Below are 72,089 nucleotides of genomic sequence, written 5' to 3' on the forward strand. Positions count from 1 at the left end.
GTCTGCACTTAAAAAAATGTGCATCAATTCCTCGTCAGCCACAGTCTGTTGCTAAAAATCAAGCAGATAATACTTTTAACTCGCTGAATCTAGCTTTTTTGAAACTTGTTGGTAGGAAAAACATTTTTAATCATTGATTTTATTGTCAAGCACAATTTTGATTTTATGTTTTTAATTGAAACATTGCAGCTGTTCTGATTGTGTCAACCTCTCCCAGCTTCAGTTTTATGAGTGAACATTTCAAGGTTGTGGTGACTGATGTTGCCCTCTCTAATTCGTCTTGTGTCTATTACATGTTCAAACAAAACAGTATATCACTGAAATATCAGTGAAATATTTACTCAGTCTTTCTCTTCCACACCTGCCCTCTCTTTGGTCACAGTCAATACGCTTGTAGATCATTTCAGTTCTAAAATTACAGATGCTATTGACGCCATTGCACCACTAAGGTGAAGGTGGTTTCTGGCAAGGAAAGATCTCCACAGAGAAGTGCCACACTGATCAGATGAGAAAAAAGAAAGTGTGGAAAAGCTGGTGAAAAACAAACCTCCATGTTCATTATGGCATCTATAAATAGAGACTTATTTGGAACTGAGGACTGCAACGTGGTCTGTTTTCTCTGACATCATCATGCTTGTTTGCTACTGTTGACAGGCTAACAAACCCTGAACTTCTATCCATCAGGGCCTACAATGATTTTTTATCCTTCTTCATTGACAAAATTTAGAAAATTAGACAAGCGCCCACTTGCAATCAAATAGTATAACACATACACAACATCTGAAATCCACCTCCTGCTGTCTTGATGTTCTGCCAACAGGCTTTTTTGAAAGATGTTGTAAATTATTTATTAGGAATAACCATTTGAGATGAGAGAGAGGTACCATCTCTCCCAAGGTTGTCCTAAATAACACCAAGCACAATTAGAAAAACCATTTAACAGAAAGCTAAATAACTAAAAGATCAATAAATGATACCAAATATGACAGACAGAAAGACAGTACAAAGTATCAAATACGACATACAAAATCAGGTTGATTATTCCAATAAGATGGAGCTTTAAACATAACGGCTTTCTTAGCTATACACTTAAAGATCACAGGAACAGAAAAAAGAGCTGTATAGAGTTTCTCAATTGATAATTGGAGGTGAAAGGTACCATAATAGATAGTGAGTGTACTTGAAATGTACACATTTAAAAATGAACTGCAGGCAATGTTTTCCTATGATGGGAGCAGGCCCATTAAGAGTTTTATATATTGTACAATGATGAGTTATGAAAGGACAACCAAGAGCAAATCTGCATAGGCGATTATAAACTATTGAGAGGAAGAAGATTAGTTTTGGATGCAGCCTGATATACAACATTAGCATAATCCAATATTGGTAAAATGAGTTGTGAGGCAATCTTCTTTCTAACAGTAAAGGGAAAACAATTGGATCAGGATCAGTAAAGAACACCTACAGAAGTTTATTTTATTCACAATATGATTGATATGGCACTCAAATGAAAGTTCAGAGTCGAGCCATAGGCCCACGTACTTGATGTGTTTAACTCTTTGCAGCGGTGTACCATAAAGACAGGCAATGACACATGAATAAGCTTTAGGTTTTGATTTAATGCTTTGGCAAGTACAGAAAATTATAGTGTGAGATTTAGTTTTATTAATTAGTATGTTATTAGCTGTGAGCCAACATTGTATGATATTAAAGTCAGACTGCAAAGCTGATTCAATCTGAAATGAATGAGTTTTAGAAGTGTATATTACTGTGTCATCCGCGTAAAGTCGAACATAACATTCACAATAAATCCAAGAGATGTCATTAATAATAATGGAAAAGAGAAGTGGATCAAGAGTTGAGCCTTGAGGCACACCTCATTTTTGTATGACAACACATAATTTTCTGTTATGAAGATAGGAATTGAGTCAACGTAAAGCATTACATGATAGACTTATAGAGTTAAGTTTATCTAACACAAGTAGCGGTCAACCAGATCAAAAATCTTGGTCAAATCATTTAAAATTGTACCTGTTAAATTACTTTAATTAGATTCAGAGCAAATAAGCTGTGTTACATTTACTTCAGAAGTCGGAAGTCAGAGATGGGAGTGACATCACACCCAAGTTTGTGCCTTTCCAGTTTAGAAGTCAGAAAACCAGTTCTAGCCAGGTTAACCACTGACAGCAATACCAGTCAATGACAACGTATTTTGCTGTATTTAGTGCAGTGATATGTAAACTTTTCCACATGGCAGGTATTTTACAATTAGATAGACATAAAGATCACAAAGAGGCTGCATACAAATGTGGCACGATAATTTGAGAAATTTGGTGTCAGTGCCATCTAACCAGGACCACTACTCACTTTTAAATCCTTAATGGTAACCTGGACCTCGACAGCTGTGACGAGACAGTATATTGTTAAAATCACCACCAACAGAAGGATCAGGCATCATGGCAGAACAGACCGAAGAGTAATGCTGATTAGGGTTAGGGTTAGGGTTAGAGAAACTAAAAGTGGATCATGCAATATAACACTGTTAGGTCTTATCTGATGAGGTGACATTTCTGGTCATAGTTTTGCTTGTATTTCTCAACTGTCTGTAGTTTTCCATCAGCAGGACCATTGCACTTTCGAAATGTGGCCCATGAATTACCCCTCTGCCTGAAAATACTTTTAGGATCTGAAGTTAACCAGGGAAGATGCCTTACCTTCCCTTGACTTTTGTAGTTGTCATGAGAGCATGTAACATATAACTTCAGTGAATTCAGAATATAAAAAGTCCCAAGCATCATGAACATTTAGTATTAGTTGTCCTGATGAATAATTAATACTGCACACAGTTGCAGGATTGCTAAGGCAAAATCTATTTGGGTGTGAACCAATATCCAGTCAAGCAGCGAGAGCTCACTAATGCATTGTTGAGCATTGAGTTGGGTTCAAATTTTTCAGATGCAAAAAAATCAAGTGTCCAAACAAAATTAATTTCTTCTTCACTATGTAAATGAGGAGGCTGTCATTAAAAGTGACAGTGCAAACATATTCTTGATCTTTTATTTTAAGGTGGGGGCTTCATACCTTATTGTTGAAATGTGCCACACAAATAAGCTTGTCTTGTCTTGCCTTGCCTTCAGGCAGAAGGAACCTCACACAGGAGGTCTTGCCCCGCCCCACCTCTCTGAGCTTGGTGTTTTCCAGAGGGGTGTAAGATGCACCCACACAGGTTGGGACTCTTTATGTAAGGCTTTATGTGTAAGTAATGTATGCCATTGTTTTCTCCGCAGCGCTGGCATGATTGATCACGACGTAATCATCGGCATCAATGGACAGCCCATTCAGACCACGAAGGAAGTGAGCGAGGCCGTCCACACTGGCGCCGCATTCTCTGTGGTGGTGAGACGAAAGGATAGAGATGTTATGCTAACTATCATTCCTGAAGCAATGGACTAATACTACGGGTTGTAAATGTCAGCCATTAAAGGAAAAAAATGTGCTTTGATATATTGTACCACAGGTAAAAGCAGCTGTTGGTGATGTTTCCAGCATGACTCTGTCTATTTTTTGATGTTGTGTGGCGGCATTTTACCTTAGATCTGTGGAGACAACTGGCACCAGAAAACATTTCAGTGATCTAAAACGTCTAAAAAGTGAAAACGTCACTTCTTTTTTTTCAGTTCCTCTGCATGAAAGCACAAAGGCTTCTTTCTAGATTATGCAATTGTAACAACCATGGAGAAGGAAATCATCAAAGCTATGGATACTGTACACCTTTCTATGCCACATAGGAAATGAAGGAAACTCATCACTTAAGTAAAATTAGACTAAACAGAAGCTACACCAAAGAAATGAACTGCATCACTTAGAACCAATCAACTCCTAGAAAGCAGTGAACAAACTGGTGGGTTAATGGTGGGTTCAGCCCTGCAGTGGTCCAGGTTTGAGATATCACTTTGAGATTTGAGCTTCCACCCAAATACAACGGAGGTGAATGAAATTCCAGTTGAAAAATTACATCCCCTTGTATTTCCACAATCAATGCACTTACTGAAGAATTTAAAAAGAAATATTTTTCAAAACATTCCATGAAAAGACCCAAACCACAGTTACAGCCTGAAAACATGAAATATGATTAGTGGATTCATTGTGTGATATTTTATTTGTAATATTAACAAACAATTCTTCCTTTCTTTCTTCGCCCTGCCTTCCTTCCCTTTTCCTTCTTTCCCCCTTTTCTTTCTGTCTTTCTTTCTTTCTTTCTATCTTCCATCCTGCCTTTTTTATAAAGAAAAAAGAAAGAAGGAATGCAAGATGGAAGTACCGTCTTGCATTCCTTCTTTCTTGTTTCTTTTTCTTTCTTCCTTTCTTTCTTTCTTTCTTTCTTTCTGTCAGGACAAAACAAGCCATGTAAGGTTGCAGACATTGTATAGACCAAACAACTAATTAATTAATGAAGAAAATGATCCACTAATGAAATGAAAATGAACTTAGGTTGCAGCCTTAGAAATAATGAAAGGTGTAATGAGATGGTTTTACCTTCAGAGAGAGTGTTTACTCAAATACATTTAGCAAAAACACAAACAGCTTCTACAGAAATCCACAGGCGGCTGGGGATGATTTAGTTGGAGGCTGCAGTAAGTGAAGGTTTCTGTCTAGCTTACTGCGCCTTGACTCCAGTTATAGAACCCTGCTACATTTACTCTATTAAATCAGAAAAGCAAACACATCCAATAGCTCAGCTTAACTACTTACCTAATCTACTGCTTTTCTTTTCTTAATTTAAATATAACATTCATATTGAATTTACATTCATTTCCATTTCCCTTGGTTGTTATGTTCTCTGGTGGTTAATACTTTAAGGCTTACTGCTTTTGTGATAGTCACAGCAATAGAAATAGTCAATAGTGCACGCAAGTGGAGCAAGCATTGGCTGTGGGTTTGACCTACAAGGCTGCTATACTATGAAAAGAAAAACACAGAGATACGTTTACATTTACCAATAAATGATTAAACTGTCTCAGTCTGAATTAAGTTTTATAGCTTAATTATACCCCAGTTGCAATATATCCCTGAGTCATAGGACTACTTCTTATTTTCGAAACTGTTTCTGGCAAATAACATAATGATTCTTAGGAAACTCTCAGGAAACTTGTATTGTATATTGTGCGTAATATATTTACATATGACAACACAGGATGGCAAGAGGAGTTGCAATGTGACCCTAGTGTCATAGTTGGACATTAATGTTCAAATGAATGTGAACAAATAAACCTTATTTCGGTAGCTGACTAGCTTGAACATTAGTTTAGTGTCACAACGGAGAGAGGAGGAAAGACTGAAAGCAGGACTGACAAAAAATAAAAAAGTCTATATTCAGGATGTTCAGGCAAAAAATCAACAACAAATGAGTAGAAAGCCAGAACAGATTGAACTGAAAACTGGACTTAAATACATCAGGCAGTCAAGGTAACAAAACACAAGAAAACATTTCAAAATAAAACAGAAACTAAACTTAAGAACCCAACTCAAGTCAGACTACCATAGCAACCATAGGCAGTCTGGAACTACTTTCTTGTAACATAACTGTTATTTTCTAAAACTTTTTATTTCATTGTATTTATAACTCATATTGTAATTTAGTAACTGTTTTATAAGAGCAATATCTATCAGCTGTGATTATATCACAGTGAAGGGGGTCATCAGGCCTCCACTGTGCATCAGCTCAAACAACGCCCCATGTCTGTGATATAATACCAACATACCACAGTCAGACATGAGATATTGCCTTAGTTTCCTACATATGTGGGCAGAGACAGAAGCAATCAATCTCAGGCTAGCACAGTAGTAACAGATCACTGATAGTACTAGCATGGCTACACCAGATAATAAACAGTTAAATTAACAATTTTATTAACACAATTATGCTTTTAACAAACCTGCATGAATTGTTACTCATGCATGTATATGTAGAATTTAAACCTTATTACAGACCATTCATTATACAATATTTTTAAAACCTACAACAGACTATGAAATGAAATGAAATGAAAACACATCTGTGCCACCGTCTGTTCCTACTGAAGACATAAAAACAGGCAACAATTATATCGTTTTGTTTATAACAGGAAGGCTTCATAATGTCGTAACAGCTGGAAACATTACTGCAAAAAGACATGTGGGAGGAAAGTGTATTTGCTTTCTGAGGTAGATCTGATGCTATCAGGCTTTAGAAACACAGGCAGTACTTGGGGTCTTTTTTTAGGATTTTATGACAAAAACACAGAATATCAAGTATATTTTTCAATGTTTTAAGAAGTCAAAATGTAATTCCATTCACCTCCATTCAGAATATCCAACATATATTTCTCAAAACTTACATCTGCATGGATAAATAGCACACCATGTAAGTGAGATGATGATTTGTAATTTGCAGGGAACAATCGTTTAAGTTAACTGTGTGGTTAATTAAGTGCTGTGCAACTCCGATACGTTGAATTTAATGGGAAAAGCACCAGTTTGACAATTATGAAATCTGTTTTTTTTTAATGATCATTTGAAATGTTCACGGTGAGTTTAATATGCAGCTTGAGAGTCACTGCACATGAAATGCACTATGAAAAAAAGCTAACCTGAGCTCTGAGTCGCTATACTGTATGTAACTACGGGTTATGTGTTCATGCATATTCACTATTACACAAAATACTGAAAAGTACGCACATCCTGGGCAATAGAAAGATTTAAATAAGTTCAATCACAAACCATGAAAATATACAGAAATTGTCTTCAATATATGGCCAGTCAATATAGAATGTTTAACCAGCAGTATTGTAAGCTCTGAGGGGAAGTAACAGTAAACTTAGATTTTAAGAATGATGATGTATATAATATTTTTACTAAATAGTAGTGAATATGTGACTTTTTACTAGTTTAAACACAACAGTCTTCAGTGTATATGATGATATGCATGATGTGTTTTTTTCTACTGTATTTGATTCTACATGTACTTTGCTATTAGAGTATGACAACTGTTTATATATATGAATGTAATAACTTTGAGATAAAAACAGATGGGTTACACATTAAAGGATAAACCAACCCTGTTTCTCCTTCCTCAACTGTTTTCTTATTTGTATTATTCATATTCTTATTAATACTAATAATAATAAAAGCTAAATAAAGTGTTTTGGACAACATAAGAAGTCAGACCTTAAAGATTTTTCTCAGGAGGGTTTTTTCCTCATTTTTTAATATTTAACATGTTACTAAATACATATATTGCTGTTTTTAATTATTTAAAATTAATAGTTTTTTAAATATGTTATAAATAAATCATGACGTGGGCTTAGTTGGAACACACATGGGCTTAAATGTCACAGAACCAATTAAGCTCCATGCCAGACTTTTGACTTTTTTCATCAAATATCTTTATTTTTTATTCCAAAATCTACATGAACTAATAAATACATTTTACAATGAGAGATAAATGTTGCTTTATAAGAAATTATCTCCCTTATAAATCATGTCAGTATCCATGAAAAATAGCTAAACTTAGATTTTGGTGGTTACACTTACTAAAATAACTACTAATCTGTAACCTATTACGTTTCCATAGCAACCTTCCCAACCCTGGTTAAATGTGATATAGACTTTAAGGTAACTGACATTTCATCTGGTTTCCACTGTTGTACGTCTAAGTTGTTTGCTCTGTTGGAAACACATAAACCATCTGATTGTTTTCACATCGTGTCATTTTCAATTAGTCATGCCACAATGGATGATGGGATGTTAACAGAGCCCCCTTTTTCACAGTATAGACATCTTGACTGATCACAGCAGGAGAAGCACAGGTGTAACTAATAACAATAACGCCTCAGTTCCCTCAAATGTCCCGGATAAAACGTAGACTACGTGTGAGTATCAAAGCCCTGGAACTGCTTTTACCTTAATGAGAAGCGCTCGATATTAATGTCATTACCAACATCTGTGCTTCCCCTGTGACAAATAGTACATATGGATGCAGTGCGGAGGCTTCTGCATTAGTTGGAGTAGTTTCCAAACTTGATCAAATGGGTGAAACTGAAGCCGCTCGATAAATCCAATCTTGTAACTTGAGATCCTTAAAGTACCAAGAAGAGACCAGCTCTATCATTGACATTCTACTATGCAGAAATCTAATCAGAGAATTAACAGAACACACTGTTCCAGATACTTTTTATTGAGTCATGACTGTGAACAGTGATAAATACAACACCGAACACTTTGGATTGAGGAAATCGGGTATTCCAGGAGCACGTGCAGCTTTAATTAAAAAAAAAAAAAAAAAGAGCACAGAAAAGATTGATAGAACAATCTGGAATAAACATTTTAATACAGTTTTTTTAATGAACAGCATACACTAACAAATTGCAAAGTATTCCCCCTGAAATCCCCTGCAACAACACAAACAGATAAGAAATAAATAAATAGCACAGTGGATTCACTTTAAAGAATAAAAAAGCTTCTGTTGGGTGGATCAATATTATACACCCACAAAAGTGAGTGTGTTACAGTATGTCTTTCTACTAATTTGAGGCAATTCTCTACAACTGGATTCAGGATTTGAGTTTGAAACCTTCAGATTTAAGGAAATATCGGGGAAAAAAAACATTCTTTTACAGGTGTTTAAGACAAGCATATGAAGCGCCATATTGTGGATTAAGTGGAATATGTAAAGCAGTGTTTTAATGCTCACCTCTTAAAAAAGATGTTTAGCCAGCTGAAAATATATATCACCTGCTAGAAGCATATTGCTGCGATCGTGTCTTCTTCAACTTTTTATGAGACCTAAAAAAAAGGGGGTTTTATTGGATCCTTACGTAATGAAACCTGCTCTATCTACGGAAGGGTACATAAACCTTTGGTCGCAGATAAAGATGGGAAAATTTAACAAAAGCGGTAAGATGAGGATTTGAATATTTAATGCCAGACCTGAGCCGAGCAGGAAGAAAAAGTCAATGAAGATCAAGATTTTGTTTTAGTCGGAGACTTCGTAACGGGGGTCGGGAGGGGAGTTCTCCCCGTAGATCTCGAGGTAAAAAACGTTTACCATAACATTCCTCCTGCCAATACGGAAAAACACTCAATCATCACCTGTTTTATGTGATCACTATCTGTCTTCAGGTCTGTGTTTCTACTTGCTCGGGGCTGTAATATTCATCAGTCTAAGTACCCGCAGAGAAAATGCAGGATTCAGGTGGCATATAGTGGAAGAGGACAGCAAAAGGTCAAAGCTGGGCTATTTTACTAACTTGAAGAGGCTTGAAGCTCTGATAATAACTGTGCAGGGTGTTGCCTTCAGGACATAGCTGAAACGATCATAGCTGAGGATCATTGCTCAGTTTTCTACTGGAATGAAGGATTGCGGGTCTGTGTGCAGGATTTTGTACAGCAACACTGCTACAGCACGGAATGAGACACTCAAAGCACAAAAATCTAGTTTCTAATGTATTCCAAGTTCCCGCCAGATGTTCCTCAAATTCTCCAACGTGAAGACTTGGACTCTTTTTATCTAAAGAACATTTTGGAAGAACTGATCGTCTGTTGCCTTTCAGTTCAGGTTCGGTCTGTCTTCATGTTGACATCACATGAACTGAGAGACTGCTCATACTTTGGACAGTTTTGGGGGCATCTTCAGTGTTTCACAGACATTTCGGTGACCAACAGCAGGTCATGCAGCTCCTAACTGAACAATATGTGTGTCTTTATGTTACAGAAGTAGGTTCATTACTGCATATATGGGCCTCCAATGTGATAGACAGTAAAGAGTGTAGTGTAGTTATGAAGGGATGGTCACTATTCCACTCTCATTTGGCGAAACATAAGCTTAATACGCCTCCGTTTTAACTCCCATTCACTTTCTGATGCATCAGGAAAGCCCATTACTCTCATCATGGTTACTGAATGATCATCTGTGCACACAGAATGCTTTACAAATTGAGTCCTTGACAACTTTTGAATGTGTGCTAAATCATGTATCCACCATCTTTAAATGTTGTGGTTGGTCTGCGTTGCACATGTGCACCTTTAATTAAAAAGGGGCAGTCATGAATCGGGTGCTGCTCTTGAAAGCTGAAACTGAAAGCGAAACTATCATAGAGGCAATCTGTTTTAGAGATGTATACAGTACCTACAGTACACAAAACATTCAGTAACCATGGTAACACATGTGTGCATCACCATGTGAGTGTGAGCATTAGCCCCGATACATTAGAAAGAATGCATTCACCAGATTTTGACTTCCCAATGAGGAGGTTATTGATGCAAGTTTACATCACCAAAACTGTCCGATCGATATGTTTCTTGTCAGTTGGTATGACATCATGTTTACTCCTGTCTGTATGAATGTGACACACACCACAACTAAAAGGCAGCATGTCTAAGCACTTTAAACTGAACTACATGTGTGAAGTGACCTTCACTGACAATTTAACACTAAAAAAGCTCAATACTGTCTTCACTGTGGCTCTGGTGAATGCTCTGGGTACAATAGTCATTTTCATACATTCTCAGAGTGATATTCAAAGTCAATTAAATTAGAATGAAATCAAATTATTCCTCATTTTACTTTGGAGCCACTGGGAACCTTGTCGGAGCCCTGAGGAGCTCCCTGGATTCCACTTTGCATGACACTGCTGTAAATCCCCTCAGAACAAGCCAGCCCACAGACTCATTACCACGGTAGGCTGAGGCCAGATCCCCGGACTTCTCAATATGTAACTGATAATATTTGAGTTCACTGTCCTTTTGTCAGTAATAGGTGCACCAGTTGCTGTAATCGCTGGGCATCAGGCCACCGGTGATGAGCAGGATCAAGTCCACGAACCACCAGATTCCCAGGCCTCCAAGGGTGAGCAGCTTCCCCACAGCGGTGCCGGTGTGGCCCAGGCAGAACCGATCGACTCCGAAACAACCCAGGAAGAAAGAGTACAGCAGCGTGGTGATAAAATAGTGTCCTGTGTACCTGAGCAAGGGACAAGAGGACATTTATGGCATCTAAAATGAACTCAATTTTAATTTCAATACATTCCATCCACTTAATACGATGAAACAAACCACTAGCGTTTAGGAAGCTAGTGCAGACCACCTGCAGCTCTTATCTACAAGGAGTGGACACAATAAAAGAAACACCTGCTCCTTACAATATAATGGGTGGATAAACACAAAAGAAAAGAAAAAAAGAAGTGATTTGCAAAGGCACAATTTATCCCCAAGTGCTGGATTTCAGTGCTGTCTTTGTACAGGTGCTGCTTTGATTGTGTCCAACCTCTGCACGCCTCTGATCCTCATGCAGTTACTATAGAGATTAACCCCATGTGTGCTGATGAATGCAGAGCGATGCTGAGTGAACACGGTGTGCTGTGAAAACATGGCCCCCCACAAAATAAAAAAATGAAAATTTTAAAAGGACAGTTGCACACATTTGTAAACATTGCCATCTAGTGGCGCAATTGTGGTACTACAGTTTCATTTGAAGTAACCGGATCAGTTACTGTAACTGTATAGTGATTTGAATGAGATCAGTGGTGTATATTTGTGCAGAAAAAACAAGTTATTCAAATGATTTAAAAAAAACAGGAAGACACTTCAGAGTAGAAGCACTGCTGGGTTTTTGATCACATACAGCTGCTCTTTGGATACTTCAGGTACACTGTGTTTCTTCAATCTTGTGAAGGGCTCACTGCATGGGTAAAATGTAGTCACAATCAAAAATATAAAAGTATCTCTCTAAAAATGGCAATAGCACCAACTGAGTACATTTCTCTGTTATAATCTCAATAAATTATGAATGAGTAGATTCAGGTCAGGCCTTTGGACATTATCATCACCACAAAGATGCAGGGATTATGTAATTCCTTCTCAGTTGATCGTTGTTGGGTCTGTGACTAACAGAAAGACTGTCATGACACCAACACAAAGACAGTTTATTGATTTTATTGCCCTTACAATCTTTCCCTACAGCCAACAACAGTTTCAACTTTCCAGTTTCTAATGAGCAAACCTGCTGCTCTGTTTCTGCTGAAGCCCATTGATTTCAGTGAGCCCATGACCTTTCCTCCACCACCTCCACCTGGCCTAACTTTGGCTGCTTTTATATAACTTTTCTCTCATCCAGCCAGTACAATGTTGACTGTGAAGACAACAGTTAACTGGGGAGATTATTAGGCTCCAGCAGAGGTTTGCACTCGGTTGCACTCTGTGGACTCATTTCTTGTTATTGGTAGATGTCACACCATCCCAGACACATATACACCTACTCATCCACTCCCAACATAACTCATCTTACAGACTCACCCAATCAATTTTGTAATTTGTTTTGAGTACTTTTGTTTAATAAATTCATTTTTGTAATATGGAATACCCGTAGGACTTCACAGTTTGGAGCTGGGCTACAACAACTCTGTGAATAACTCGGTTGATGATTGATTAATGAATGGGTAAAATTAAAACAATTTTACACAATGACTCCAAATTGCTGCTTATGTCCAACCAAACTGTCTTAATTACAATATCAAAACTCAAAACAGTATAAAACCAGAGAAAGACTGTTAAAATTACCCTGAATAACATGAATTAACACATAATTTGAGCATATTTCTCTTTACAGTGAAGAACTGTCTCTTAAAGTGACTTTACCTGACGACAACCGCTAAACATTAAAAACTTAAAAATTCTGGATTTCAACTTTTATCCAGTTCTTTGTATTTCATTGTAATGAGCACTACCGCCTCACAAAGCCACTAGTGTACAGTACACTCTTAGTCAGGTGATGACTTGATGAAAGCTGTGTAAAACCTGATGAATACACTCTCCATAAATTAATCAACCTTTTAATAATAAACCATATAGGGATATTTGATTTAGAGACTAATCATGAAGGGAATCTGGGATCCTGTCAAAAATAACCCCATACTATAAAGTCACAGTTTATGACCTATGAACTGGATGAAATTGTTATTTATCAATTTATTTTGGACTATTCAAGGAAAAAACATCAATCTGCATTTCATTAATGCTTTTCCATATTTCATTTGTTATATTTTCCTCATTAATATTTTTGAAAACCAATAAGGCATATCAAATAGACAATTTATATTTATTTTCTGCTTCATGGACCAAGTATGGTGTCACTAATGTCATGTACTGGATAATCCCTTTGCCTCCCTGCCTGTCTGGGACAGTGATTGGCCTGAAGTCATATGACCATATATCCAACCAACCTTGGTGGATTACCCATTGGCTGATGCATATCTGGATGCACATTATTGGTTATTTATCTTTTTTTTTTTTTACTTTTTTTTATTCATTATGATTTTTAACTACCTTATTTAAATGCTGCTTGTAATGTGTTTTATGATGACCCTGATGAAGGAAACAAGGTGAAACGCATTTGACTGTTAATAAAGTTGCTCTATATTTTCAATGTTACTGGGACTTTAACTTTCTAATATTTTAGAAACTAAATTTCAGCAACCATTGGGAACATGGAAATCTGTAAATAATCTTCCAAACATTTTTTATTCTTGTTAATCAAGTACTGAAAATATGGAAATGGTTCCAAATATACCTGATGACACTGTTCATGTACCTCATACAAGATTAAATCTTTTTACAGTGCAGTAATCTATTTAAATACACAGAATAAGAAGAAAACACACAATTCTAATTAAGAAACATGAGTCGATTTAAGGATCATATGTGTGTTAACAATCTTATAATCAATCATTCCATTCATTGAGTGTAGTGTGACAGTGTCTCTTACTTGATGCAGGGTACCTTCCCTCTGAGGAATTCTCTGGGTCCGGCACATTCTATATCATCCAGTGCAGTGCAGATAACTGGTGTGTGGTTCACTTCTTTCTCAGTCTGGCCACCCCACTAAAGATAAGAACAATTCAATTAAAGTTCTGCATAATTAACAACATAATATCTGCTAAGAGAACAAACACTCACCCCAACACAACCGTGGCCCAACTCCTGATGGGCGCTCTGGTTGCCTGCATGATCTACAGGGTCTTGACAATAGATGAACTCCTCCGGTCTGCATCACATACAAAAGAGAGAGAGAGAGAGAGTGGATGAAAAAATTCTCAATTATTAGTACAAATCCAACCCTGAGAGAATGATGCTGAAGTTGGCTTCTGATTCACTACTGCTGATCCGTGGTAAAGGGAAAAGTGAAGGGAAACATCAATAATGATATTTAGTGGCAGATTTACCACTTAGACGACTGCTGTTTAAATCCACTTTCAGATTTGTGAAACCTTTATTTTGGTTGTATAAACAGAAAAAAAGGTAATTTCACAAAAATTGTCTTCATCAAGATCACATTAGACCACTTTCAGATAAAAAAACATTATAATTAGACTTGTCAAATCTGGACCACATTAACAAGGAGACTCCAGAGCTACTAGTGCTTTCAGACATTAGTAAAGATTTTTAAAAAGTGTTCAAAATAACCACAGATGTTGTCTCATACACAGCGATTAGTGCTACTGTCCGTCTCTAACTACTACAACATTTATTATTAGGTTACATATTGCTATATTAGAAGACAGAATTTGACACTGTGAGTGAAGTTGTGTGCACACTTACCTCCCTCTAACATGTGTGTGACGGTGCTTAAGGGACTGTCCTGTGATAAATCAATGGCAAACCCTTGTAGTCAAGCGACATAAGGGGCACAGGGACTACTCTAAAAACTGAACCCACGTATCTGCTTCAGTTATCATCACTGCCTGCTATAATATTAATGAAATCAACCTTTTAGCACATTTCATATGCAAAATGATTTTTCCTACAATGTCTAAGTGTAGGTTAAGTGATGAAAAAACTGAGCCTGCTGCTACATATCAACATTTATGTTAAACTTTCCCTTAAAGTCCTCCTCAACTCAAAAATCGGTTTTTCTTCCTGTTCCTACAGTTGGATGTTTGAGATTCACTGTGCAGTTTGAGACTAGAAACATTCATCCGCTGAAAAGGAAACATTAATAATTAAATTTTATTTTTGGTACCTATAAGAAGGGGAGATGAGACTCAATAACGACACTAGTTCACTAATTCATTCATTGATGCTCAACACAAAGGAAGCTGGAAGATGTTAGCCTCGTTTTAATTAATAGCGTTGTATTGTGAACCTAAGTGAAGTCACTGTTACATCCTGTTAGATAGCTGAGAGCAGTTAGCCAGACGTTACTATACTTACAGATAGCTGCAGAGGACGACTGGTGACGGGGGTTTATACTCGTAAGGCTCGGTATAATTCGTACTCTCTGACGGTATTTCATCTTTCACGACTTCAGGCGGCTGCTCGGTGAACGGGAGAGATGTGACTCCCTGGCTGGGGGCAGCAGAGGGTGTCTCAGTGGTCGTTGAGTTCTGGGAGTGAATTCCTTCCAGACATTGTAACAGTATGACCGTGAGGAGCAGGAGCAGCTGCCCGCACAGCAGAATATAGCTCACTGAAATCATGGTCACCCTCAAAATGCCACATTAACCTTCATAGTTACATGTAGCGAATGGAGCTAATGCAGCTAGCTTCCTGCCTGCGAAGCTTTATTTACGTTCAGATCCGACTCGTGCCGATGACGTCGTCAGAGAAGCGTCTCGAGAGGTTTTTTTTTCTCAACTTTATTGACACAGTTACAAATACAGTAACATTAACAGTAGCATTAACATGAAGACTAACATTAATACAGCAACATTAATACAGTAACATTAACAGGAGCATTAACATTAATGCAGTAACATTAATACATTAACACTTAGCATTAACATTAATACAGTAGCATTAACACTTAGCATTAACATTAATACAGTAACATTAATACATTAACACTTAGCATTAACATTAATACAGTAACATTAACAGTAGCATTAACATTAACACTAACATTAATACAGTAACATTAACAGTAGCATTAACATTAACACTAACATTGATACAGTCCCAATTCAAATCATGTGACAATGTTGTCCATCTATTTTGGTAGAAACCAAAGAAATCTGGCTTTGTGAATGTGAATGTGTGTGATGTTTGAGTATCAATTTCACTCTTGTTAGACTCTACATACAAAACTAAGACAATACTTTCTGTAAAAGGAACCCAGACAATAGGATTCTCCTAGATTAAAAAGGAAATGTGAGTCAGGGGCCCTCTTTACACCTGGCATTCAAATTAGTTTTGAGCTGAAGTAGACAGTCACAGCGCTAAGTACAAGTATAAACAATCACCACGACGCCTTGTGATCCGTTTCATTCAATCCCCATGCTGAGGTGGTGTGGGACACATTTGACCACATATCCTTTACTGTAAACGCTAATGCCTCCTGATCCTGACGTAACAGGAAAATTCATCATCAATGCAGGATGTGTAGGTTGTTTTGTTAAAAGCATGCCAACAGTTGAAAAAAATGGAGAGGAGCACAGACGTAGATGGGTGAAGTAATCTAAGTAGTTGGAATAGCGTGTACATGTATAGCGCTTAAGCCCATACTAACAACAAATCTGGCCTTTATCTGACTGATGTGATAACTGTGTGTGGGGCCCTTTGACCTTTTAATAGAACTGACGTTGGCAACAACTAAATCTGGACACAAGTGATCAGCTGGAGACACATACTAGAGACAGGTGTGAATGGAAATGTGTCTCGGCTGTCCACTGGTGATCGGACCACCTGAGACACATGATAATTCCAGGTGTAAACAGGATCGAAACGTTACCCGAGTACAGACATAACATAAATGACAAAAGGACAGGTATTCACCCTGTTTGGACTTAGGTTTTATAGACATATAATTAGGTACTGACTAACAGAAGTGAAATGTAATGTTAAAGTGAAAAGATGTAAACTGATATATATTAACTACTGTACAAACACGACAGAATAAGTTATTGCATCATCAAGTCTGTATACTGTCATGCACTTCCTGCAGCAGTTATGGAGTCTACTTGTCTATAATGTTATTAAACCATAGAGCAAAACCTGAAGTTTTTGTACATTTGAGTTTGTAGTTGTGAGACAGTTGCTTCCACTGCAGACACTGAGGTTATGTCCTTTGTATTTATTAAGTGAATTTAGGGGCTGTAGCAACATTCCAGTCATTTCTTGAGTCGTCTATTTAAATTTGATTACTATGAAGCCAAGAAAATAAACTGATTTTGTATTTATCTACCAGAATTGTATTCATAATGGGGAACAAAAACAGTATTAACATACTTCAATTCCAAATTATAATTTACAAATTGTAATTTACTACCAAAAACAGTTCTCAGACATTTATTTCAAGATGAGTCTTTGAATGAACTACTCCATTTATATACAACTTGTAAAACATACATATTCTCGTATATGACTACATAATAATATTTGAAAAAAGCGAAATAATTAAAAACATTCAGAGACTTTTGTGTCTGGGCATGGAGTGGAATCATGACCTCAGTGTGTCTAAAATTCGGACCACAACCCAGCGTAGGAGTCAGTTAATATTTCACTGGTTTTTCATAATGATGCCAACAATGACTGCCAGTGATGATGCTCATGTAAAGATCATAAATTCAAAAGCCAAACACAGACAGGTATACAAAGCTTTTAGTTTTAATAACACAACTGCTGCTCAGTTTTTACATTTCAGATTGTTGCACTTGTAACTCACATGTTGTTGGTTCAATCCCTGAGAGTCATCAGTCCTTTAAACCAATCACACGAAGATACTCTTTTGGTATAAACACAATTTAATGTTTTTTATTGATTCAATTTTTACAGCTGTGAGAACAAAACTATACACATCCTCATGGCCTCATAGATGAGTGTGGTATCAAATTGAGAGAGTAATAATGTTCATTAATGGTGTTTTTAAGGTTTTAATTTCACAAGTGCATGTGTGTGTAGCAGTACAAAGGTTGGATTCTATCTTTCTGGGAGGTTTCACTGGAGAAAAGTGCAGAAAGATATTCAGAGTGGTTTTATATTTTGAAGTTCAATAACTTCATATTTTCTAATGCCAAACTTCATTCAGAAAACTGTCAGTTTAATAATCGAGCGTCAAAAGGCAAAACAGCCTATAGATGTTTTCTGAATCTAGAAGAGCCATTAATTCAGCATCTGTATAATCTACCAAGCAGCACATCATTTCAATAAAATCACAACTATTCATATTTATTGAAGTAAGTGCTTTTTATACCACAGGGATTCAATCCTAAAATCATGTAGGCAGGTGTATGGAACTTGGTGGAAGTGGGCAGACCACATGCAGTAACTCCTCTCTGCAGTCAGTTCTCAGCCTGTTTGGGACTTTCATCTTCATCCACCGACTTCTCCTGCTCTGTTTTGGGAAGCCAATCCGGGATGAGATATTTGAAGCCGCTGGCAGCGTCACCAACAGGAGGAGGAGGTGAAGACGTCATGGGAGAAGTGAAGTAGTCCCGGCTGTGAACGCTCGGATACGCTCTGAGGTCCGCTCTGAGGTCCGCTCTGGACCGCAGCGGTGGGATGAGACACTGGGCTGATGCTGCAGGGAAGCTGGAGTAGGGGTAAAAGAGGAAGCCTCCAAAGTGTGAAAGACTCATCAGGTCCTGTTAATGAGAAAAAACATGCAGACAAGTTTGAATGAAGAACAGTAATGAAATAGTGAAATAGCCTAGAGTACTAATGTAAGGCTGTCATAATCTAATTTCAACAAAACAATAAATATCATGATATATAAATGACCCTCTTTCTTTTACACTTTGAATAAATGATTCAATCAAAACAGTTTAGGAGTGATTTTGTAGTTATTAATATTCATATTAATATGCAGCTTGGACTCAATAGCCTGTAATATAATACTGTGTATTGACATAAATGTGTGTGTCACAGCCTGAGGTTGAATGTAACTAACTTTACTCAATAACTGTATTCAAGTACACATTTGTGATACTTAAGTACAGTACATTTGCAAATTACAGCAATAAATGATATATAATGTGTAATTTATATATTATATTGTTTATAGTTTATAATTGTTTTTATACTATAATTATAAAAGAGTTCCTGATGAGTTAAAATTAGTTATGCATTGACCGATTTATAATGCATCTTACATAGTACTGCATGAGCCATAATAATAATCCAGTACCATAAAATATGAATATACTGTAAAACACTGATACGGATAATGAATGCTGAACTTTTATATTTTGTATGTATCCTTTTTCTTGTAATTTTAGCATTTTCACTGTTTACTCTGTTAGTTTTACTGTCAGGCACTGCTGTAATTACATTTACAATAATACATAAATAAAGATGCTATTATTATTATTATTATCATCATTATTATTATTAAGTGTAGTGTTGCTACCTGTAAAGGATGTGAATACTTCTCCCTCCACTGGTTACAACTGCTTCACATGATTGAGTCATTTAAAGATCTCAGGAGTCATAATGAAATAATAATTATTTGTTCCATTAGTTTCATTTAGAGCTACACACTGGCTCTTTGGTCCTGTGTGTGTGTGTGTGTGTGTGTGTGTGTGTGTGTGTGTGTGTGTGTGTGTGTGTACCTGTACCAGCGCGTGCTGCTGAAGGCTCATGGGAAACCCTGGTGACCCCGGAGTCCGGACAGACGATGCCAGGCTCAGTCCACATGGCACTGCTCCGTCCATACTGGCACATCTGTACCAGCTGTTTACCTGAGCAGAATGCAAACTGCTGGCCATGCTCTGAGCCATGCTCTGATCTCGTAGGTGTCTGTTTAATTCCGGTGGATAAAAAAAACTATGCGCTAAACCGCTGCGTAATTTACGCAATTGTTCTTTCTCTGAGTCCTGCGGCTCAGTTATCATACTGACAGCATTACTGTGTGACGGGTCCATCTCTCTGTGTGTCCCTGCTGCAGTCTGTACTGTCCTTTCTGTAACGGAAACCTTTGGCTCGGGTTCAGTTTCTTTGTGGGTTTTGTTTTCCTCTTCTCCAACAGTGTCCTCACCATGGTCATCTTTGTCACTGTCACTGTCATGAGCATCTTACATTAAGAAATGACACAAAGGAGAGTTAGTCTGGGGTTCGTAGTTGTTGAGAAAAGCTGAAAATGAATGTTATTATGCATTTTTATTTTTTGTACCTGAAGATTTGGAATTCTCTGAATATTGTAGAGAAGAAGCTTTCACAGGTTTCATGTCAGTCATCCGCATCTCTTTAGAGTGTTGAGATGATTGTTGTAGTTTCCTGTTGCAACAAATAAAAAGAAGAATTGACTGACAAAAGATGCAACTTTACAATAATATCACAATCATTCACCAGAGCATAAATCAATTTAAAAGGAAGCATTTGTGCTGCTTGTTATTGTTGACCGCTTTATTTTGAAATCCCACAGGCCAACCACTGCTTTACCAGCATCATGAAGTCATATAACTGACCTGGAAACTGACTTTTACATGACATGAAGTATATTTGTGAGCAGTTGTACTACACTCTTGCTACTTGTGCTCCATGAACATGAAGAATTAAAAACATATCCGTCAGCTGTTTTGGTTGAAAAAGTTTGACTATAGAAGAGTCAATATAACTACTGTCATTATAACATCCAGGGTGAAGACATGTCCTCCACTGACTGCTCTAGTATTAATAATAAAAACATCTTATACCCTTTATTATTTGTTTAAAAAGGTCTACATAACTGAACTGTAATCAGATGCTGCTGCTTTCATCATGATATAAACTCTATTATATCCATGAGCGACATGTTGCTGTAATCCCTCTGCACTGCTCACTTTACCTCTTAGCTCTTACTTTATTTATTTATTGACTCATAATGCCTATTGTTTGTGTAGATGTTCTTTAATTTATTATATTCATGTTTTACTACAATCACTGGGACCTGAGTGAATGACAATAAAAAACCTTGAATCCTTGAATTATTAGGCTCATAAGAACATAGTGAGAGTTTTATTTTAAACTTCTTGTTATTTTATAGGCTGATTCAGGATTTTTAAACTCAGTAGATTTAAATTTGACTCATTTTAGAGCAACAAATACATCAATTATTCTTTTTCTCCCACAATATATGATTATTCCTGATGTTGTAAAAAGGCTTTTAAACTGTATTTTCTGCAGGCCTTTGTGTTGGAAACTAACATTTAGGCTATACTGAAAATAAAACTGATTATTAAAACTAAACAAATGAGAATAAATTAGATAACAGTTTAATCACTGCTGTATAACTGAAGAATTGATCAATATAGGCCAATAAATACAGCTAAGAAAGAGAATCCAATCCGCAAAGTTAAAAAATATTTCTTTCTTTGTCCTTTTTAAAATGAAAATGAATGTTAATTAATTCGAGCTTATTAAAGGAACAATTCACCTCTTTTCTCGTCTTCCGTTGCCGGTGTCTCGGAATCCCTTCGCGAAAGGATTGTTGTCGATTTTCAGCTGTGTGATCTTAAAATGTGTAAAAAAAAAAAAAAAAAAGAAGAAAAATGCAAGTTAGATTGATATTTCGTTATGTCACGTGGTTGAGTATTAATAACACATTTTAAAGTTGTTGTTCTTTTCATCCCGGTTGTAATGAAACTGTGCTGCTCTGTTTGGACAGTAATAATAAATGAGGCCTGTATGAAGACACAGGAGTGTTAAAGTGTTACCTTTTCATTCTGATAAGCTGTTACTGCTATGAACTCTGTCTCTGAGAAGATGTAGGTCCTGAAGGTGCTGTAAGGCAGTTTCAGGATATCATTTGCCTTCACTATATGAAATCTCGGCTGGTATTTGTGCATCGAGTTGAGGATTGTCTGCAAATGAAAAAAGAAAAATCAGCAAGAAAAATAAATAAAAGGCAAGGCGCTTTACATAAAAACAATCATTTAACAGTAAGAACTGGAAACAAAGAACATAAAAACATACAAGTTTTAAAAAATAAAATAAAACCCAATAACAGTCAAAGTTGGAAACATTAAAACAAACCAATAATAAGAAAAATAAAACAAAGTACAGAAAAATAACAAGAGATGAATAAAAAGAGACCAAATAAAAACTAGACTAAAATAGAAGAGCATAAAATATGAGTTTGCAGCTTAAAATAACGATTTGTATTGAAGTCATTAAATGGTAAAAAGGGTTATGGTGAAATGTCATGACATAATATTAAATATAAAATGATTATTTGTGCGCCACAGCAAAAAGAAACAAAAAAAGCCCAAACCCTGCTGCGTATCTTACAAATATTCCCACAAACATCATTACATTTGCTTAATAATAAAAAATAAAAAGGCAAACTTACAAATCCATGCTTGTCTGATATGTTGTTGGTCAGTTTCAGTTTGTGAAAGTTAACCACTTTGGACATCCACTGCTCTCCTGCTGCCGGGCTATCCGGGTGGATGTACATGCGTTTGGGCATCTCTGGATCCGCCTTTCCCGCCACCATCCAGCGGGAGTTATGAAACTTATACCTGCAGTCATCCGCCGCCACGATATCCATGAGAAGAATATATTTGGCTTTTCTGTCCATCCCGGTGCACCTGGCCTTTAGTGGAGGAAACATCCGCCTGAGAGGAGAGGAGAGACCTGAAGCAAGCATTCATTTCAACACTAAACTTTACACCCGTGCGTAAATCTGGATAATTACCTCCCAGATTTTGTTATAACCATTTCAGTGCCGCATTTGTAGAATTTTCTCCAAAGGTCGCTGGCTTCTAAATGCAGTTTGGGCTCATCTTCTACCATCTCTGCTCCCTCTTGAATTTCAGGAGGCCTGCACAAGATCGCAGAGCGCCCCGTTGGCGACGCGTGAATTATTGGATCCGCGCTGCGATTCGATGATCCCCGAGAGGATAACGCGATTCCTGGGTACAGCGAGGGTCCGGACAGGATATTCCCGCAATGAAGAGCCGCATCTCGGACTCTTGTAGAAAAAGCTTGCTGTAACTCGCCGGGGACGCACGGCTCCGAGAAGTTGCGCATGATCTCCAAAGGAAACGTTTACGCACCGAAACGTACACTCTTGAACCTATTTAACACCTACAGGATAAACGTACCAGCATCTTTTTTTACTCAATAAAAAATACTAAACATAGCAGCCTTGAAACTAGTATTTCTTTTTTTCTCTGGATGTTTTCTCTTGCCCACAGTCCAGTGCGCTCTGATGCTTCCCAGCCTGTGTGTCCAGGATCATTTGCTCTTTGACACGTTTGGACTCAGTATGGCACCCAGAGGTGGGTGGGGTTTCCATGGTATTGTATTTATTGTGCAGGACAAAGTTGCCTCAAGTTTCCTCACGGGATGAAGAAGCTGTCAGGGACGATTCAAAACACCAAACCTGAACGCACACTTTATCAAACCCAATGAGACTAAAGCATCTCAATCTTCTTCCCCTCTCCGTTAATAGCAATATATTTTAAACTCAGTCCTCCATAAACACTGTCATGAACACTATAACCCCACCAGTAAAAATCACCAATAAAGCAACATTCTGACGCAGACACTGACTCTCTGTATTCCCCACATCATTCCTGTGGTTTGTTTCGCCCCCAGCTGATGTGCTCTCTCCTTCACATGCAGCGCAGCATGGGGACAGTCTACAGGGATTGGGCTCTGCGGAGGTTCAGCCTCTGACTGCGATTGTCCCGGTTGGATTAGGCCTCTGGATTTGGTTACAAGCTTTTTATTGCTCGTATAGGCCCATGACAGCGCAGGAACGTCCCGGGGAGAACTTTCCGTGAGTGAGGGCGGCAGGTTCAGGATACATGTGTGATGTAGGGGCGCTGCAGGGGCGGTTACAGTAGGGGTATGGGGAGGTGGAACTCAATATGAAGTCAGGAAAGTATGAAGAAAGTTACTGTATGTTGTTGGATTAGGGTGAAACAGTCGATGAGTTCATCTGCAGGCATGTAACCACAGAAACAAACCACTGTGAAATCAGCACATTAATATTATGACATATTCAATATTTGATTTAAGCTGGAAGGTTTACTGTTGACTTTAGAAATATAAACTTGAGTTAAAAACACTTTACTCAATGTCTCAATGCCCTCATCTGCTGATGTAAGCCCAGTGCAGTTGAATGTGATATCATTTTTGGCCAAAAAGAGGAAAAAAAGAAGAGAAGAAATGTTCAATACTAATTATTTGAAATCCAACTCCCATTTTTCACATTCTCACCTTCTACTGTATCAATATCTTCTACTATAGCAGCAAAGCTACTGCAGAGATTTGTTCCATTTCAATGCAAATCTCATACTACAGTAGGTTATATTTTATAGCCAAGTGTCTAAAACAATGACATCACAAATCCACAGCAAGCTATTTATTAAGAAGTAAAGTACCAGGCTCATGTCCCCCTTTTATTTAAACAACTTTTATTTCATTCTGATTGGATAACGATGCAGTCAGGTGGGAACCTTGGAACACATGTTTAGTTTTGGACAAACTTTTGACAGTGACCATAATTATCAACATCAAGAGAATGAGTCAAGCTGTTATCTAGCTATTTCTGTAGAACCTGAACAAAAAGCCAAAAACAAGTGTGCACATTTTTTTCTCTCATCATTGAGGGATGATGCTAGAGACCATATGATAGATGCGACTACAAGTGACTTTTTTTTTTACATTTTTACTTCTTTAAAAGACCCTGCAGCAGACAAAACTATCATAAAGTCCAGTCTCCACAGCAAACATGTTTATATTGGACACATCTGCCACACAAAATGTATATCCAGTGCTATTAGTACCAATGGAGGAAGTCATGCATCATTTATGAAGCCTAGAGATGAGAACAATTAAGGAAGCGGATCCAACTCTTGTGTGTTTGGTCTTTTTTATAACGTGTCCATGAACTTTCTCTATTAAAGTGAGTGTAGCCCCCAGCCAATAACAGCGCACAGGATGTGAGGTCGGGACTTGTATCTTAGCAACCAGGTTACATCTCTGTCTCTGTCTCTGTCTCTCTCCTCTGCTCTGTATCATGGATGTATAAAGAGCAGCAGGTCTGTGTGTGTTGACTGAAGGCGGGGCAGACAGGATGAAGCTTTGCTCAAAATCTGACAGCGTGGCACCTTCCTGCAGGGTTGTGCAAAAGTGTGGTCGTGTTTAGTTGTGGTTTAGAACATAACTGCCATAAAACAATCAGAAAATAACACTTCATTTATCCAATTCATGGCTTTGTTCTTGCCAGTGCTTCTCCCTCTCTTCATAAACTGGCTAGCTTGCTTGACCACCTCTTTCTCTTGGAGGATTGGCCTGTGTAGTATCATTTTAAATAGCTAGGTTGGGAAAATCTGTATATTTGCTTTTTCTGCTGAGTGTTAGATGTGAAGATTGATATCACTCTGATAAGCACAAAGCCTGGAAGAGAAACAGCTAGTCAAGCTCTGGCCAAAGTTAAAATCCACCTCTCAGCACCTCTAAATCTCACTATAACACATTACATCTCATTTTCATCTGCACTCAAATCGACAATGTGAAAATGACATGATCCCAGATCCCAGAAAGGAATAGTTCCAGCAGGCATTTCCTTGGAAAATGACAACTGGTGGTGGTTGTTTTTTGTTTTTTTTTAAATGTTGGTCAGAGTCAGACTAGCTCCTCTTTCCAGGCTTGATGTTAACCTAATTGCCGCTTTGCTCTAGGTCCAAACTTGATGGACAGATATGAGAGCAGCTTTCCCAAAAAGGGTTTCCCAAAATGTCAAACAGTGCCTTTAACCGCATTCTTTTTGCCATGACTACAATTTTGACATGGATGACAGGTTGTACATAAGAAAAACAAACTCAAAGACTTATTGTCCATAATAGGACTGTCACTGACTTGGGATAATGGAATCAGTTCAGTTCCTTAGAGCCACTGTGCTTAAAGTTCAGTGTCAATGACTGTGTCTAATTATTTATAGCTTGTTACAATTTCTAAGTGGTCGCCTTTGATGAAACAATGGAATGGTGTAACAGTGGCTTTTTTTTTAAAAGCAACACACTGAGGTTTGTATTTCAGGGAGGACTTTGCTGTGAAATCAGGAAATAACTCACACTGGACCTTTTGTTACAGCTTCCCCAACGGCTCTCTGATCAAATGCCTAAGTAAGCACACGTCTTATTCAGAGACCATTCAAGATATGCGGTGGGTGGCAGAGCTGTTGATGACCCAATCTTTTTCTGGCAGAGAAGCAGGGGAAAACCCTGCCTGTCGGTCAGCCAACTTCAAAGAGCCAGTCAGTAATCTGAAACAGGCCGGAGAATGATGGCAAACAAGACGCCTGGCTGTTATTTGTGGGTTTGGCCCACAAGCTGCGTGTGAAACCTGTCACTGAGGATAAACCCGCAGATCTCCACTGGGTTACTGCCCAGAACACACTCTCCCTAGTAAAACCTCCACATTACTGGATGTACCCTTTGGAGTATGGGGAATGGTCCACACGGCTTCAGCTGGGAGAGCCGGCAACCTTCATCATCCGTTTTTCCAGACATCTGTGGTCTTTCCCAGAAAACAGGAAGTCATGAGTTTTACATTTCCAGTGTGTTTGGAATAAACAAATGAGGTGACTCTCAGTGCCACCATGTCTACTTACTAACAGAAGTGACAGAACTGGATAAACTGATTGATAATTCCATAAAGTAGTATTTATGTTTTGAATATTGCTACCAAAAGAACAAAAGAGGAATGGAGTAAAGCTAAAAAGGTGAACAGTTCAAATGATTCACCACTAAGAACTTTATTTGTGCTTATATACAAATTCAAATACATAATTATTCAAAACGGTAAATCAAATTTAACTGTACCCATGTAACAAACAAAAAGATTTTTCAAAAATAAATAAAAAGCAACACAAGATCTTAGACAAAACACAAGACATTGAGACATAGCTTAATGTAGTTGTTGTATCAGCTGGTGTACATCAGCTAAATTTTCTGTTTTTTCCATTTACATGAATCGATGTGTTATTTACTCATAACGATGGTAACATAAACCATGTCAGATGTTTCTTTACAGAGACGATCTAGAATCTGGAGTTATGGTGAGATGTTGTTATGCAGGCTCAGCCAAAATTGTGTTGTGACTGAACATGATACAAATGTGAAGTGACTCAGACTATCACACAATAAACAGACACTATGGGGAACAAACCAAACAATGAAACGAAGAGTTCACAGTTGTACAGTTCTATGAGGCTGTATGAAGGCACTGTGCTGCTTTGAGCAAATTAATTTATTGGTGATGCATTAGTGTCATTAGGTTTGCAAAGTTAGTGGACACATTAAAACTTTGACATGATGATGGAACCAGATGAACGCCAGCATTTCCACAAAGTTTATTACAATTCACCATGAAGGGAACATTAATGTCTGCAATGAATTTCATAGAAGCCCATCCAATAGCTGTTGAAACAGTTCAGTGTCAACCAATAATACCAAACTCATGGTGGTATGAGAGAAAAAAGTGAAAGGACCAGTTTAGGGAGAGGTCAGTGATGATCTGGGGAGGCATATCCTTGGAGTGTAGTATAGACCGCCAAGTCATAGTCAACGGTACTCTGACCGCTGTTAGGTACAACGATGAAATCCTAAGAGCGATTGTCAGATCATTGGGATTGGGTCTTGTTGGACCTTAGCTCTCTTTACTAACTAATCTTACACTATGTGTGAGCTGAGTCTGCGTGTTTGTTTAATAAAGCAATAGGAGAAGATATTCAGTCTCAATATGCCATTTATTTAGCAGTAAATGAACAAAGCATACAGAGCTCTGGGTCTAGATCTTCCTATCCCTGACGAACAACAAAGTGTATCAGTTCACAAAGTCTGACTGACTATGCTCTCCCTGACCCAGTCTTACTGTATATACAATACAAAATGTTTATGGAATGTATAATGTGTTGTCTTCTGATTGGCTGTTGATCTGACTCCATCCTTGCATCCTCATATTCAGGATCTTCTGACTTCATGTGACTCCATCCGACCCCCTCGAACAGCGTCCGGTATGATAAGATATTTCCTGTTTGAAACTCATAGAACACAAAGCATCCTATATGTCATACCTTCAGAGCCGATAGCCCCCTTGTTATTTTCATATTTCCTTTGCATTCAGAGACAAGTAGTTCTTTGTCATAGTTAATAAATACTAATAATCACATGTCACATGGCAAAAGTTCAATTATCTTCCATGCTTTTACACTCAACACACAACTTATTGTTTTCATAATATCACACACAGCACCACATTATCATATTATCAAATAATAAGATACTTCATCCCATTAGCTGATACTTTAACATTTATCAATCCATTAGCATATATTTACAGTCTGTACATAATATTGATCCATTTAGCCAATATTGAGATATCAGTAAGTACACACTTTAACCTGCTGGTGGCGCTCGATGGAAAACTCAAGGGATCGATAAAATGATTGGCATTCATCCTCTGGTAAACCGTGAATATCTATACCAAATTTCATGTGATATGACATCAGATAGTTGTTGAGATATTTCAAACGGGACCAAAGAGGTGGAACATCAGTCAAAAACTACATCCAGCAACCAAAAAGGTGTTTCATGTGAGGTAAGTGATAGAGGTAACATGTATGATAATGGATGAATGGTTTACAGGTTTAATCAGGATGTAGTGGAAGGTAAGTCCTGCAACACTGATCCATTTTTGAAATTTGTTCAGGCTGTCTTACATCTACATTATACAAACTAATAATGGACCCACAAGGCAGACTTCAGGCCAGAACAAGTTCAAGATCCAGGTCAGTAAACAGGCAAAGGTATCCAAATCGGCAGGCAAAGGTAGGTAAATGACAAGAGCAAAGGTTGAAACACACTAGAAAAACACTACACAAAAACACTGGAACTCTCACACTAAGGCAAAATACACGAGACAAGACTGGATACACTAGGAGACGGGAGACAATGAGACACAGATGCAACACAGGCAATCACACAGGCAGGAAATTTGACGGAGAGTGGATCTGAAACGAGACAAGAGGTAAGTGACCGTAATAAACTGGAAGCACAAATAAATATTGAAAAATAATAGATCATGACCTTATGTGGCAGGGCAGACTGTGACATACAATGTGTAAATGCTATAATAAATAGTTTGATGGCATAAACCACTGACTTAAAATCTAAGGTCACCCCCTTTTGTTCTTCAAATAAGCCCTTCAGTGTAAAAGATAAAATAAGTCATTGGTTATTTCCTTCCAAAGTTACTCATATGATCATTACACATTGGTTAGGCTAAGTTTAGGACCTGCAACTATTGATAGGTGATGGGTTGCAAACCACCATCGCCTGTGTCCAAGTCAGTTGGATACTTAGCATCGCCGACTATCCAATCCCGATTTTTTTCCATAAAGAGGGATTCGTAGTTTCTGACACAGTGAATTAAAGATTATCTATCTAGTGTTGCAGTGGTTCTATCTACAGCTGATATCCAACACTAAATTATAAGTTAATTTAATTTTAGATAAAGTAAATGATGAACAATGATCTTGGGTGAATCCACATCACTAAGAATACTTTAAAACCAAGTGTTGATGAGATCTTAAGAACATTTAAACCACATATGGGCCCCTGCAATCACAGAGGCTATAAAAAAATGAATGTAGAAATTGTGAAAACAACACTCAAAAAAGTCAAACTTTTGCAAAACATTTTAGTTTATCAGGTAATCTAGAGCTATTTCGTCAAGGTGAGTAAACAACTTCTACCCTTTTCATGACCTTAATGGTTCAGAGTCATTGCATCCAAAGTAAGCTGTAGCATCTAGAAGCATTTATTCACAGTCTCCTTAACAAGAAAGTTCATTTACAACCAGAAGCATCTCTGATTAGGTGGTTTTCCTGCAGACATGATGTCCTCTACTGGAAAGTGTCTCCACTGCTGTGGTCACTGGAAATGTTCCAAACTGCTCTGGCCGCGCTGTCTCCCTAACACCTCTCATGTTTGGACAGTTGAAAGGTAACAGGTTAGTGCGAGTGAACATATTTGGGCTTCGGAGGTGGGAGGAATGTAGTTTAACAGCAGAGCGGAGGTGCTAAAAGACACGGTGCCTGAGTTGATATCAAACACACACGGCGGCCACATGACTCGAGGTTAGGCAGACTGGAAGAGGAGCCATGAGAAAATCAAGTGTAGCCAGTCACCATCAGACTGCAGAGTGTGGTGTCATCACTGTACTCATGTCATAAACAGTCTGACAAAGTGGTGGACATTTTCTCCTGTCGACCATTCAAATCTTCAAATTTCATTCAGAACTAAAGAAATAGTTCTGGAGTATTATATTGTCATTCATGTCTCTGATTTTCTCATTTCAGCCATATGGGGAATAAAATAAATATATTAAATGGAACCAAAATGGGGAAACACAACAGCATGTCTGTCAGCGTGCACTAAATCAATATATTTACTCCCCTATTGAGAGAGTCATTAGTCTCAGAGATTTATTTAATATAATAGATTATGTCAACATCTGGTTTCAGAACACCTGTGGAACACATCTTCATTTTATATGTAATTTACTGTAGTATTTTATATAATATGTGCTGTGATATTTCATAACAAATACAGTTATGTGTGTTGGTATGATTAACTGGTAAACTGGTTGACTGGTGAATTTCTAATTAAATAACTTCAACAGCTTTTGGTTCCATTTAGTACATCATTATTAAGACATACTGTATGAGTCACAAGTTTGGAAACGCTTTCTCATTTAAGTGAATGGGAAGGTGTGTCCAAACTTTTGACTGATACAGTTTGCACCACCCTTTCCTTTTGTTGTGCCTGTCATTTCTAAATGAATCAGGAACATTTGAGTCTGTTAATGTCCATGATTTTGAGTCTAATCCTTCAAATACAATATGGTGCATTTACAAGGGGGTAATGCTCATATGTAACAGTTTGGTCAAAAAAAGTTCTGATGTTCTGATGAATGTAACGTTATTATGTTGTTATATTGTGTGTGGAACTATTTAATAAATTCAGTGTGAGGTCAGAACTAACTGAACAACCTCAGATGACATTGAAACACTCTTTAAAACACAACTGCTCAGACATCCCTTATCCTACAGACACCATTCAAACTTAAAAACATTCACAAAACGTGGAATTTCTAAAGTTGTATTATCTGTGTTGTGATACCTTTTGTACTTTTTGAGAAATGAAAGTCTAAAGTGAAGGCTTTTACAGGAGTGTTTAGATCTCACCAGTGTGTCCTGTGAAATTACTTTGATTTTGAACCACAGAAAACAGAAAACTGCCCAGGCCCCAGACCCTCAGATGTTTGGGTTTCACTGTGTGGCAGTTTGTTGGTGGTAATTTAACTGAGGGAGCAATCTTTTGATTTTAAAATACATGTTTTATTTATCCCCCAAATTGATGAATGACAAAGCAAATGTGAATATTCACCACATTAGATCAAACTGGATTGTGGTCAAACTGAACAACTGACTAAAACAAAACCTGACTAAACAGGGCCTGGAAATTCCAGCCAGTAGTCACACAACGGGTGGTCAAAACACAGAAACTAAATGATCTACAAATAAACACTAGATAGACAGTTTGATAAGACACTATTGAAATTAAAAACTATACACTACATTTGCAAATATTTACTTCAATACACACAAACAAAAGTATTCTCTCCCCAAAGGCCCCCAAGTTGAGGGAAGCATTTGATAATCCATGGCCACAGATATTTACTCTGTGGAGTTTTTGACCACTAGTTGACTATCACTATGGAGCAATGTTTTTAAGAGTGGGTCCCCACTTTGATTTGATGTACAAAGGAAGTGAGGAAGAAGAGTAAAGGTTAACAAACATGGATATAAATGTAGGATATATATAGACTATTTTGACATATGAGGAAGGAAATGCACCTATCCTCTTTGTTAGACCACAAGTATACACACAATGAATTTAGGTGAGTAACGCTGAATACAAAAAGATTCAATAGGCAACTTTAATTCTGTCATACTCATTCCCAAAACCAACACAATGGTAACACATAAATAAATGATGTACTGTCAAAAGTTAAAAGTTGAATCCAAAATCAAACAATCTGTATTGGCTGTTTACTATTGTACAACTCCAACTGAACTACTGTGAAAGAAATGAATGATAATATTTCTACAACAGCACAAGTTACATTCCTTGATGGCAAACACTACAAGCAGCCAGTAGAAGAAAACGTGGAGGGCGGTCTCGTTGAGATGTGTCTGTAGGTCATGATTGCCACCAGCGTGGATCAGTCACAAACATGCTTCAGAGTCAGACTGTGTGTGTAGACGAGTCTGGCAGCAGATAACCTTTGGGCCACAGGGATAAGTGGGGGGTTTGAAGCAGAGGATTCACAAGGCGATGCTAAGCATTCCTCACATTTCCCAGCTCCTCAGATCCCCACTGGAACAAGTCAGACACAGTTTAAGACATATTTGCTCAATGTGGCCTGAATATCAACAACAATACCCATCGGCACTGTGGTATGTTGTCATCTAAAGGTTAAACATTGGGATAACGCCCACATGTTCATGTACAGAGGAAGTGCAGTAGCTTTACCAGCAGTGGCAACATATCATACAATCCAAACAAAACAACACATAATGCATAATGTTTGATGTGTAATTTTAAAAAAAAGACCAAATACCTGTGAATGTTACCTGTGAGGCCAGTTGAAGGAAGACATACTGTGTGCCTCATAATCCTACCATCTAACCTTCAGTCACTATAAAAAGATACATGTGTAGTTGCCTTTGACAGTGTGACAAACGAGAAATCTAACTATTCCTGCCTTAAAACTGCATTAACTTATTTTGTCCACTTCGAAAGGCAGCATGAGAGCCACAAGACTCAACCAAAACATTAGTTGTGTTTGTTGTGGGTCGTAAAAACCAAAACAATGAGCTGAAAGATACTCATATGCTCTGTAGAGCTGCAGAGACAAGTGATAATACTGGTTGATTTGTCAGTATAAGTGCCATGTTCCACATTACACATCACTCATCATCAAAAACTGTATCAACTTCTGGGTCCGCCCTGTGATTGGAGAGTATTGGAAAGTATTGGGTACATAATGGGTTAGGGTTAGGTATAATATCTAAGCGTAATATACCTCTGGAAATTAAGATAATATACTTCGGGCTCTATAACTGAAGAATTACCAAAAAGAGACAAATATTGAATAAATACTCTGCTGGTGGCTAGTAAAAAGTGCTTATCCCAAGAAAGCCCACATCTAAATGCATGGAGGGAAATGATAATGGACATGTATGAAATGTAACAGCATCTGTTAACCATAAACCAACCATTGAACCATTTATCTCATGCTGGGAAGAATGAGTTTTCTATGTAATGCCCTTTAGGTCTGATTTTATTTTCACACATCAATGGTACTGCTGTAGAAAGATCGCTCCCTACTGTTAATTCTTGTAGTTTTTTACCTGTTTGTTTGTTTTTTTTTAAAGCCCTCTCTGAAACTTTGCATATACATGACTGTGTACTGTGTGTCTCTGTAAAGGACTATTCAGAGACAGTACCTGTATAATACCTGTATATATTACAGTATATGACTGATATGGAGAATTTTACAGGCAGCAGTACAGAAAGAGTATCAAACGTTCTGCTGTGGCAAGTAAAATAAAAAACAGTGAAAATCCATGCAGTCACTTTAGCAATAAAATACAACAAATAAGCTGTTTTTTTAACTGTTTTGAATTATTTTATTGTTTCTTAACCTTTTTCCTCACTGTTTTTATTTCAATTGTGTGTTTTTTATTCTTATTATTGATGCAGGGGTTTGATTTGATGTGTCAGTTTGCTGAACTAAACTGAACTCATTACCAGCTAATGATGCTGTTTCAGAACACTGGAGGAAACTTCTATTGTCAGACATGATATTGATTTGTAGATAAATGAATATATTGCTAAATTATCCTTAATATGTGACTGTCATGGTAACGTTATATCATACAGTTCCATTCTGCACACTGATCATAGAATGTGACCTAACAATGATCTAGAATCCACAGATCCACAGAAATAGAATTCATCCTCAGTCCTTCAGTTCACTTCACTGAAAGTACACACAAATCTTCTCACAGAGACTTTTTGTTCATTCTTCTTGTTCTTATCGTTGGTATTGCGTTGAATTCACTTCAAAAATGTCCCAGACATCAAGCGACATGTCAGGTAAGCTAAGAGTGGTGGAAAAAATATATATATCTTAAACTCTGAAGACTGAGAAACACAGAAAACTCTTCAGTTATGTAGATATGTGAAAATACCTCACATTTATTTGATGAAACAATATTGATAAAACTTTTAACAAGAAATAATCTTTATATTGCAGCTTTTTACTTCATTTATTTATATGACATCTGTCTTGATAGGATTTTTCATTTGTAAAAGTATAATTTGAGTATATGGTTTCAACAAACTGAATTAAATCATATCAATTTAATAGCAAGAAGTAACATGGCTGTGTTGATTGTGTGTTTTCATGTTGTGTTCCTCTCCTCTTCCTACAGAATATTTGCCCATATGGAAGGGAATCGAGCTGGGTTCACGCTTCAAGGTAGAAGCTTTTCTCGGTGAAGGCAGTTTCGGCAAGGTTGCCCAATGCCTAGATGTCGTTACTGACACCAAGGTGGCCATAAAAGTCACTAAAGACAAACCTCATCTAACCAAGCAAGCTCTGGAAGAGGTAAACTAAAGCTGTGCAACACACATAACATCCAGTTACATCTATCACACATCTAAAACCTTTCATCAGTAAATGAATGCAGTTTGTCTTTAAGGTGACTAAACAATAAAAATCCTCCACAGATTAAAATCCTCCAAGAGCTGAGAGCTCTCGATGCCGACAGATGTAACCTGGTCAAGTGGGACGGATTCTTCCTGCATGAGCAGTTGATCTGTCTAAGGTTCGAGCTGCTGGATATGAGCCTCTTTGATTACATGGAGCAGAGAGATTTTCTGCCCATGGACATGAACCAGGTCCGTCCAGTCCTCCACCAGGTATGATGCATTTCTTCTTCTCTTCTTGGAAGAACCATTTTACTGCATATCTAAAAATGAAGGGAAATCAATATCTATGTACATTTTGTTGACCTAACAAGAATAAATCATTGTGTGTTGTCAGCTGACCACAGCACTTCTCCACCTGGAGACCCTGAAGCTAATCCACGCCGACTTAAAACCTGACAATGTCATGGTGGTTGATTGTCGGCAGGAGACGCTGAAGGTGAAGATCATAGATTTTGGGCTGGCTCGCCATGCCGCTGATGTCATCCCAGGATCCTGCACCCAGGCTCTGTTGTACAGGTGAGTACAGCAGCTGGAGAGTCATGTAGCAGAGATGCTGTACTGGTGGAGCTCCAGTATCAGTCACAGGGAAAGAGCCAGATCTGATGTTACCCAGAAAAATAAGAGTTTAGAACTGACAGTGTGACTTTTCCTCTTTGCTTAGAGCTCCAGAAGTCATGCTGGGCCTGGACTACGCAGAGCAGATTGACATGTGGTCACTGGGTCTGATAACCATGGACATCACACTGGGCTTCCAGCTGTTCCCCGGGTCCCACCACTATGACATGGTAAGCAATCTCTTTACAGACTGCTAAATTCTCCATTCGGTCCTCAAAGAAGTGTATTTACAAATGAGACATCACATGACTATATCTTTGTGTTTCTGTGATGTTCTCCAGCTGAAATTCATTGTGGACACGCTGGGTCCAATACCAGATTACCTCTTGAACTGCGGACAATATAGTACCCATTTCTTTAACATCGTGGGCACCTTCAATGAACAAACCTGGGAACTTAAGGTATCTATCTATCTATCTATCTATCTATCTATCCATCCATCTATCCATCCATCCATGCAATGTAATGTAATGTGTTTCTTTGTAGACCCCTGAGGAGTTCGCCAGGATTACTGGACACCAGTTTGTTGACAACAGAGAGTTTGAGCTCCAGTCTCTGGATGTCTTGGAGGAGGTAAGTCATCTCTTTTGATCAGTCACTTGTTACTTAACACCTTCAGTTTAAAGTGGTATCTTAATTGACTTCCTCAGACCTGTTTTTGACTTTAAACTCTTGTTGTTCCAGATGATGACTTTCACCGACGAGGCCGCCCGCATCCAGATGAGAAACCTCTTAGACCTCGTAAAACAAATGCTGCACGTGGACAAGAATGAAAGGATCATTCCAAAGAAAGTCCTGCAGCATCCTTTCTTTGTAGAGCAGCACAGCAGCCAGGTGACAGCAGACGTGAAGTCAACGGTCGCTGAACCTGAACCATCTTACGAGGAAATCGATGCTGAAAGTGTCTCAGCCTTACTGATCGACTTCGAGCCTGGTTAGTCACATGTCTGAAGCCTTTGCCATCTGCTTGAGTTTATTGCTTCAATCAAACTAACAACTTACATCTTTGTGGTTTTCAGAGGTCAAGACCAAAAAGAGAGGTGGTCGGGTGAAGAGGTTCTTTAAGAGAATGAAGAAAGCGGTGGTGTCCTTCTTCCACCATGCTGGCTAAATGCCCTCTATAGAACCTCATGACTACTCTACTAAACCTCTGATCTGTACGATCAATCTTTGTTTCCATATTTCATTCATATTTTTCATTGTTTTCATTTTTTTGTTAATATTTTTCATTGTTTTCATTTTTTTGTTAATATTTTTCATTGTTTTCATTTTGTGTTTTTTTTTTCATTGTTTTCATTTTTTGTTAATATTTTTCATTGTTTTCATTTTTGTGTTAATATTTTTCATTGTTTTCATTTTTGTGTTAATATTTTTCATTGTTTTCATTTTTTGTTTATTTTTTTCATTGTTTTCATTTTTTGTTTATATATTTTTTCATTGTTTTCATTTTGTGTTTATTTTTTTTCATTGTTTTCATTTTTGTGTTAATATTTTTCATTGTTTTCATTTTTTGTATACATATATTTTCATAGTTTTCATTGTCATCGTTTCACTATCATTGTTTTCATTTTTTGTATATATATATTTTCATAGTTTTCATTGTCATGGTTTCACTATCATTGTTTTCATTTTTTAATTTATATTTTTTCATTGTTTTCATTTTCTTTTCAATTTTTTATTTATATTTTTTCATTATTTTAATTGTCATTGTTTTATTATCATTGTTTTCACTTTTAATTGTTTCCATTGTTGTCACTTATCATGTCATTATTTTGTCATTAAACATGTTAAACACTGAATTGAAAACCTGTGTTCATGATGTGTGAAGATAAGATAAAGTGTAACAGTAAATCACTGTGAAGTAAAATGCACAAACACAGAACATGCAGAGTTTTTATGCTACATAGACATTGTGTTTGAACATCAGTGGCTCTAAAGCAACTGAGCAAACTCTGCTGATGAGGACCATGAGATAAGGTTGAAGGCTCTGGGCCTTAAGATGAGATTATTGTTAAGATATGGTGAATATGTTCTGACATGCAATAAGAAAGAGCAGAAGATTCAAAGATTTGACCCAGGTGTATGTATGTAAATGCATATATACTTATTTTTTATACATTGTTGTATATTATTGTATTTTATAGTATTCAATGTTCTTATTCTGTTTTCTATGTTTGAATTTGTACCATTAGAGTAGCACTTTTAATGTGTTGTATTCAGGCATACAGTACAATAACAATAAAGGCACTCTGGCTCTTATTCTGATGTAACCCTGCAGTGGTATTTCATTCTCATTTAGCCCAAAAATGAGAAAATAAGATATTTGTTTTGTGTCATGTACAAAAATGTAATCCTACCTCTGTCACTTTACTGCCTTATATGATATTTAGGGCCAAAATCAACAAATCACAGTGGAGAGTGACAGTTGTATGGAGCCATGGGAGAACAACCCCCCCCCCCCCTCCCCCCACCGTCAGTGCCCCTAAATCATCATCTTTCAATAAATGATGTGACAGAATTATATTTATATATTTTTGAATAAATAAATAAATAAAATACCTGTGAATGTTACCTGTGAGGCCAGTTGAAGGACTAAAGCCTGTTATGTATTACATACAGTACTACAGCATCCTATTCTGTTCTATAAGTGGTGACAGGTTAGCCTTAAAGGAAGGAAGACATACTGTGTGCCTCATAATCCTACCATCTAACCTTCAGTCACTATAAAAAGATACATGTGTAGTTGCCTTTGACAGTGTGACAAACGAGAAATCTAACTATTCCTGCCTTAAAACTGCATTAACTTATTTTATCCACTTCAAAGGCAGCATGAGAGCCACAAGACTCAACCAAAACATTCGTTGTGTTTGTTGTGGGTCGTAAAAACCAAAACAATGAGCTGAAAGATGCTAAAATGCTCTGTAGAGCTGCAGAGACAAGTGATAATACTGGTTGATTTGTCAGTATAAGTGCCATGTTCCACATTACACATCACCATTTGATCCATTGTTTCTATAAAAATATTAATTATAGCATCTTTAAAGTAGGATTTAAAAGCACCAGTTCAAAAATGCATGAAAAATGTGTGTTTTAATATAGTCCATAAAAAACAGACTGTAGTACTAAAAGACTACAATAGGTTAAACTACATTAAAAGTTTTTTTTCTTAAAACTTTAAAATCGATTTATTTCATTGCTTGGCCTTATAATAATGTACACACCCCATCATTGCAGCTATGACATATTTCATTTCCACTCCTGCTGCACATCTGTTAGTGTTACATATGAAGCATCCAAACTGCTCTGTAACCACTAATTTAGATGTCTGCTATAATCTTTGCTATGTCAACAATGAGCCAGTGCCCTAAAATAGAGTTGAAGTCATGAAGTCACAGTTTTAGACCAGATCAAGTTTCATTTTGCTGGTTAATGTATTCAGTGTAAAATATTCAGTCATTCAACACTAAACATGATCACAATTATGGTTTTGTTCAAAAAATATACTCAGATATAGACAATACGCTCACATAACAACTGTAAAATTGTTCCTCTGGGAGTTTCAACTGAGTTTTATTTTGAAAATAAATTCTGCTCAGATAGCAACTTATCCCATAAAGAAAGCTTTATGCAAAGAAAAGAGGGGAAAAAATCAATGCAGTTTATCCAGCGGCAACAAAGGCCATAAATCAGTTGTATGCGAGAGTGAGTGAAGAGAGGGGATGAGAAAGAGCTATGAGAGGAGGCTCCTAGAAATCAATTTTGACACATTAGAACTATTAGCTTATTGAGAGGTGAAAGACGGATTGACGGCTGGACGTTAAAGAGAGCTGTAACTGTAAAACAGCTTCTCCACTGATGAGCTTCCTGTAAAGTACCGGTCTGTGAGGAGTCACACTCAGATATCTCTCTGTCATTACTTCATTGTCCATAAAGAAGAGGAGCCGGCTTCAAATGTGTGAAAATCCCTGATTGTGGATGATTGATGATTGAGCATAAAATTAGAGCCTTTTTAGGATAGTGGATACCTTTTTTTTTAAATGTGTGAAAAATGGTTCAAATGTGACAGGCTATTCATTATATTTAATGGATAATAGGAGCTAAACTAAACACATTCCTCAACATGTAGTTCTCAGGTGCAATGCTCTGTATTTGACATACATGTTGAAATGATTTATATCTCTTTGCTTGCAGCCATGTCAGGCTCTATGCTCATGTTTGAGCTCTTAATGGCATCAGTTTGTGTTTAATGTAAATTCTGGTTGTCACAGTTCAACACTAGTGAACTGATTTACACTAAGAGGTGCTGAGAAGAACGTGAAAGCGTTTATCAGTCCAGATTGATGACTGTGATGATGGTGGTTTACACTATTTAGCCTTTGATTTACAGTTTTCAAATGACCGTTGTATTTTTATATTAATCTGCAACAAAATTCACAAACTAAAACTGAAATGGAATCAAAAATGCTCCTCCCAATTGCCTATTTTACCTTCTTTCAGTTTATTGTTTATTAGAAATTATTGCCTCACTAGCATTGTCATATAATAGCTTCCTGGTGTATTTTAAGGTTCAATGTTCAGTTTTATTGTCAATAAACAATACAAGATTGTACTATGAATAAAATAGATAAAACAATAAAACAGGCAGTAGAACTAAAAGTAGCACTAAGAGAAAAACAAAAACTTTCTACGTTCTAATTTCTGTGTAATTAAATCCTAAAATTATTATAGTTATAAATCCTATTCTACAATTAAGCACTGTGTTATTGTGTTTTTCATATAAAAAACATATAAACATACAGTATAAAAATGCTATCTAACATTATATAGCAGTAATAATGATCAATATAATAATAACTATCAAGAAATGTAGTTGTAGTTCCCTCCACACAGAGAAAACTTATTACATATATTAAAATATTTTCAACTATAGAATAAAACAATAGAATAGGGAATGGAACATACATATAAAAGTAGCACTAGAAGAAAAGCAGGTTTCTACATTCTAACTTCTATGTAATTACATCAGAAAAGCAGAAAGGTGCCTATAAATAAAATACATTATTAACAGTTACATTTATATTCCAAATAACAAATATAAATCCTATTCCACAATTAAGCACTGTGTTATTATGTTTTTCATAAATACAAAAATGAAAAATGTATTCTTACATTATATAACAGTGATATACAAATGATGTCGTTAATACTATAATAATCCACTTTTAGAATGTTGAGCCACACTGGTTATTTACAACCATGCAGACTGTTATTTAGAAAGTTATTTAACCTCAGAAATATGAATGTCATGTGCCAACTAAGATTACTGCAGACACGATCAAACACATCTGCTCTGTAGGGTTTTAAGACGGCCTGCTTGGAGGATTTCAGAATTACGATTGACGTTAAAACAGCGTTAGAAAAAATACAGTAAATTCTAAAAGGATTTCTCCTTCTGTTTGGTCATTTTAATGTTGTAATCTTGTGAAATTGTAAATTATAAACTTTTAAAACATTGTAAATTACTAGTAATGGTAGTTAAAACATTCATGGTTAAAACAACTTTTATTTTGAAAATGTGTGGTAATGTTTTGTGGTAATAATTTTAACACTTTCTCAATCAAAATTTCAATCATGGAGAACATGCAAAAATGAATAAGTTTACATAAAAGCTGTGATCAAGTGTCATTTTCACAGCAAGGAAAACAGCTTACATTCAGGTTTAGTTCCTTTAATTAAACACCAGTGCATTTTTCTGGGTAATTTACAGACGCTGGCAGACAATCGCTAATTTTCTGGAGTAGCTTTTCACTGCAGGAGGAAGTCAATCTTTTTAAGAAGTGCAGATACAAATTTGTTGACAAAACCAGACAGCTTCCCTCAGCCAGACAGATGAGTCTAAATCCAGACAACTGTGCACTATTCATTTTTTCCTAACATTATACTTTGTGTGCAAACAGTATATAATGAATGTTTTTTTTTCCATTATCAAAAAATAAGTAATAGTAAATTTAAAAGTAATTGTATTTCCATTTATCTATAAAACAATCACTATGTTGTAATTTATTGTCTAAGTGTTCATCACGGCTGTGAAACATTGACAGTGAATGTGTCTGAGTAACACATCCTAAAGAGAAAATAGTTAGGAACTGTGCGTTTCAATTAAGAAGATGTGTTTTGGTTTTTGTCAGCACAAAGAGACAGCGGGGATGAAAAGCCCATTAAAGTACGTCTGCAATGAGCAGCCACTATATTTCATCCCTCTGACTGCTCTGACAATATTCTCTCAGGCCTGTTGATTTGAATAGTGTGAATATTTATGTCCAGAGGTGTTTGCCTGTTCTTAATGTCTGCACTCTTTAAGCAGACAAAGAGGACAGTTGTCTGCTGTAAGTGCTCGTATATTAAAGGAGGCACGTCCTGCCAGAGGAAGCATTAAGGGCTGCTCATTATTTAATCATTCGATGCTTCACGCTGTAGGCTTGTCAGGAGGCTGGACACATCGGGTTAGCTGTATATGTGTAATGTAAACTCGACTAACACACTGTCAGTGTATCAAAAAAAGAAAGTGGACATCCAGGTGAAGTCATGGTAACCAAATATCAACATTAACATCAATAATCATTCCATCAGTCATTCAGATAAAATCAATTTGAAGGTATTTTCTGCCACAATAGCACAATTTGGCTTCAAATTGTTTCAAAACTCATTTTAAATGAACTGAATATAATTGGAACCGGGTTAGTTTAAAAATGTATTGTATTATTACTAATAGTATGTAGTATTACTATATTTCTACTTATCTGTTAAAAAATGTAATTAGTAACCTAATCCAAGTATCACAATATTAAAGTAACTTGATTACTTTGTGTTACTTTTGGATTACCTCAATATCAAATATATAATAAATACATAATGTGAAATAATAAAGATGATAGAAAAGACATTTCTCTAAGATGACTTTTAATTAAGTGAGAGACGTACAACAATGTTTACCATCTAAAATGGTTCAAAAGGTTCAGTGTATATCCAAAGATAAAGTTCATTCATTAAATTTTCATTAAGCACACTGAGACAGTAGCTTATGGATCTACAATGAAAGTACACAACACATGAAGTGCATTAGAGAACATTCTCAGTGAAAGCCTCTAATGAAACAACACTTGCCCCGTTGGCTGCGTGAAGCTATCACACAGACATACTGTATGTCACAGCAGAGGAAGACCCCCCGCCGGGTAATCGTGCCCCCTCTATGAGAGCTTTGTCCTCATCCACAACTGTTCTCACAGTGGCAGACACATGTGCAGACGCATCATGGGCTTCGGCGTGTTCTTTTATTGGGTTTTATCTATGTGATACGTCTCTCTAACTAATTCAGTACTGAATGAGTTTGGCATCTCAATGGAGAGCCGTTATGTTTGCTACAAGCTGTCATATACTCAACCTCTCTTCTAACTTGTTTGCACGAGTCTTTGAGACTGCCACGGTACGTACCAACCGTCCCTGCCTGCTCCCCCAACAGAAGTTCCATGTGTGTGAAGTTGTTGCCATGTGGTATCATCCTCTACTCACTTACTGACGTTAGCACAGCACTTTTCCCTGCAAAAGGTTCGTTTGGTGGCTCATAAGGTTAGCAAGCTGCAGGAGAAGACGTGCTCATGTTTATAAATTAGATAAGAAGGATCATTTATCAGGAAAGCTAATGTGGGTTGTTGTTCAGGGTGTGGGGTGCTTGTGTTGTGTAGCAGGATGCGATCAGGCTCTGTGTGACTGTCTGCTTGGTCCATGACAGAACACCACATTACTGCTTTACGGCAGTATCGAAACAAGGAATCTAACTACGTAGATAGACACCTGACGGTATTATGTTGAATTGATACAACTAGGAGACGCTAACCAAAAAAAAAAAAAACCTATACATTTCTCTCTCTTTGTTTCTGATTTACAGACTTTACAGACTTCTACTTTCAGATCATGTTTCCTTCTACCTGGCTCCAAATTTTCTTCCTGGTATTTTAACTTAACACAAATTTTGGTAATAAGCAACACTGAAGCATGAAAATGAAAATAATGAAGGTCTTACCTGTAGATTTTGACATGAGACTCTCAAGATAAATCAAGATCAGATCATAAAAAAGGACCTATACCTTAGTTTTATTATTACTTTTTATTATGTCAGTTGATACAGCTTTAGTGGCACATATTCCCAAACCAATAAATGAACACAAACCAGTTGAAACACAGCAAACCTGGAGCCTTCAGGGCACACTGTGAAAGTGTGGGACCTCTGCGCAGTTCCCATACATCTTTTCTATCGTGCTAACTTATAGACAAACACATGAACAACTGTTCCAGCCTATCTATGTAGTGACCTACAGTATAATGTAGCTATGTATATTGTTTCTTCATTTGCAACCCTGCACAACACGCAGCCTGCATAGCTGAAATCACAGAGCATGTGTTCCTGTAAAAGTGATGCCTTCTCTCCCCCAGGGATTCATTCAAATTGTTTACAATAGAACAGGTGTGGATGGTTTTAATAAAGATGAGCATTGAATCTGACTGTGGCCTGTGAATATTAAAATATCTCCTGACCTTGCAAACATGGATTACGGAGCAAGTCTGCCACAGCGGGTGGCGAGTCCTCACAGCATGCTCTGCGATCCTCTTCTTTCAATAAGCTGAGGCATGATTTATGACCCTGCCAACAGCCCCGTGCTGTATGTATTGGTCTCTGCGGCGGATTACAGGATACACAAATGGTGATGCGTGGGTGTCAGAGAGGTGCCAGACACTGATGTTTCAGGTTTCAAGGTTCAGCTAGAATTCTACAATGCAAGTGAATAATATATCTTCCCATGGGGCATATTCAGGAAATACTAAGGGCCCCCCGAGTCACCGCTGGATCATTAACACCTTCATGTTTGCTCTCTTATTCCCACTTTGTCTGTCTCTGAGGAGCAATAGCATCACCCTTAAGTCTGCTGCATTACTGTAATTCCCCCCAGGATCTTGACACAAGCCTGGCGTCCACCATTAAATGTCAATACTTGGCTCTGTCCATTAATCGAACCGAGCATCATTCTTTTATGAGACACAACAAGGCTGGGTGAGCAAGCAAGCAAGCAGACTCGGAGAAGAGCTGAGTCAAATGTTATTCACTGTTGATCCAGGCACGTTCATTAAATGTGTTTGACGATGAGGTAAATCATGAAAAAATGCACATTTGGGAAATGTAAGTTGTAAAATGACTGATTATCTAGCTGACTATCATCTCTCAACATGCTAGTGGTATCTGTTATTTGATTACCTTGAATCCATCACTTTCCAATCCGCTCCATCCATCAGATCCACACAGTAATTCTGTGATAAATGTGTTTTTGATATATACTGTATATCTTACACCTTTAAGCTGCTCTAATCAGTATTTCTACATTAACAATAGAAAGAAAATTACTTCATGTAATGTCACTCGTAATGACAAAACCACAGAGAATAGCCTACCGTTTTGGGGTTTTTAAGCTCATTGCTTTGTTTTCTATAGTGTTGACTCTCTCTGCTCTCATCAACCATGTTTCCAGCAGCTGCAGCCAGCTGTTTTCAGGGCAAAAAGCTTTGATTAAACCAACTGTGTATGCTACCCGCACCAAATGGCAAATAGACAAAGTTAGCAACTGTTGAGTAGCAGTGTGGCTATTTCCAAAATCATGAACTGTTGTGGTTATTGTCTATCATTAAGTTCTGCTGACATCTACTGTACACTAACTTGTTTTTAATGCCAAGTCTTTTTTGTTTAATTAATTACTCATAGGTATTTTGTGTTAATAATAATGTGATTTTGCTTCCACTATTATTTCAAAGTAGCTTCCCCAACAGTGGCAGCTTGCTGGTGAACATAGTTCAGAGTATTTAGCCGCTAAAGAGACACATTTCACTCAGCTGGTGGAGACCAAAACAAAGTAAGTAGGGGAAGGAATCTGGACTTGTATTCATCAGATGGTCAGAGATATGACTACAAATGAATTCCTGCTGGATGTGCTGGTGATAATTTGCAGCTTGTACTTCACTAAGAATAAATATATATATGCTGCTTTAGAGGACAAGTTGTACCTAGTTGTACAAAGTAGTGATCTCCTGTTGGAATTTCACAGTTTGCTCTTCACCTCAGACTCTGTGGACTCTGCTCCATGTCGGTGTTAGATTTGTTTGAACAGACTCCTTTTCCATTATTCATAATATAATCAGAAACATGATTTTTTTTTTTAAATATAAAATCATGCTTGTCAAAGAAATCAAGCTGCATCTTGATCATGGGAACAAATCCTTTCATGGAATCACTTTGGAAAATAAAATAATAGTCCTCTATACATCTTATGATATACACATTACAAAAAATGTTATTTCTTAAACAGTAGATTAAATATTACCAGCCAATAAGAAAATTACTAGAATAAATAGTAATTGGAGATGGGAGAGAATCAAGCCAGTGTGAGCCTATTTCAAGAAAGGATATCTTAGAAAACCACATATTATATTTTAATATAAAACCTTTTTGTCTTCAGGAGTAGACTTACTCAAGAAATTGAGTACAATTGAGGTGTTCTTAAGGAAGACATAAAGAACACTATAATACTTATTTAATATATTTACAGAATTTAGGCTAAATCAATACACTAATCAGTGTGTCATGGAATAACTTTGGACAGTGATTTTAAAAAAGAGGGAATTACTTTAGAAAATAAATATAAATGGAGGTTTTAGTGAAAAGTTACAGGAGAAGTTAAAGTCCCCATCCACTCAATATGTGTTTTGAATTGAATCCTTCAATTTAATGCTTGAGCTTCACTGTACAGAATGAGTTTGACTTTAGGGCTGAGGCTTTTTTTTTCAGGAATAAAACATGTTAATGCAAGATGTATGTTGAAAGAGACAGATTTAAAGTTAGGATAATAGAAGGTAGAAGATGGTGGAGTAGTTGACTTGTAGCCTATGTATGTATTGTAACAGGCTTTTTTTTTGTGTGTGTGTGTGTGTGTGTGTGTGTGTGTGTGTGTGTGTGTGTGTGTGTGAGTGTAATGCCTGTAACATTTTTTATTTTTTATTATCATTATTATTATTATTTGCTCCCTTTTTTATTACAACTTAGCGTATGTTCTTCGTTATGTTAAGAACCTTTGTTTATTTCTCCTGTTGTACTATTTGCTACCTGTTGACCTGTTCATACATTGAAAAACCTATAGATTATTTATCTTCTATCCTTTTGTGCACAATATTGAAAATAATGTTGTACCCAAAAGAAGATTACTGTTATAGAAGGTTACATTCACTCATTCTGACAACCAAAAAGTCAGAATGAGTATAAATGATCCTGAAAACAAGACAAGAATAGTTTACGGTAAAAGAAAACCAGCCTAATCCACTGTATAAACTCCTCATGAAGCCATGATGTTACATGACCACTACACTAGGGGACGATAACCGCCTTTCCCGCTAGTTAGTTATCCGCCATTAAACAGAAGAAGGACGCTTGGGGACCGGAAGTTGTAGTCTTCCCCCTATCGTTTCTCAGTGGGACTACATCTATGGAGTGGGAGGGTTAAACATGGTTGCCACTGTTACCTCAAATCTGTGTCGATTGCGAAGTTTCTCCTCTTTAAATCCAATGTTTCCATTAAAAAACCTCCGTAAATTAGCATGTTTGTTTGCCGTCGCTTGTGTGTTACTGGGCCGGTCGCTGGCGGACGAGCAGGACTTTATGGAGGACTTTTTGAAGCGGGAATATTCTCTGGCAAAGCCTTATCGTGGTGAGTTCACTGTCAGCTACGTTAACGCAGACGTGTTAATGAGATAGAGTTTAAATGAACCAACAGCAGGCATTCTTGGTATTGTACCACTTTTCTTTTAATTGAACGTTAGGCCAGTTCTTTCATGTATATAACACTGTATCACGTGCTTAGGATAATAATTAACTAAGAGGAACTCTGTGCCCCTTTACACATCCTAACTAGCTAATGTCACAATACGGGAAACGTAAAGAACAGTTAACGTTATTCAAAGCTAACACTAACCGTAACTATCTCCTATCACTGAGTTCACAGTTAACTCCCGATAACTGCAGCTCTGGTGAGGAGCTTATCAGCTTAAACACAGTACATGTTATACTTTTATTAATGCTTCTTATAGGGTTACACCTGCTAAACCTATTTAAGATGAATTGCAATTAAAAGGCGAACGCCGCTACTAATACCAAGTTGTTTGAGCCAATTCAAAACAAATGTTGAGATTTTCTTATTAACCCTTAGATGCTCGAGTGACTGGACCGGGTCAAAAATGACCCGTGTTAGAATCAATGTGTTTTTATGCCACTTTTGTCATTTTAGTTAAGAATAATCATTTGTAATATATTTTGGTCCACACAAGAATGATTTCATGTTTGAAATGTTTTTATTTTTCACTTTTTTAACATGTATATAATCTGTGTGGTCCACAAAATATATATTCCTGGCAGTCAGAGTTGATAAGAAGCAAAGGATCCCATGGAATTCCATAGGAAATGAATGCAGCTCATTTTTGACCCACCTATGGAAGCTTAGGGTAGTAATACAAAAACTAGAGTTTCGTAAAATGTATAAAAGGTATGTTAAAAATTGAAATGGCATGATATCAATAACATGTTTTTGAGGAATAGCTGGAATATGAAATGATAACTTACACATTACAAACACATTGCAAGAAAACAACCTCACCGGGTCATTTTTGACCGACTTATGCATCTAAGGGTTAATAACGTTCTACTGACAGGTCATTTGTAAGCCAAATTTAGTAGAACCTAACATTGAAACATAAAGTCTCAGTTTGTGTTGGTTTGTGCTCATTTGAAAAGAAAAAAGACAAATGAAGAGATTTTTGAAGACAGTTCTGACTGTACAGATGTCCATAGGCAGAGAAAAGTTTGAAGAATCATCAGAAGGTATACTGCTCATGTTGTAAGTACTTTAGTTAACATCTATCATTATTTTTGCAGGGTTGGGTTTCTCTAGTTCTTCACAATGGGATCTAATGGGCACCGCTGTGGTTACACCTGACCACGTGAGACTGACCCCAGACCTGCAGAGCAGACAGGGAGCAGTGTGGAGCCGTGTTGTAAGTATACTACCACAAACCACAAATACCACACACACACACACACACACACACACACAAGCACGCCCGAAAGAGCTTCACTCTTACATCAACACAGCACATCCCACCTCTTACCCTCTCACACCATTACATACTTACCAATATTACAACAGTTAGACTCATTTTTCCCGTTTCGAAAAAAAGTGAAGTTTGTTACTCAACACATTTGACAAATGCCTACTACGCATAGCGCAGCTCAAGAATAACCTGCTCGTCTTCATTTCTGTGGCTGTGTAGCCTCTCTACCTGCAGGATTGGGAACTCAAGGTGCACTTTAAGATCCACGGCCAGGGGAAGAAGAACTTGAATGGGGATGGTCTCGGCATCTGGTTAACCAAAGAACGCATGCAGAATGGTAGGTAGAGACTGGATCACCTTGTAGATGGCATCTCATACAAAGAAAAGGAAGCAGATGTTAGGATTATATTACGATTACCTACTATAATTACCATAGATAGATAGATAGATAGATGGATACTTTATTGATCCTTCACAGGAAATTGCTTGGTTAGCAGCAGCTACGTCCACAAGACAGCCACATGTAAAACTATGCAATGGAAAAAAACAAAAAAAACATATTTCTAAAAATACCCAAAAGTTGCACTATTAAACAAATATTTGCATATATATGTAATAAATAATAATAAAATACTCAAAAAGTGCCCTGCAACATCTAAAAAATATCTAAAAGATCTAACACATAAAAAAGAACCTATGTACAAAGCACACAGTTCATTTCTGTCATCATCTGTACTATGGTAAATACACAAGATGCAAGTTATGATAGACTGCTGCAAGAATTTCAGCTTCTGTGAATAGTAAAAAAAATCCAACGTTTGTTTTAAAAACCCCATTCAGACTGGACTCAATATTGCCTGCATTGGTCAGGGGCTGCCATCCCATCTGGACTGCTTACAGTATGTCTGTCATTTTTAACCCCCACTCCATTAATAATCACATTTACCTACTGGTTTCCAGCAAACCTGCCAGTCCTCTTGTAATTTATATCTAATCTAGAGAGACACTGTGCATTTCTGAATCTTTTAGTTTTTATACATAGAGCATCAGCTGGTATTGAGTTTCATCAGCTCAGTACAATGAAAGAAACTGTAAGGATTATCATTAGGAGGGACCCCACAAGCTCATTGATAGTCCTGTTACATAGACAGTATGGTATATCAGGGTGTTTAGAAACCCCAAAGTTATGAATTTCAATAGCATTAAAAATACAGACACTCCTCTTTCTATTAAAGTGATGCAGAGATGCTGTACTGAGTTGATGTATTGTAGTCCACTTGGCGCATCACCAGAGGTCAGTCTCTACTGAGCTGAGAAAGATGGTGACTGTGAGTAGTGGGCATAATGATACAGACTAGTAAAAAAGAAAAATGCCTCTGCCCCAGTTAGGGAGTATTTTCAGCTTAGTCTCACTGATAAAGGTGAGCCAGCCAACATGGATCAAGCTGTTTAAACTATTTGCCTCATAATCTCTATACATAATAGAGCAGAGAGAGTGGATTCTTCAGTTTTATTTTAGTCTTTTCTTGTCTCAAAAATAATACTGGGAGAAATTAAACCCTGAACAGTATGTAAGGGTTCACATTAGACACACAGCATTGTAGTCTAGACAGTGTCAATCATATTACAATGACTTCTATCACCAGCAACTCAGGTTTTACATTTAGTTTTCCTCTTGATACAAATACAGACAAGCTGTACACGCTGGTGAAATGTCAGGAAGGTATGAGAAACTAAATACCGCCCAAGCCTGCTGATGTCTGCATATCATCTCTTACAGTTAAATTAGAACCTAAGTGACATTCAGAGACATGTTTAAGTAGTTTGAAACTGTCAGTGTTAATAATTTAATTACAGCTAAATCATTACTGGTAAATAATACCAATGTAATGTAATAAAATCAAGCCTGCCAATGGTAAAGGTCTCATGGTTTTCCCAGTTTATTATCGTCTATTACAGGAGCAGCTACTGTCATTTGTCATTTGTCCAGTGGCTAAAAATGCAGTTTGGAATGTTGTTGTTTTAATAACAAGGAAGGAAAGGAAATAATTAGTGTTCCGCCTCCACCTCTAATATTAATCCTGTCTGACTGGTGCTTCACGCTGTTTGTTGTTTCTTTATTTATTGTGAAACTACGCTGTCAGCTGGAACATTCTTGTTGTGAGACCATTGGGAGAAACAGCCAGAGGCATTTTTTCTAGCATTTCCTTATGCACGTCCCAAATAGTGCCAATGCCCCATTTCACAACGTGCTCACTTAGAAGTTGAACGCGTGTGTCCTTTCCTCCTCTCACAAGTTCATGACCTGTCACGATTTTTTTTGGGATGATATATTGTCTCAGAAATAATCGCAATAAACAATATTACTGTTATTTTAAAACCATTTTATAACATCAATTTAAATACTATTTTGTGTGGGGAGAGTATGATGTTTAATAGTTCATATACACATCAGTCATTTTCTGTTTGTCTTAAAAGAAAGCAAATTTACGACCAGCACAGCAGCACAACTCAACAAGATGAGACAAAACAAGACTCGGCAGGCAGACGTTGCTCCGTTTTCTGTTTAGTCGCAGCTGAGCTTGTCACTAAGATGAGACTAACTGGTCCACATTAAAGGTCAGTCCACCTTAAGCGAGTCTGGTCAGGCCAGGTTACGCAAGAGGTGTCCAAACTATTCCATAGAGGTTCATGCGGCTACAGGTTTTCATTCCGACCAAGCAGGAGCACACCGGTCACACGTTGGACGAAGTGTGCACTCTTGATTGGTTGGAACAAAAACCTGCAGGCACACGGCCCTTCATGGAATAGTTTGGACATGTCTGAGTTGGGCTAACCCACTGTGGCTAACATCAGGGCTAACCCACTGTGGCTAACATCAGGGCTAATCCACTGTAGCTAATATCAGGGCTGACCCACTGTGGCTAACATCAGGGCTGACCCACTGTGGTTAACATCAGGGCTGACCCACTGTGGCTAACATCAGGGCTGACCCACTGTGGCTAACATCAGGGCTAACCCACTGTGGCTAACATCAGGGCTGACCCACTGTGGCTAACATCAGGGCTGACCCACTGTGGTTAACATCAGGGCTGACCCACTGTGGCTAACATCAGGGCTGACCCACTGTGGTTAACATCAGGGCTGACCCACTGTGGCTAACATCAGGGCTAACCCACTGTGGCTAACATCAGGGCTAACCCACTGTGGTTAACATCAGGGCTGACCCACTGTGGCTAACATCAGGGCTAACCCACTGTGGCTAACATCAGGGCTAACCCACTGTGGCTAACATCAGGGCTAACCCACTGTGGCTAACATCAGGGCTAACCCAGGTGAAAAGAAAGACATAGGAACGTAGTTTGGGTCTTGAAAAGTTGTAGCATTTATTGACTGACAAATAACCTAAACTCACCTAAACACTCGCCTAACTGCTACCTTCATACTCTCTGCTTCAGTTACCAGCCTCACCATCACACACACACAAGCTTTATTGGCATTGACAGATCAGAAATCTATATTGCCAAAGCAGTACAGATGATTATTAAGACAGATTATGAATACATATACAATATACAAATATCAACAAACATATTAAATACAATATAATAAAAGGCCTTTCTCTCTTTCTCTTTCTCTCTTCTCTCTCTCATGTAAACTCAAAAGAATAACCCTACCTTAAGGCCTTACAATATTTATGATTATGTTATCATTGTGGCAGGCTTAGTTGTAAGTATGGTGTTTCTTTTAATAAGTTAAACATGTCAAAATGACTTTGAGATGAAATGATCTCATGTGGCAAATTTGGTAAAACAGGTCAGTGAACTTCCATCACTTTTACTCTGCAGGTCCCGTGTTTGGCAACATGAACCAGTTCACCGGACTGGGAATCTTCGTGGACACCTACCCCAACGCTGACAAGAACCACGACGTGAGTGACAGCCGGCAGCCTCTGTTTCATCTCTGTGTTATTCTAGTACTTCTTCACAAGGAGATTCCATTTCTTACAGAGCCTGTAGCTTCCTGTTCTGTCCACGTTTGAGTTCACACAGGAAGATAAACACCATATAATGATTCACTTTCTGAGATGTATGCGTTTGTTGCTGGAATATCTTCTTCCCAAAGCCAAATCTGACTATGTGACACACAATTTAAAAAGACTCTTTGTTTTCATTAACTGTACTGATGTTCAAAACGTGTCGTATCTCTTCTCCTGCATCCCTTTTTTCAATATGCAGAAGAAGCAACCTGGAACTCAGGTAGCATCAAAAAACCTACTGTTTATTCCACCATCCCTCATCATCTCATTACAGTCATCAGTCCTGATTCATCACTTCTTTTTGGTGTCACCATGACATCAGCGTGTGTGTGTGTGTGTGTGTGTGTGTGTGTGTGTGTGTGTGTGTGTGTGTGTGTGTGTGTGTGTGTGTGGCTCTGCAGGCAAAGTGCGCCACATGTTAACCCCCCCCCCTCTCTTCCTCACAGAGGGGGTTCCCATACATCTCAGTGATGCTGGGGAACGGGACCCTGTCGTACAACCACGATTACGACGGGCGGCCCACCGAGCTCGGCGGCTGCACGGCCATGGCACGCAATGCAGCCTACGACACCTTTCTCCTCGTCAGATACTCCAAAAAAAGACTGACGGTATGAAACTCTGTGATCAAGGAGGGATCGACACACTTTAGCTACAGTTTTTCAGACATGTCAGGAAATGAGAATGATTAAGTGGCTGAGCATATGTGTGGAAGAATCTTCAAGGAGACAATTCTGAAAAAAGAACGATGCAGTTGAGCTCAACTAGGAAGTTTGTAGCAAAAAAAGCCCTGAATGTGCAATAACTGTATAAGCGCTTTATTTACTCATTCAACCCACAGTTTCTTTTAATATGTGTGCATGTGAGTGGATAGATGAATGAGCAGAATGATTGGAGTACAGTTTTCCTTTTTAAAAGAGGTGATAACGGCATTTTATTCTATTCTATTAAATGCCTGATTAAAGTGAAATGTAACTTTAAATTCAGAGCTGAAACAATTCAACAGTTTTTCATAATTGATGAATCATTTCAGTCATTTTTAAGTAAAACAGCTAACCATTGAATCACTCTGGTTAGCAGTGTGTTAACTTGATCAGTGATAGTGCTGTAAAGTGCCATCACACTGGATATTTTTGTATTATTAGAACATAGTAAGATAACAAAATAAATGAATAGGCAGCAAATCATAACAAAATAGAAATGACAGCAAACGTTTCGATAAACAACAAAATTATAACCTTAAAACTCTAAGTTTTACAGGTAACATGTAAGTTATACTGTGTGTTTATATATGTAGGTAGTGAAACATCCCAACTGATGAAGTAGTTTTTCATTTATTGTCTTCATTAGAAGTTTAATTCAGATTAGTTCCAGCTGTTCAGTCACAGCAGGTCCAAAGAAGCAGGTTCTGTATCTGTCCTGAATCGAGCTACAGAGGCTACCGATTGTGTTGTTCAGTTGTTAAACAGACAGCATTGATTTTTATCAAAGACAAAACTACTGTCCTCAAATACACGTGCGTTACATTTTGTTCTCTCAGCCTGGCTTAACTCTGCCTGTGGCAAAGATTTCATTTCCACTTCAGCACACACAGCTCACATGACCCGACAAGCAAGAGGAAAATCAAGAGTGGGATTGTTTAGTGTAGAGATAATGTGCAGGGAGGAGTTTTATGTTCAGTGCATTCACAAACATTCTGCTTTTTATTTTAATCATGAAAATGTAAAAGAAAGCAGACCTGTCCTGTCTGGTGTGTTTAAGTGTATTTTTATGTGAATGCTTTTGCAGTTTAACACAGTAGCATCATCAGGTTAACTGCTGGGGTTTGGCAGGTTTGATAGAATCAAACATGGTGTGAAGTCATGCCATTGGCAGTCATAGTGCTTCAGGGAAGTATGAGGCAATATCTTGATAATACAGTAAAGCTATCATAATATTTTTTCGGTGTGAAACTTAACACTATCAAATTACTCTGAGCTACTGAAGTGTACTGTTGAGTGTTTATTCAGCCATATGGGAGTTTATAGTTCACTCTACACTGAGGTGAGATAGTAGCACAAACAAGGGCTCAACAATTAATTGAGATTTTATCCAAATCAGCTGACTGCAGTTATCAAATCATAGGAGAATCAATGTTTGTTAATGGCAAAATGTGTCAAGATAAACTTTTAAATGAAATATTGTGATGTTGCAGAGATGTCATATTCAACAGAATAACAAAAGTCACCACATAATCATTTTAATGTTGAATGAAAATGAGAATATTCTGTAAAAATGATCATTCTCTCTAAATATGACAAATTATATCACAATTGCAATATCAGCCTTACCATAAACTCCACTCTTTCAAACACCAATTCATTGTGTCAACAACTGTGTCACTTTGACATAGAGGCAAACAGCCTTCAACACATTCAAGTTCATGTCATCACACAACAAAATACACAAAGTGAAGGTGCAAAGCTTCTCGAAGTCACTCTGTTCACAACTGAAACTGATAATGATCAACCCTTACATACTGTTCATATTCTGACTCATACTTATTCACATTCATAAATTCCCCATCAGTCATTATTTAATGTTTGATTAATCTTATGTTAAAAAAAAGACATTTACGATCACTGTTTTATGGTCCAGGAGAACATTTTATAGAATCTGATGAATAAAAACAAAACTCCTGAACACTATGAAAGGTTAAATCAATAACAGCTCACATGGACGAGGTGAGTTTATCAGCTGTTTACCCCTCTGCTCTGCAGCTCATGGTGAATGTAGATGGTAAGCAGGAGTGGAAAGACTGTGCTGACATCACAGGACTGCGCTTGCCTACGGGATACTTCCTGGGTGCCTCGTCGGCCACTGGAGACCTGTCAGGTAACATCTGGACTGTACTGTTTTTAGCATAATGAAGCTTCAGTGACAGAAGAAACGCTATTGGTCAGGAGAGGTTTGCATCAATTCCATATGAAGTGTTAATAACTGATGTGTGTGCGTGTTGCTCCAGATAACCACGACATCATCTCCATGAAGTTGTACCAGCTGAAAGCAGACACGAGTCCAGAGGAGGAGGAAGAAGAGGAAGTCCTCATCCCCAGTGTTGAGGACATGGAACAGTTCCAAGGTAGAAGCAACTCCACTTGACTCTTGAAGTTAAGGTTACATTGAGCATGTGCACCAGTGCAATACATGTCACAGCCTCTCGACTTTGTACTATTTGTAAATTGTAAAGAACTTGAGTACAAAGTCAAGAGGTTGTGATATGTAGCACAGAGGAATAAGACACACCATATTTGGTAGGGCTGGGCCGATATGCTTTTGTGCCGATTCGATTCTCTAACGATTTTTGGGTCCCGATTCGTTTCAAGTTGTGATTCTGATTAAACAAGTATTGCGATTCGATTTTACCAAGTATTGCGATTTTATATTTCAATTATTGTGATTTTCTTTCCTTAAACAAGAACAGGTTGAACCAAACACTTGATAATACATCATAAGTCATATTTACACAAAACAAAACACACATCACATCAGTTTGTGAGATTTATTTTTAAAACTGTGCACCTGCCCTCACAAAAAACATTCTCATCCGCCAACATCTTACAATAAACTAAACTGCTACATTTAGCTGGTCTTTAGAAAAGACAAGAAAAAATGAAATAAACAAATAGATAAATAAACAAAAATCGATTCTTGTATGAGAATCGATTTCTAAAAATCGGCAGAAAAAAATTGCGATTAATATAAAACTAGATTTTTTTTGGCCGAGCCTTTATATTTGGGATACAAACACAATACTTACAGTACAAGTAGATCAATTCATTATTGGTTTGGTAAATTAAAAAAAAACAACTGAGAATGCTACGACATTGCAAGATTATTTAAATATATGAATAGCAGTGGTCAGATAAGCAACCCCCCTAAACCCCCAATCCAATGTTGAAAAAGTGTGTGTGGGGGCGTTTGAGAACCTATGTGACTGTCTAACAAACTCTTCTGATAAAGTATACACCGGTCTTAACAGTGCATTAACATCTCATGCCCCCCTTCTTTGATTCAATGGTTGAAACTCATGAGATAAGCAGTTTGCACATCTTGCACGGCGTGGATGCACACAGTGGCAAAACCACATTTGATTTCCTGAAGGCAGCTGAGAGCAAAAACAACTGACTCATTACAAGAAACTCCTCTTGATCTGTTTTAACGATCCATCTCTCATTCTCGTTACTTTACAGTGGAAGTCCAGGAAGAGGGGATGAGCGGACTCCAGTTCTTCTTCACCCTCCTCTTCTCCATCATGGGCCTGGGCGTGCTGGCGGTGGTCGGGTTGATCGTTTACGGCCGCTGGAAGGAAAACAGACGCAAACGTTTCTATTGATAAAACAAAAAGGAAAGAACAATTAAGACCACAAAGGTTTTTTTTCTGTATGTTTCTTAATCAACATAGATCATAACAATGCAAAGACTACCATAGCTTTACTGAACCATACAATCAAATGAACTGAATGAACCTCATGAAGCCAAGAGAACACAAACATCCACAATGAACAGGTGAGCCAGCTGTGAAATATACTTATTGTAAGTGTTATGGAAGTACAGATGAGATAAAGCTGCTATAGTGTGTTTAAAAAAAAAAAAAAAGAAGAAGAAAAGAAAAGAAAGAAAAACACTCATCTCAACTTGGATAAAAAGCACAGCGGGACTCCAGCATCCCATCTGCACTAACTGAGACACTGTAAATGTAGAAAATCCGAACAAAAACTTCAGAATTCCAAAAAAAATCCCAGATGCTGCGTGTCGTTCACTGACATTATCTTACAGGATACTGAAGTTTTTACAGTGTAGTTACCTCTTTTTGCCACTTGGTGCCACCATTAAGCAGTTTCTGCTGTGAAGACCGATCAACCTGTGGACTCCTTTTGCTGCACTGAAAAAACAAAACAAAAGTCACATTTTCTCGAGCTCCCATGCACTTGAATGCACCTTATACGCCAGGTAAAGCACTTATAACATCAGTCTAAAGAGGAGGTGCATTTATGTGCCCAGCGAGGACCAATAAAAACAACTTCTTATGTTATATTCCAGTCCTTTCTGCAGGGTTTGAGCTCATTTACTTTCTGAAGTTACTCTCAGTTCTCCGATAGCTGAAGTCGATGTCGTGCTCCAAGTCTCAGCAACAACTATTTTTTTCGAATGGCACTGAAGTAGAACCCCCCCCTCCCCCCTCCCAACTTTTCCCCTGTTAAATTTGTGATCAGTTTTCATGTCGCTTTAGACTTTAGTTCACTGTGAATTTAATTGCGATCAGCAGCATCATGTAGTCAAATGTGATTTTTTTTAAGTTAGTATGAATGCTGTGTACTGTTAAGCTGTCCAACCTGTCATATAGCTGCTTAAACAGGGCCAGGCTGGAACACAAGCAGGTGCCTTTTACACCCAGCGTCCTGTGGATGGGGCTGTGTCCTGTTATCGTTCTGCTGCGGCTCAATGACAGTCTTCAGCTGTGTTGATGTCAGACACGTAACCAAAGCGTCTCATCACTGCTGTCTTTTATACACCTGGTCTGGTGTTTCCACAAATACAAAATTCACACCTGTACTTATATAAATGGCTATATTTACTACAAATTGACATGAATTTAAAGTTCAATGAAGCATTTCATTTATTACTGATGCCTCTGCTAATAAACATGACTCAGGAACAATAGAGAAGAATACATTTTTGCAAACTGCTTTAGAGGCTCCAGTAGACATGTGAACAGTGACGCAGCTGCATCCATTGGACATGAAGGGTTACACCTACAGCAGGACAACACAGGTGTTAATAATGATATTAACAATCTGCTCCCTATCTGTTCTGTTCAGAAATCTCATTGAGTAACTATACTGTGTCAGTAGCAGGAGCCTGAAACTGAAGCAGCATGTCACAATTTACACCTGTGCTTCTCCTACTGTGAAGTCAACACGACCTATCTACAATCAGCTCCTGTAGTCCCTAAAGGCAGATTCCACACAAATTGGTGGCTTTGTTACTCTAGAAAAGTACTCTTTGAAGTAACTTGTCTTGGCATAGCAATGAAATGTTAAAGTTAAGACTGGAATTGAGAAATTAAAGACTTTGTTGAAATAAAGTCTTAGGTTTAATAAATAGGAACTCTGTATTCCTACAGAGAAACCTTTTAGTCCATTTTAGTGCAATCCTTTTTTTTGCACTTGTGTATAAATCTCTATGCTGAGTCATGATGATGCCAAGCTCACTTAAAGGCACATCAATACAGATCACAGGGCTTTTTTAAAGCTTAAAGTGACATCAGCACATCTGTCAGTGTGTTTCCTGAATTCAGCCCTCTCCTGTTTAATAATTAGTATATTTCTAAATAAACCTCATGCCTCATGCTAAAAAATCCAGAAGCTGACACTGCACAACCCTGTTTGATGAAAAACTACTGTTGAGTCTGATCTGTGCTGATCTACAGAGAGGCGTCAGGAATGCACAGTAATACTCTTCAAGTTTCTTCATGAAAATATCCCCAATTGGGAATGCACTTGCTAGTATGTGAAGTTTACAATATAAGGAGAAAATAAATCAATAATACTTATTAGCCAATACAATTATGTGTGCTTAACATTGATTAATACAACTTAAAAGTAACTGAGATTAACATTTTTACAGGAGTGTTAGCAGTTTTAAGCCATATCAGAAAGACACTTTTTGGTCCTGTTTAGAGTTACTACTTTACCAACAAACCCTGCTTCTTTTTTGTTTAGTTTTTTATTGTATTGTCATCTAAACTTTTCCTAGGTGCTTATTTAATTCTTATACTTATTACTGTATGTCAAGTTATTTGTTGTGATTGTTTAATTGACCATGAGCCCTATAGGTAACTATTTAAATAATGAAGTGAAGCCTAATTCTTCTCTTTGAGTCTGTTAATCCAAACCTGTGTCTGAAGAATATTCTTGTCATACTCATGTGACTGATTTTTTTTCAGTAAAAGTGTCTGTGGTAATCTTGCCTACATGGTGTTTGTTTTTTGTCTATGTGCCGATAAAGGGGGGGTGGGGCCATCATGTTTTACCATCTTACAACATCGATTTAAAGCAGATTTAATGTGGCTTCAAAAGAGCCTTCAAAGTTCTCCTAGACAAAAAGTCCAAGTCTGTCTTAAAACAATAGTCAGAAGCCCAAATGAACATTGACATACATGTTTCTTGCTGTAACCATTCCCCCTGTTCATACTATTCATACTCCATCACTTACACTTCTATTGAAAGCACATTTAAAGGTCTTAAAATAGTCTGCATGAACAGGAGGAATGATTACAGCAAAGAAAACCTCTTTGACTGTTCATATGGATACCTGACCGATACTTGTTTGTGTAAATATTACAGTATTATAAGCACTTTTGGCAGCAGTTACAGCCTTGAGTCAGTGTATTCGTTACTCTGCTGTAAAACTGTGAATATGTGACTGGTGAATCAGTCAACCAACAGTCCGTCCAATCTGCTGCACCTCTGAAGCTTTGAACCGTCTCTTTGTTCTCTTGCTCTGGTCTTCCTGCCACTCACTCAGTTTTTGAGAACAGCAGATTTACAGCTGTGCCAAACTGTTTCCATTTTTAAATTGATTTAACTGGACTCCAGGCAATGCTCAGCAGCTTGGAAATGATGTAGAGTCAATTTTTTGACTTTTCACAGAGTTGCTCGGAAAGTTCTTTTGTCTTCCTGTTGCAGATTTTTGACACAGTACTCTTGGAGAGTTCAGGTAAAGCTGTGTTTATACTACAATCAACTGAAATACACACCAGTGATCTCCAGTTGACTAATAATGTGACTCCAGCATGTCTTGTAAAAGAGGTTAAATGTGTATTTTAAGTCATTTTGATCACTTTAAATGCTCTTATTCTGTTGATCAGTGTCAAAAAAGCCACATTTTGGCCACATATCGTTACTATTTATGTTTGTGCGATTGACCTTTTCTTATAAATACACTCCCTTTAGGACTTCTTTCCCACTTTGCTCACAGCAGCTCCTTCCTGCTGTTATTTAACTGTAAATTGTGGACGCCCCTCCTCTTTACTGTGGATCATGTAGATGCGTTTCACTGCCTGTTGGTATACAGAAGCCTCAGTTGTCTTCCCTCCCCTCCCTCTTATTTCTCTTTCCTCCTCATACCTGTCTTTCGTCAGTTAGCACTGGGAACATTAGGGACAACACCAAAATACTGCTCACTGCACCCGTCATTGGACTATTGCTGGAAAACAGTGTAGTTAAGGTAAGCTGTTCCATGATGTATGAGTTAACCACAGTGGTTAGTCATTGAATTTTAAACAAAAGTATAATGAACTGTTTAATTATTTAAACAAATTCAATCTTTGTAATATTGCTGATGTTATAATAGTAGGTATGTGGGTACGTTTTTAGTATTCATTTAAATAAATTACACCATTAAATGTACAATTTAGGCATTAAGTTAACATGGAAAGGGCAGATTTTTAAAAATACAGAACATTTATATTATTAGAGAAAGTACTCTACTGTGGAAAGGATTTATAAGTCATACATTTGTGTTTTGTCAGCAAAAGACAAAGCTGCTTAAAGAAACACATTCTCAGACTTTTTGGTTTTAAGCTGTAACAAATGGTTAATCTGCAGATAAGCACAGGTAATAATGATTAACTGGAGCTGAACAGGTCACAGGTATTCATTGTGCGTGATGGCTCAGTGTTGCCATATCAAACAGCAGTGTCCTGTAAACACTCAGCCTCACTTGTTGTCCTTCGCAAGTACTGGGGCTATGTATTTGAAAATGTTGTAGTTCTGTATGTGACTGTAGTGTTTTAATAAATGTGACACTGACTTGCTTAATGTTACAGGTCTTATAAAGGATACGGAGGATTATCAGGAAGGATGAATCGCTCCTGTTTAAACTTCTTGAAAGATATGGTGCCATTTCTCCATTTTGTCTGCTGGGTAGGTGGTTTAAGACCAACATACACTACAGACACTACACAGTCTTATGAATGTTACATTGTATGTTACAGCCAGTACATGGGATATAATGCCTCCAAATGCCAATGTGTTATGATCTCTCTTAAGTTGTCAAGGATGGTCACGGTAATGTTCCCTTTAAAGGAGACAATGGCATTAAATCTGATTCACTTGACACTTGTGGTCTTCAGCTCTTCAGTGTCCCACAACTGACAAAGGCCAACACATTTGTAATTTGTAATTTTATTTAAACAGAGACAGTGCACAATAAAACGTGTAAAACAAAGAGAGATGCATTGCACCAGGATTTAGCAAGTTGCTATTTCCCGCCCTGAGTTCCTGGGCAGGTAGATGGAGGCTCACAGTTAAGCACAAAAACAAGGACTATGGATTTTGTCCCCCATCACTTACATTGTAAGCACTTAAGGAAGTGATCTGTTAATGGCCAGTATCAGATGTAGGGATGATTACATCAAGCAAAACTTCTCATTAGTACACCTGACTATTGTTTTAAGGCCTATCCTTTAATCCACACTTCATGCACTGTTGAAGTGATATTCAGAGCTAGTTCACCTTTTGGAGGCTCTGTGGCCAACAATAATCACCAGACATGAAGAAGTTGAAATGTATTAATATTATTATTTTTTGTCTTTCAACCAGACCATAGTAGAAGGATATCATATATGTGGACACAACTCCATAGAATCTTTTCCAAGTGAACATTCAGACCGGAATATACAACCATACCCTATTTTCTTATAGAAGGGTTTAGGTCTGTAAAAACTGTACATCACTTAGGGTTAGGGTCAAACAAATGGATAAATATTCTGCCTGTTATCTACAGGAAGGAGGTATTGAAATATTTCTATCACACACTAATACCTATATGTACAAGTCATGCGCAGGTTCAGAAAAACCTGAAATGTTCCCTAAATGTCTTTATTGTTGTTGTTATAGCCTTTAGTTGGATTTAAAAAAAATAGAACTCATTCTTTACAGTGAAATCCAAACTCAGACACCCAGAATAATACTATTTTTCCTGTTTGGTGTCTGTTGAAGCTGTGTGGTGGCTTTGTGCTCGGGTTTGGGATATTCCAGTCCATGAACTCCAGGTTTGCCTACCTCGTCACGACCTTCTGGCCCATCTACCCCGCCAACACTCTGGTGGTTACTGGCACCATCGTTATGTGTGTGTGTTATATAGGAGTGCTGGGAGGCATGAAGGAGAGCCGCTGCATGCTCATCAATGTGAGTATGAACCAAGATATTTACTATAATGTGGTTTAAAGGGTAAAATACTAAATGGGAAAGCTTTATAGCTTGTGGTACTGCATTGAACTAATGTGATTTTATGATGTTTGGGCTATTATTCCAGCAAAACTAACGCAAAATACAGTTGAGCCTGATGGGAATGTCAGGTCTTTGATCAATCCAGTGTTGGACCAGTTGAAAATGTAACCTGATGGTGGTGCTAGATGACAAGTTAGGAGAAGTTATTATAAATCATTCTGAGGGGGATATGAATGCTTCTACCAAATTTCATGGCAATTCACTTGCTACCCAAGGTGTTTGTGCCCATGTGGTACTGACCACTCAGCTATCAGGTCTCCCATACATCCTCATTAAGTGCACATAGCACTGAATTACTATATTATCTTACTCAAAAAGATTCTTCATATTTTACCTTATAAAAAGGAAATCATTTTGAAAATCAACTTCCGTCCTGTAGCGACAAACCTACAACTGAACCTCTTCATCTGTTACACTACATTGTATAAATCAAATCATTATTAGTGTATGTTACACTTTCCCATAACATATAGTAGTGTTTTAATCTGATTCACTGATCCTAGTTCTTCATCCTGCTGTTCATCCTGATGCTGGTGGAGCTGGCCATGGCCTGTGTGTTCCTGGTCTTCAGCAAAAAGGTAAGAGAATTTATATTATTTTTGGACCCCCTCGAAAACGAGATGGTACATCTCAAGGGGTTTTATCCAAATAAACGAATTTTCAAATATTTCACCCATACAAATCCAAAATACATTCTTAGAATATTAGACATTATCATTAACAAAATCCATGTGTAGTCTTGTCATTTTAACGCACAAAGAATTCAAAATGTTTTAAATATCATTTCTGAAATAAGATAAGACATAATGGATGCATTTCCTTATTCTCAACTGATGTTGCAAGTGTTTCTCCTCAGATTTGTGTCAGCATGGGGGTAAATATTAGTTTGTCTAATGTCATGTATGGAGTAGGATGTTACAGATAACATATCTTGCCTTTCTGCTGTGCAGATTGACACATACTTTGAGAAAGACCTAATGCAAAGCTTGGAGATCTATAGAATGTCCAGTCCTGAAGGCAATAAGACCATTAGAGATGACTTTGATGCTGCCCAGCACCTGGTAAATGATCCATTTCTCTGCTTTATAAACTTAAATTGAATTTCATTGCTATTTGTCTTCCTGACAGTCCTGTTTTTGTTACTCACCCTCATATACATGATTCAGCATTTTTTTTGCTTTTCAGTTTAAGTGCTGTGGAGTTCATGGTGTGGCAGATTGGAAGGATAACATCCCACTCTCCTGTTGTAAAAAGGACCCATGTAATGTCGTCCCTTTTAGCACCTGGCAAGAGGTACACTGCTTACATTGTATTATCACTGTGCAAACCAAAGTACCTCCATTTACACACAAAATACTCGATAGTCCATCATTTGATCAGATTCCTAGGTAGGTCCTGTATTTGTTTTCTGTATGCCATAAATGTTTGGAAGTCATGTGAAGTCAATGTTTTGGGCAATGGTTACTTCATGTATGCAACAAAAGCAATACATCCACCTGCACAGTTGAAGTCAATCCTTTTGGAGCAGTGTCCTTAGAAGTTCTTATGGGTCTAGTTTTATAGCCAATCAAGACACCTTTTCAGCTGGTTTCTTAGTCATAAATGATTAAATTAGTAGTTTAGACAATAAGAAACATCGTGTGACTGATAATCAAACAAGCATCAGTGTATCATTTTGGTGGCAGCCTGTCTGAGTTTGTGCCAGTTTCTCTGGGTGTACCTCAGGGTTCTATTTTGGGACTTGTGCTATTCACTATTATAAAAGATATTGTAAACGATATAGTATTATTCATTTTTATACAGACGATACTGTGTTTTTTTCCAAATTAGCTGCTCTCATTTAATATAGTGCAAGGTGTTCTTGTAAACCATACATTATTAATTCTCGATTTAAGTTCTTGAAATCCAGAGATCTAGATAACAATAACTTGCACTCCTCCCAATCTTATTTCTGGAGATAAATAAAAGACTCACCACTGTACAATTTTAAATGATAAGGTGGCTTAGTCTTCCCTGACAGAGAGTCATTATGACCACTGGCATTTATAACATAACATAGCATTTATATAAGTGTCCTAGTATGAAACTCAATAACAAGGACAACAAAAATATGTTACCCTTTCCAATAATTGGTTGATTCAGGAAACTGATTCAAGGACGGTGTGAGTTATTCTCATAGTTTTGTTTCTTGGTGTAACTGTAAACAGGACATTCCTATAAAAGTTCATGTATGCTCAGCCAATTTACTCTGTACAAACAAAAGATAACCAAACACATTTTGTCTTTCAGGGTTGTCTTGTGAAACTGAAGGACTGGTTTGCCCATAACTACCGTAGCACAGGCTCTGGTGTTGTCACAATGTTTATCATACAGGTACTGGACATTCAGCATTCTCATTCCATAGCAACTGTGTCTGCCCCCTTTTCTTAGTGCAAGGTTTCTCTCATTTCTTTAGAAAAAGTTGCTCTCAAACACTTTTTTGAATCAATCTTTTAAAAAAAAAAAAGGTTTAGCTATGAACTTTTTGTGCTATTAAGGAAGACTTTTCTTGATTCTTTGTGAATATGTACTCTGATTTACAAACCAACTCTTGAAGGAAATACCTAGCAGCTAGATCCCACTATCCACTAGCTTAACTTTCGGTATCTTTTGCTCAATGCTAGCTAGGTAGCATACAGTAGGTTTATCAGAGCTTTTTCACTGATAACATATTTAATGTAATAGGTGAGTAACATTAGTGCACCAGAACAGTAAAATTGTGAAATAAGAGCTGAAATATGAGAAATATCAGTTTGACACTATAAAAATATTGATTAGAGCAGCTTTAATGTCACATTCACCGCTAGCATCTAGTTATTGGTAGTTGAAAGGCCAGAACAATGTGAGTTTGACTTTGAATGCTATCTTTGATATGTAATGTTCTTTTTCTCTTGACCTTAACTAAAATGTATATTTCATGTTTTCTTTTTTTACAGTTCCTTTGTCTGTGTTTCACCGTCCCGGTCTTTTGCAGCTTCACTCGACAAGGGCTAGGCTACAAATGAAAAAGGCCCTTCATGTCAACAGGTTGTCTTTACCAACTATATAACAATGTGTTCCAAATGCCTTTTAAGGTTGATGTTGGTGTTTCACTTCTTGGAACAGAGCCACAGTCATTCAGCCAGGAATAAAGATGTGTGTTCTCCTAACAAGGGCTGGGGATTTCTTTGCTATATGGGTGACACCACTTCGGACACCTGATCTCTGGAGAACCCTGATCTCCGGAGGTCAGGTTAGAAAAGTTCTCTTTAGACATTTTGAACTCTAAAAAAGTAATTTTGTAGGAATTTTCTTGTTATCATTATTTAACACCTTTAGGCTATCCATTTTTGAGATGTCAATATTTTATCTCCTGTCACAATTGTGTTTTCAATTGATTTGAGCAACTAGAAAGGAAGACCTTTAACCTTTGGTGGTACTATCTTACTCTTAAATAAAACACATGCTGATTTTTAAACCCAGACTTTTGAGTTGTTTTCATTTTGTTTTTCACATGGTTCAATAGAAATCCAGAAACTTATGTACAAGGGTTTTTTTGTTTTGGTGTGTTAAGTAGTATCACCAATTTAAGTGGCTGATTAATTTAGACGGTTTGATTTTTTAAATGTATTTTTTGTTAGCTGCAAAGAACGATATCCCTATAATTTCAGACTAGGTATGAATTTATTTTAAAGATCAAGCAAGGAAATATCTTTTCTTGAATGGAGAGATTTCCATTGCCCTACATCGGTGCTCGTTATCAAGCAGCTGAAGCTTGTAATGGGCCAGATAATGAGTTCATTATTAGAATCAGGTGTGTTAAAGTGGGGTGATACCTAAAACATGCAGGGCAGTAGCTTTCCAGGAGCAGGGTTGGAGACCACTGCCCTACATTAACCGTGTCCAAATGCAGTTGAAATCAAATATTGTTTCAGACAGACAAAATGTCAGACAAAATCATGAAACATACGACTTCTATATATCAGTGCATTTAAGTCCACAATGCTTGTATCAGATCATGAGAAGATGCTCAAATCTGGCACCTTTTTGTTTCACTCCTCAGAAACATTTTTATTCTCATACTGCAGCAAAAGGGTTGATGTGAGAACTGAATTTTAAAAAATAAAATAAAGTGAAAAGTATGCTTATTCTTTGTAAAAGCATTTCTGAGATATTTGCATTATGCAGTAACATGTCATTTCATTCACCAAAAAATTAAAAATGTACAGCCTGCTTTTGTACATTTAAATTTGACATGAAGGACACATTGTTACAAAAATGACTGAATTTTAATGGTTAATTTCCAACAGGTGCTCAGGTTCATGTTCTGTATGAGAATTGAACACTGGCATAGCAACAGTAACTAAGGGCAGGTGTCAGTGAACTGTCAGTTAAAATTGTAATGATTTTAAAACGGCAACAAAAACAGTCTAATTAAAACTTAAAGCTGTCAAGTAACAGCTAATTAGGCTCAGATAAAAAATGGAAAAGGTGAAAGATGGAAGGACTCCAACTCCACGTCGAATCCAATTCTCAGGTAGGTTATTTATAAAGTTAAGCTAGGTAGCATTAGCATATAGCTAGGTCACCTGCCAGATGCAAGTCTTTGTTTTGAATAGGCTCCTCTGGGGAATAAAACATATTTAAGCTAATTTAGCTAGCTGGTTGAGCCTTAAGAAAACACATTAATGTCCTTTGAGAGATTTTTACTACTTAATTTTTTACCAAGCTAGCTTAGCTAACATCGTGAAAATGATAAACTGTGATTGAGAGTTGTGTCTTTATTTAACTAGCCTTAGAAGTAACAACTATAACCAACCCACAAGATAAGATAACATTCCTACAATATTCCTTTAGTGATAATTAAAAAAAAAAAAAATCAATAATAATACAGTACTTACAATAAGTAAGTACACAAGCAATAATAACTATAGTAGTAAGAAAAAAGTGTCATACAATCATAAACCTACCATCAAGTACACCATATATCCACTTTCCCTGACACACAGTAAGTTGGTGAGTGCAGGCTTAAATTCAATCAATAATGTTACTTTGAGAGATACATTTTGTTGCTGATTTTTGTTTTAGACAAACAGATTGAAGCAGAAGACAGTGCTGCTAAACAGGTCTTGGACAGCGAGGACAGTCCAACTAAAAGACAAAAGCCGTCCAAGCCAGGACTACCTCTGGAGGTAAAGGAGTTTACTTCATGCTCTCCTTTATTCTGCTGAAGTACCTTATAGCAAAACATTGATCCCGACTAACACCACAGACTGAACTAGCTGTGTAAACTCAATATCACTTCAAAGAAGTTTAATTTAAACCATTCCGATTTTTTCCCTATTTTCTTCACATTCAGAAAAAAATTGAACGAGAGGCACGGCGGATGAATCTCCTCATTAATGAGCACAACAGACTCAAGTTTGCTGTGAAGGAAAAAGAAACTAAGTTAATAGAGCTGCAAGAGATGTCGAAAACAGCAGAACTTCAGACCACAACTTACAACAATGAAGATTCAGAGTGCCAGGTAAGTGTGCACTAAAGAACATTAATGGACATCAACAGTCACCAACACCATCACCCCTACAACCACAACATGGTAGCTTTAAAATATATCAAGCTTTTGTCCACTTGGGGGAAGCAGTTGTGGTTCATGGTCAGTGTCACATTTATCAACAATCAACAATCAGTTGAGCCACTTTTGATATAAGAAAAGTTTAGTGCAGCTTTAATGTAACACAACGTTGCACACATGTTGATGTTGGTCCTCTAGACTCAAATTACTATTAACTAATGACACATTGTAACCTCCACCAGGCCCAATTTCTCTCCCTCTGACACTAAAACTGCTGTCATTGTCGAAGTGCAATTGAAGCTAAACTGTGTGAGATTTGTAATGTAATGAGATATGTAAATTAAATTAATAGAAATATTTTTCTTCACTACATTTGTACCTCTTCAACTGTTGACAGCCTGCTTGGTCTTGGGCCAACAGCTGCATAAACTGCTCAGCATAACTCACTCTAGAATCCACATTTAGCACCATTGGCAGGGAAAGTTAATACTGAATGAATCAGTTTAGCACATTTTAACAAACAATCTAATCTATATTACAGAGTTATAATCCCTTGCTTTATTTTGTCATGTCAGCGAATACGGCAGCTGGAGAACAACATAGACAAGATGAAGATGAAGATGACAGCGGCGATGAAGATCCAGAACAGTTACCAGCACATGCGTGACCATCTACATCAGGTCACTCTATTATACACTGTTAACCACAATATGAAAGCAGGAGGTTTAAGAAAATGGTGTGAGGTTTGGATTTTTTATGGATTTTATCAATGCAGTTTATCAATAAACTGAAATAATGTTGCTTTAGAACGAAAAGGAATAACTCTAAAAATAGGTGAAAAAAACCCTGAGGAAAAGCAAGGTTGAAGGAAGAATATATCCCTCCTTTTTTATTCATTAAAACACATCAGCACACAATCAGACAAACATTTGATTTTATTGGGTGAGTATGTAGGTGTGTGTGTGTGAGGGGTTTTTAATATATGGGTGAAACCTGGTGTTGCTGTGAAGAACAAAATAACTAATAAAATATTTCTAAGCTGTGATGTTGGTGTAAGTGAGAGATCTGATGAAATCTGTAATATTGGCTCACTGATGAGAACTCAGTGTGCTCAGCAAGGCTTGTGAAAGTAGGAGTAAGAGTTAAGTGTCAAAATAAGTCTAAAACAGAACTCAGTGTAATTTTATAAAATGATGCAATTAAGTAATGAGAGAAGTCAAACACTTGCACTCAACATACTGTATGACTTCAGCAGTGACACCTGTCGAATGTCTCAATCAGCTGATGTGTCATATTTGTAATGTGATCAGGAGGTCCGTGGGATGTTCAAGGTCCTGGATGAGAAGGAGCATGCAGTTTCCATTGGAGAGATGGAGCTTAACAGAGCAAACAAGATGGTCCAGTGGGCAGCAGCTGCTGCAGAGAGCACAGTGGTAAGTGTCACCTCCACAAACCTGACTTAACCTGACTTAACCTAGCTTTACCTGACCTAACCTGACTTTACTTGACTACCTGACTTAACCTAGCTTTACCTGACCTAACCTGACTTTACTTGACTACCTGACTTAACCTAGCTTTACCTGACCTAACCTGACTTTACTTGACTTTATCTGACTTTATCTGACCTAACCTAATTTCACTTGGCTTAACCTGACTTTACTTGACTTTATCTGACCTAACCTGACTTTATCTGACCTAATCTGACTTTACCTGACCTAACCTGACTTTATCTGACCTAACCTGACTTTACCTGACTTTATCTGACCTAATCTAACTTTACCTGACCTAACCTGACTTTACTTGACTTTATCTGACTTTACCTGACCTAACCTGACTTTACTTGACTTTATCTGACTTTACCTGACCTAACCTGACTTTACTTGACTTTATCTGACTTTACCTGACCTAACCTGACTTTATCTGACCTAATCTGACTTTACTTGACTTTATCTGACTTTACCTGACCTAATCTGACTTTATCTGACCTAACCTGACTTTACTTAACTTTATCTGACTTTACCTGACCTAACCTGACTTTACCTGACTTTACCTGGCCTAATCTGACCTAACCTGACTTTACCTGACCTAACCTGACTTTGCCTGACCTAACCTGACTTTACCTGACCTAACCTTGTGGCAAATTGTGTGTATGTCATGTATTGCAATTAATATCTTCTTACAGCCTGTCACAACCAGAGAGCACCTCCATCACCATCCTCATAAAACAGAATAGATTGTTTTCATCATGCAGTACAGAAAGATTGAAGGTGCAACCTCCTGAAAGGTGCTATATCAGATCAGAATAAACTGTAAATACTCACTATTGATATATACCTCAGATACACATTAAACATTCATAATCCATGAATCATAATCATACATATATACATACTAACTTCCCAGTAGTTACACACATACATATCATGTAAAAAAAAAAAAGAATAAGAAATGAATGAATGATGAACGGGTGCTGTAGATGTCCTCAAGTGTTAGAAGGTGTATTTGGATGATGATTTTCTGGGCAGATGTAGAGGGAGAACAGCTGGCATACCACACCGACATACAGTAGTAGCAGCTATAGAAAGACACCTGAAGCTGTTCTGGACAGGTTGGGCTTTTTCAATGTCCTGACGAAGTAGAGCCACTTGAGGTCCTCAGAGATATGGGTGCCCAGGAATGAGAAGCTCTGTCTCCATTGATGTATAGTGGGAGCCTTGTGGAGCACCAGTGCACATTTCTCTCAGCTTTTATTAAACATAATTTCAGGGATTTCATGGTCCTATATGACCTGAAAACACCGTTTGACCCTTGAATTTATGATTCTCAAAGCTGTCACCATTTTTCAGATTAAAAGCGTGAGCGCCAGCATTCTTTTCTCTCTTTTACCTCTACCAGGGCAAGATGTTTCAGATGGAGTGCGAAACGATGGAAAGGAAAAGACAGTTGGATAGAGAGCTGTTTAAACTGGGCACAGAGGAGAAGGAGCTCAAGAAGCAGATAGAAACATTCGGGCGTCCTCTCAGCCCAACATCACAGAGCAGACTGAAAGAGCGGGTGAGAACAGAAGAAAAACTCATCTGAGATTGTGATGAAGATGAATAAGATAAATCAATATATAAATAAGCGTCTTTTTTCACATGCAGGAAAATGAAGAAGGAGAAAAAGAGGAAGAGCGCTCCAGTCCTGTCACAGGTATACCAACAATGAACCTGGCTGTGTTTGAAATGACTCGCTTGCTCAGTCATTCACAGTCTATAATAATATACAATTGTTCACCATCAGCTGAAGAGGGTAAATGTAGTGCACTGTATAGTAAATAGGGAGTGATTTCAGACACAGCCTTCATCTATTCAGCTGCTGTAGTTATGCTGTTGTAGGTAGTGAAATCCAAACACAAACCTAGACTTAAAAAAAAAAATAAAACTTGCTCAATATCCCTTTTAGTGCCACAAATACATGTTCAGTGACGTGCGGTGAGGTTCATGCCTGGTGAGGCACTGACT

General features: G+C 37.5%; 5 protein-coding genes across 5 annotated transcripts in view; 4 read left to right on the forward strand and 1 right to left on the reverse strand.

Annotated features, from left to right (window-relative positions):
* htra4 (HtrA serine peptidase 4) overlaps positions 1-3,453 on the forward strand; it is a 25,311-nt gene extending 21,858 nt beyond the window's left edge. Inside the window, 1 exon segment of the mRNA XM_053325600.1 lies at positions 3,288-3,453. Coding sequence (XP_053181575.1) covers positions 3,288-3,453 — 166 coding nt within the window.
* A 4,753-nt stretch (positions 3,454-8,206) lies between these two features.
* Positions 8,207-15,596, reverse strand: tm2d2 (TM2 domain containing 2). The gene is made up of 4 exons (XM_053325944.1): positions 15,244-15,596; positions 13,990-14,077; positions 13,799-13,914; positions 8,207-10,999 (listed from the first exon to the last, which is right to left on the reverse strand). The coding sequence occupies exons 1-4, from the start codon at positions 15,507-15,509 to the stop codon at positions 10,786-10,788; spliced, it is 684 nt and encodes a 227-aa protein (XP_053181919.1). The 5' UTR covers positions 15,510-15,596; the 3' UTR covers positions 8,207-10,785.
* An 18,587-nt stretch (positions 15,597-34,183) lies between these two features.
* On the forward strand, positions 34,184-36,534 carry LOC128364984 (homeodomain-interacting protein kinase 1-like). Its single transcript, XM_053325602.1, has 9 exons — positions 34,184-34,190; positions 34,529-34,704; positions 34,827-35,018; positions 35,143-35,324; positions 35,470-35,593; positions 35,705-35,824; positions 35,910-35,996; positions 36,108-36,357; positions 36,443-36,534. The coding sequence occupies exons 1-9, from the start codon at positions 34,184-34,186 to the stop codon at positions 36,532-36,534; spliced, it is 1,230 nt and encodes a 409-aa protein (XP_053181577.1).
* Positions 36,535-47,003: 10,469 nt separating this feature from the next.
* On the forward strand, positions 47,004-57,320 carry lman2lb (lectin, mannose-binding 2-like b). The gene is made up of 8 exons (XM_053324915.1): positions 47,004-47,224; positions 48,445-48,563; positions 48,840-48,957; positions 52,469-52,551; positions 53,106-53,267; positions 55,416-55,530; positions 55,661-55,777; positions 56,889-57,320. The coding sequence occupies exons 1-8, from the start codon at positions 47,023-47,025 to the stop codon at positions 57,029-57,031; spliced, it is 1,059 nt and encodes a 352-aa protein (XP_053180890.1). The 5' UTR covers positions 47,004-47,022; the 3' UTR covers positions 57,032-57,320.
* A 3,529-nt stretch (positions 57,321-60,849) lies between these two features.
* LOC128364385 (leukocyte surface antigen CD53-like) lies at positions 60,850-66,488 on the forward strand. The gene is made up of 8 exons (XM_053324916.1): positions 60,850-60,927; positions 61,529-61,625; positions 62,703-62,891; positions 63,497-63,571; positions 63,944-64,054; positions 64,179-64,286; positions 65,283-65,366; positions 65,969-66,488. Exons 2-8 carry the CDS (start codon positions 61,563-61,565, stop codon positions 66,035-66,037), a joined length of 699 nt encoding a protein of 232 aa, XP_053180891.1. The 5' UTR covers positions 60,850-60,927; positions 61,529-61,562; the 3' UTR covers positions 66,038-66,488.
* Positions 66,489-72,089: the final 5,601 nt, after the last annotated feature.

The sequence above is a fragment of the Scomber japonicus genome, chromosome 9 (genome assembly GCF_027409825.1).
Source record: "Scomber japonicus isolate fScoJap1 chromosome 9, fScoJap1.pri, whole genome shotgun sequence".
NCBI lineage: Eukaryota > Metazoa > Chordata > Actinopteri > Scombriformes > Scombridae > Scomber > Scomber japonicus.

Bases quoted from the DNA above. Each gene is read 5' to 3' on its own strand.
- lman2lb (XM_053324915.1), top strand. From the start codon at position 47,023: ATGGTTGCCACTGTTACCTCAAATCTGTGTCGATTGCGAAGTTTCTCC. The intron at 48,958-52,468 runs GTAGGTAGAGAC...TTTACTCTGCAG, and splicing joins CAAAGAACGCATGCAGAATG to GTCCCGTGTTTGGCAACATG. The intron at 53,268-55,415 runs GTATGAAACTCT...TCTGCTCTGCAG, and splicing joins ACTCCAAAAAAAGACTGACG to CTCATGGTGAATGTAGATGG.
- LOC128364984 (XM_053325602.1), top strand. The intron at 35,325-35,469 runs GTGAGTACAGCA...CTCTTTGCTTAG, and splicing joins ACCCAGGCTCTGTTGTACAG to AGCTCCAGAAGTCATGCTGG. The intron at 35,997-36,107 runs GTAAGTCATCTC...TTGTTGTTCCAG, and splicing joins CTCTGGATGTCTTGGAGGAG to ATGATGACTTTCACCGACGA.
- tm2d2 (XM_053325944.1), bottom strand. From the start codon at position 15,509: ATGATTTCAGTGAGCTATATTCTGCTGTGCGGGCAGCTGCTCCTGCTC. The intron at 13,915-13,989 runs GTGAGTGTTTGT...TCTTATCTTTAG, and splicing joins TGGGCCACGGTTGTGTTGGG to TGGGGTGGCCAGACTGAGAA. The intron at 11,000-13,798 runs GTAAGAGACACT...TCCCTTGCTCAG, and splicing joins GGGAAGGTACCCTGCATCAA to GTACACAGGACACTATTTTA.
- LOC128364385 (XM_053324916.1), top strand. From the start codon at position 61,563: ATGAATCGCTCCTGTTTAAACTTCTTGAAAGATATGGTGCCATTTCTC. The intron at 63,572-63,943 runs GTAAGAGAATTT...TCTGCTGTGCAG, and splicing joins TCCTGGTCTTCAGCAAAAAG to ATTGACACATACTTTGAGAA. The intron at 64,287-65,282 runs GTACACTGCTTA...TTTGTCTTTCAG, and splicing joins CTTTTAGCACCTGGCAAGAG to GGTTGTCTTGTGAAACTGAA.